The following is a 55,104-nucleotide window of genomic DNA, read 5'->3' as shown; positions in this document are numbered from 1 at the left end:
CAAACAGCACAGGGAGCACATTGTTTTACACTACCAGGTCCTGCATGAATTTTAAAGGTAGTAGGTTTATTTTTTAACTGTTGGCCCTGCCCTCACCTCCAGGCACGTGTCAAAGATTGTCTATGCTTGAGAGGATACAGCACTCAACAACTTAAAAATAAACGTAGAGCTGAAATAAGTTGATTAATAAATTGACAGAAAATGAATCTGCATCTTTTTAATGTACTTTAAGTGTGTAATTATAATAATAAAAAAAAAAAAAAAGTCACATTACTTCATGCACCTGCAGCCTTGTGGCTCCAGTGCAGCTTCATATTTCCACTCCACTACATCTCAGATGCAAATATTGTACTTTTTACTCCACCAGATTTATCTAACAACTTTAATTACTGGTTTCTTTACTGCCCTGTGAGTACATTTGATACTTTATGACGACTTTGTTAAGAATATGTTTGTATATTTAGGATGCCTAAGTAAGTTGGTCCATGCAGGACTTGTAGTGGAGTATTTTTATAGTTCTGATACTTTGTCTAAAGTGAAGTATCTGAGTACTTCTTCCACCACTGAGTACAAGCAGCTCAAAATTCTACCTATGTGCAGTCCTTCAGTGAATGGACGTAGTTATTTTCCACCACTGCGTTTAATTTCGAAAGACAGACACAGACTGTGTGTTTGTGGTTCCTGGAAACAGCAGCAGAGTGAGAGCTCTCGCCGCTCCGCCTCTCCGCGTCTCCGCCCTGCTCGGTGCGATTTCCTCAGGTGGTGTCAGCGGGACGACGGAGGAGGAAGGTGACGGGACCGTCTGCGTTCGCCTCTGCGGGACAGATCATGGGAAGAAAACCTCTGAACGTCACCCGGAGTTTAACAAAAATCTGATTCACACTTCAGATATGAGGAGGGGTGATTACCGGACACGGGAGAGGATCTTTGGTGGCCGTTCGTGACACTGTGGACGACTTTCAGTCAGTCCAGGTGTGGCTCTCGTACCTGAGGCTGCGGGTTGGTCTGCATAGCGCTTGAGGTTTTACAAACGTTTGTGCATTAGGACAGTGTGTCGTGTTCGGAGCTCACGATGCCGGAGCTGATCAGCGTCACCGAGTTCGTTGCGGAGACCAATGAGGACTACAAAGCTCCAACCACCTCGAACTTCACCACTCGGATGTCTCACTGCAGGAACGCGGTGGCGGCTCTGGAGGAGGTAAGAAAACACGCACGCACGCGCGTGCACGCACACACACACGCGCGCGCGCCCAGAGAAGTACACTGAGATGCATTTAAACTTTAACTTTATTAGTTTTTCTTCTTTTGAATAAAATAGTTAAACTGGCCCCACTGGTCACACTAGACAATAAATAAATAAATAAATACAAATACTGTTAATAGGATATATATATATATATATATAAAACCAATAATAATACTAATAAAAATCACCCAGAAAATCAACTTTGCTTCCATTTTATTTAAACCTCTGCTGCTTTGCTTCCTTCCTATGGTGAAAACCACGACTTGAAGTGATAATTCAGTTTGTTTGAGCCTGTAAAAACCGCTGACTTTGTCTTTGCAGATAGAAAACAAGTTTTAAAGTGTTCCTCTGGGTAGAGATGAAGGTGAAGTGTGTTTCTGGCTCTGCCCTCCTCATCGTCACATTTCCAGGCAGTAAAAGCTGACAAATTTGTCTGTTCTTCAGTGAAAAGAGGAACAGAGAGAAAGACTTCCTCATGGTGAAACATCGCTCGTGTTCAGCTCTGAGTGCAGTTTTCTGCAGCTCAACGTTTTGTAAGAGTTTGGAGCAGCTTCTTTGTTTTGCAATGCAGCGATGATCTTGCATATTTAACTGTACAGATAGGAGGAACCGGTTAGTAAAAGGTCAAAGGTCGGCTGCTGAAGAGCCTCACAGTGAAGGCTTGAACACCAACGTGAATTTTCTGATTCGACTGTAGAAAAGACTGATGACATTCTGTTGTCAGTCAGTACCGCTGTCTAAAGTACTGTTACTACAACTATTACTACTCATGCTACTGCTTAGTACTGAGAGCTGTCCATCATGTGATTGGATCACTGAAGACACATGTTAATGCACAGCATAAACAAGGCTTTAGAGAGGATAACATCAGTTACCACCACCATGCCTGCTTCTGGTTTCCTTCAGTTTCTGAAGAGTTCACAGAGCTCCTGAAGGGGGTTTTCAGGCTCAGAGTTTCCAGTAGTTCTTGGGATATTTTCAGGGGGTTTCATGAGACGAGGCGTGATCCTCCTTTTCATAATGACAAATAAGCTAAAAATAAACTTAATGACATTCAAAACATAGAAGTTTTGATCATCGTTACACTAAATTTGCATTCAATTTCACTTCACTGTCTGTATTTCCATGTGCACTCATGGTTAGTTTAGTACATGTACTTGTGTACATGTACACAAGCTTAAACAACTATTAGTTTACATTTGATAAACCAGAAATATGTGTTCAGTATTAAAGTTTGTTTTAAAGAGTATTAATTCTGTTGTCCTGGTGTCACGTAGCCGGTCTTGATTTGAGGTTTGTAGGAAGCACAGGGCTGGACAGCGTGTTGTGTCTTCCTCCTCCTGTTGCATGCTGGGACGTCCCGCCCAGCGGACCCGGGGCGATGACGGAGCCTCACCCGTCTGATCGAGTCCCAACAAGACCCGTTTCTCCCTGTCTCTCCCCGTTCCTCCCCGTCTCACCCTGTCTCACCCTGTCTCACCCTGTCTCACCCTCTTTGGTCTTTCATGTGTCTCTAATGAATCCTTCATCTTTCCGCCTTTGCCTTTTGTCTTTCTGCTCGCTCTCTCATTTGTTTCTCTCCGTCTTGTCTCGTCTTATGTTCGGTTTTTAGCTCCTCTCATCTTGTCCCAACATGTCTGTCAGACATGTGAGAGGAGTCAAAGCTGCAGCGAGTTTCTTCTTGACACCATCAGCATTTTCAAACGCGAGTATAATGACTATAAACAGATGAGCTCATCATTATTATCTCAGGAAACTTGCTTAAAATCAGCACAGTAACATGTCAGAAAGGAGCATTTATATGTGTTATTGATTGATCATCAGCTTTTTGTTGGGGGTTTTTGTACTTTTCACGAGTCCCAGAGGAGGTGAAGGATTTCAGAGAAGTCTGAGAGGAAGTTGAGGATTGTTCAGTGAATTTCAGGAGGTCTTGTTGAGGTCTCTGGGCCCTTAAATGGCTTTGGTTCTTGAAAAGATATGGTGGTTTGTCAGGAACGAAGGTGAAGCATTTGTTGCTTCTGTCTGTCTTCTGACGTGATAAAGAGTGAAGTTACATTTAAAAGGAAACTTTTAAAACAGAAGAAGAAATAGTAGAAGTAAATGTTAGTTCCAGTTTCTCAGAGTTCAAGGTGACATCCTCAAATGTTTAGTTTGACTGGCAGTCCAGAACCAAAGAGATTCAGTTTACCATCACAGTCACACTGAAACTGTTTGGTTTTGGACATACTGATATTGGACTTTGTACAGAAATTATACAGTATTAGTATAATTTAATATTTGTAAGACTTAACTTTACTGCACTTTAATGTGACAATGCAAGACTCCATTTAGTTTTAATAGATTTTAACAGGTTTTGTACCTTATAAACTCATATTTGAATTAGAACTAAAGCAAAATACATGTTAAATATTCATAGTATATTAAAGAAATACCAACAGCTGATTGTGATGACAAAGGGTCAAACAGGGCCAACAAACTGACACACATACAGTGTGTGATGTTGCAGCGCTGGTTATTTTGGTCTGTGACATTAACCACATTTTAATTTGGTTTTACTACGTGTACTGAGTAGAAATAATTCATCTAAAAAGGTCTGAGTTGAAGCTGTACACAAGTAACTACTGGTGGTGACAGAATCTTTAATTAGAGTCAGATGTAGGGCAGAGACACAAACGCACAGCTAAACACAACACAAAACTGCAGTGAAACACCAGAGGTGTGCCTCCCTGAGGCCAGCAGGCAGGTGTCGGAAAAACAACAGGAAGTTAGTTATTGCAGTTTGGCTGCTGATTGGACCGTTCACTAACGTGGTCAGCAGGTTGAGCTGCGGCAGCGACGCACAGCGTGCAGCTGATTAATGTAAATGTGATTTATTACCTGCAGACAAGATAAAAGTTGTTCTATTGGATGAATCAGACAAATATAAAACAGTAAAAACATGGTTTTATGGACAGGAAAAAAAAAAACACACAGTAAGTGGTGTCATGACAAGCTGGCTGTACGTTATGAAGCCTGCAGAGATTTAAAACTGAGTCTCAGGTGATGGAAACCAGCTTGGTTTGATTCCACGCTCTATAAAACCTAAATGAAACAGAATGTGATCATTTGCTGATCCTTTCTGACATAAACTCAACTGAAAACAGCACAAAGACAATATATTTAATCTTTGACCTCGCCAGCTTCATTGATTTTTGTAATTATCTGCTTATTCTGAGTCTGATGCAGCAACACGTTTCAAACAAGTTGGGACAGGAGCAACTAAAGACTGGGAAAGATGTGGAACGCTCCAAAAACACCTGTTTGGATCATCCCACAGGTGAACAGGCTGATTGGTAACAGGTGAGAGTGTCATGATTGGGTGTGAAAGGGCCGTCCTGGAAAGGCTCAGTCGTTCACGAGTTCACCACTTTGTGAACACATGACTGGATGAAGGATTTTACTGCAGGAGCTCAGGAACACTTTGTAAAGTCATGCAAATGATTCAATCCTGTTTTTTTTTTGTTTTTTTTTCTTCACGTTTCACACAGCGTCCCAGCTCTCGTGGAATCGGGGTTGTAGTTGCAGTTTCTTTGTTCTCTGTGACCTTCAGTCAAACAGTCACTGAGCTACTGGACTTTCTGCATGTTTCCCACACTGAGTCACTGAGCTGTGACTGAGCTGCTGCTGCAGAAAACACTGAGCTGCAGCTGATTCACCTGCTGACAGCGCGTACAGGAGCGAAGCGAGCAGGACTCGTGTTCCTGTTTCCCATCAGCAACATCAGGTGACGTGAAACTCTCGTGGTCGAGCCGTCGACACAGACTGTGAGACGCTGAGCTGAAAGCTGCTGGACTGAAGCGTGAGGCCGTGTCATGTGGAGCTTTAATGATGGTGATGAGTCAGTTCACGTTGGGATGAACTCAGCAGCAGTGCGGCCGCTGAGGCTCATGGGAGCCGTGGTGTTGTCGGTGTTCTTGTCATCATGACAGTGTAATGGCATGTTTACAGGGCCATACGTCATCGGTGTGGTGCTGACAGTGTGCTCATGGGGATGACTGGACGCTCGTAGAATCGCACAACGTCTTGCTGCCTTTCACTCTTTTTATCAACATTGTTAATGATGCGTTTGTCTCGTTTGAATAAGCTTTATTCTTTCCCTGATGAGGCTGCAGCATTTCTTGGAAAGGATTCAATTTCTGATGGTTGATGAACATAATGTAAAGCTGTCGTTTCAATCCTTTAATCGCTGAGCGTTAAAGTTACTGTACGGTCACTGACCCGCTTCACTGCTTGTGTTTGATGTCTCACCTTGTGCAGTGATGTAGAGGCGTACTCCTGGGTGTGTCACCACACTGTGACATCACTGGTGGGTGTGGTTACAGGTGCCACAGGGCAGGACCACAACCAACCAAAAAGAGAGGCTGCTGCTCACACTGATGCATGCATTAGCATTTTTCCTGAACTTGCCCCTGTGAGGCTTTGGTTCAAGGTTATTTCTCTGTTGTTTGAGCGTTTTGATACTCAAACAGTATTTGTACAGCGCCCAGATCTGCTTTATACTCACAGAAGATGTGGAAATCTCACTTTCTACAATGTGGGACCTTTAGTGCTCAATCCAGGATTTTCAGAAGGTGTTGAAGGGTTTACAGAATCCCTGAGTGGTTTCCAGGGTTCTTACTGGGATTTTAGGGGTCTGTGATGAGGTTTTAAGGGTCTTTACAGGATTTCCGCAGATTTTATTTTTATGGAAGGGTCTTCATTTGGAGGACGGGAGTTCAAAAGGTTTTCACTTCACATGAGACCGTATCCCTTCTCTTTAGCTGATCATTGTGCTTCTGTGATAATTGATGCTTAAAACCCCTTAAACTCCAGAAAATTGACTCAAAAGTACAAACAAGAATAGAGGTGCTGCTCCTCTGATCTGTGTAGTCTCATGTTGTGTCAATTGACTGAACTACTTTGCATGAAATCACCTGATCAGAGAAGGTGGCACCCCCACTCAGCCAGCTCATTTACATGCAGCTACAAAGACAAAAACTCTGTGTTTGACGGTTGGACTTTGATTTGACTGGATGAAGTTTTGTCTGAAACACAAACTGTTTCCTCTTCGGCGTCTCTTTGCTCAGCGTCGGCCTGCAGAGAACTCACACCTCAGTATATTTAACTACTTTCCCAAAGTGAGACTTGTTAAAAGCAGCACCTGAAACTACAGCTGAAGTTTTTCTGCCCAAAGTTCAGCGTGAAACAGTCTCGCTGGATTCTTTTCATTGTTGTTGACGACTGCAGCTTTATTTGAGCATTGAGGTTTTTATCGTGACAGAAACGTGTTGTGGGTCTTCCTGGGCACAACCACTGCTTCACAGTGTTTGATCTACTTGACTTACATATAGTGAAGATTTGATGGGTGATTTTCTTTATTTTGTTTCTATTTATGTATCTCTGTTGAACAAACTGATGTCATGCAATGACTCCTGTCCACTACTGTTTCCCTTCAGCATTTATCCTGTTTGTAAAAGTGCAAAATTAAATTGTAAATTCCTCCTCACGACTTGTTGCCCGTCCTTCCAGGCAGGTTTCACTATTTATGAAACTCAGCCGTCAGAGAGTAGATTAGATTAGATTAGATCAGAAAACAACAAAGGACAGACGTCACCTATTGTCTGTCCTCTAGCTTTGATTGACTGACTTGGCAGCTCATCCATGCGATGCTTTTCAGCAGCTGAGTTTCAATGAGTAAAATGTCAGAGTGTCTTTGAATGCATCATCAAAAAGAAATGTGTTTATTGGACTAAGCATTCAGTCACACACACCTGCATCAAAGCATGGACATTTTTAAAGGTAGTTATAACATCGTGCTACCAGCTGTTTACAACAGAACTAACAAAAAATAAACTTAAGCTTCTGCAGGATGATTTTCAAAGAGCTAAACTCAAACCAGCAGCAGCCTGGAAGGACGGAAATGTGTTAGAGTGTTAGAAACAAGAGAAATCTGACTCTGTGTGTGTTCAGCTGAGCGTGGTGTGCACAGGTTTTACACCGTCCAGCTGTGGCGTCTCTGTCCTCACTGTGTTTGTCCTCCTCAGGCTCTGGACGTGGACAGATCGGTTCTGTACAAGATCAAGAAGTCGGTGAAGGCCATCAACACGTCTGGCCTGGGTGAGTGTCACAGTCTCACCTCAGTCTGTCCAAAAATACCAGCGTTTCCCACCACAGAGCCTCGCTCTGCCTGTCACTTCCTGTCTGCTCGTAACTTTGCTCGCTCAGAACCTCCATTTATTAAAAATTCTTTGTCACTGATTGGTTGTTCCACATTTTTATAATTTCCTCATACGTTTCTTGAGTACCAGCAGTGAACTACTGATTCACCAAAATGGAAAGATAAACAGCCTAAAAAGTGGCTCCATGCACATATTTTTTCTGCTCGCAGTCCCCAAAACTCTCAACATGTTTACTTCAAATAGAAATAAGAAAAAGTGACAAAAACCATGAAAATGTCAATTTTTTTAAATATGTTTTTGGCATCATAAAGGCTCAGAATGTTGCATCATCTTATTTCATATGCATTAAAACTGTTAAAACAGTTGAAATAGTTTAATTTAAAGGATAAAAGGTTGACTCAAAGTGAGCGAGCGGTGCTGATGGAGAGAGCTGTGGGAGTCAGAATCACTGTTCTGGTAACTTAAATTAGGACCCAGCTGGTGGTGCGTTCAGTGTGGAGGGTCTGTGTTCAGGCAGGTGGAGTCTCACCTCCAAACATTCCTGTCATACTGCTCTCCTGTCCCAGCATGCCGAGGGAGGGACGCCCGCCTCGACTAACTGCTTACCCACTGACACAGAAAGAGACTAAATCATGCAAAATATTATCATGTTTCATTGATCTAAAAAAAGCACCCAGATTCAGACAGCTGTCAGAGGAAAAGTCTGATATCATCAACAGAATCTACGATGAAAACGGCTTCAAACCTGATAACAGACCAACAGGATCAGTGGCTTCATCTTCACTGTTAGACGCAAGCATACGAACAACAAATAGATTGATAATCTTATTTTATTGCAAACAACACCAGGAGACCTTGATGGTTTTATTTCTACTTGGATTTGGTACGTAACTATGAACACACGTCAAAAATATTTCTCATTTTAAAGCAGCTTCATGGAGCTTCATCCTCCGTCTGCCTGCACAGAGAGCACACGCCTGTCGAACCAGGTTGTGGGTTGCCAGGTTGCGGTTGCAGATGGGTTGAAATTGTATGTAGCGTGTGGATTGTGTTTCATACACGTACTGGCAGCTGGGATCACATTACACAAACACACAAAACTTACTGCTGTGGCTACGTCGTTGAACTGGGACCGTTAAAGGTCTCTTCACCGAGCCGCTCGCTGCACTCGGAGAGGAATGAAGTTTACAGGTCAAACACGAAGTGTAAAAGTCACAGTTAGTCAAAAAACAATGTCCACAAATGATTTCAGTGAATAACTGACACACTTCATTTGTAGCTTGCAGCCGCTGGTGCAACAAAACCAGTTTGAGAGTGAAGAGGAACAAAGAGAGATCATCCGGTTCAAGGTTGTGAAAGTGGAAAAAAAGTGAAAGCGATGATGATGATGAGCCTTCTGTTCTTCATCCATGCTGACCTTTGACCTTTGCTGACATGAACCAGCTGCTTGATGAGTGTGAATGGTGGTGCCTTTAAGACACTTTACAGCCATATTTGCTTTGTTTAACTGGATGTTGTAATACACATAGAGTGCATTAGAAAAACAACATTTTTTAGATGTTTCCAAATTAAATGATTCATGTACAGTTTAAATGCAGAGTAAGAAAATTGTTTTGATTCTGAATTTGACCCCATGATACAGATGTTTGGAGGAACAATAACAGTGCGTTCCTTTCAGTCACTAACAGTACAAACATCCAGGAAAAAGGAACAAGGACGTAGAATTATGAGTTGGGGAATTTGGTGTTTTGTTTCTGTTCTGTGTTGTTATTTGAGTTTTTATAGTGAGTCAGGAATCTTTCAACACAAAAGTTCTCCAAATTAAAAGCATTAAATATCACACAAGCTGGACAGTAACAAGAAAAACGAATTTACGAAACAGCAAAACCTCAGTGAGGACATTTAGGTGAGACTTTGATGTTCAAGTAGAAAGATGGAAACTATTCAAAGTGTCAGAGCAAAGACAGCAAATGCTCAACCCCCTTTTCATTTAAGTGGAGCTATAGAGGAAAATGATAATAATAATGACGGCCCGGTGCTTTCTGCAGGTGAGGATCACGACACCTGAGATTCAGTTTGCTGAACTGAATCTGTGTTCTGTGTGTTGCAGCTCACGTGGACAATGAGGAGCAGTACATCCAGTCCATGGAGAAATTCGGAGAGAACCTCGTTGGCAGGGAGGACACCGAGGTCGGCTCGGCCTTCCTCAAGTTCGCTGTTTTCACCAAGGAGTTGACGGCGCTCTTCAAAAACCTGGTGAGTGTCTGCGATGAGGCCCGAGCTCTGAATCAAAAGGTTAAAGTGAAATTCTGAACTGTTAACTTCCTGTTTTCAGATGCAGAACATGAACAACATCATCACCTTCCCCCTGGACAGTCTGCTGAAAGGAGACCTGAAAGGAGTGAAAGGGGTTTGTGTTCAGTTTCCCCCGTCAGTCTGAAAACAACCACACAGTGCGAATACGGTGGCCCTGAGAGCTCAACAAACTGCAGCTTAAGACAAAACGCACAAGAAAATGAAGAAAACACCTTCACCAGTTTGACAACACGTGAGAAAAAGTGAGAAAACACCAAAACCGCTGCCGGATAATTGACCCCGGTGACATCACAGGTGTGTCCATCACTTTTTGGCGTCCCCTGGAAACATCGGGTGTTTTCCATTCAGACATCAGCATCTGTAGTTGGTGTTGTTTTCTCACTTTGCAGCTTTTTTTTCTTCACGTGTTGTGAAATCGCTTTCGCCCGTTTGCTCTCGTTTTCTCGCTCTGCTGTGCGTTAAGCTCTCAGAGTCACTGCAGCACAGTTTCCCAGAGTTGAAGGTGACGTCCTCAGGTGTCTAAACTAACAGAGATTTAATGATTGTCTACATGCTGCTCTCTTTCTAACCAAATACACGAGTGAAGTTATAGAAGTTATGTGTTTTGGAGATAATATCAAGAAAAAAGAAAAAAGTAAAAGGACTCAGGAACTCGGTGAAGTGTGCTTTAAAGTTCCCTTCTGTGGTTTTATCAGTGAAAAAAACCCTCACAAACGTTATCATCTTGAAATATTTCCTGAGTGACTCACAGTTCAAAGTCCTCTCTCTCTGTGGTTGTTTCTGTGAATCAGTGCTGCGATGTGATTGGTCAGGACTCAGTCTAATCATGTGACGTCTCCTCCTCCTCCTCCAGGATCTGAAGAAGCCGTTCGACAAAGCCTGGAAGGATTATGAAACCAAGCTGTAAGAACAAAAACGTGCTGTCAGTTATGAAGAAACACAAGCTGAAGTGTTCATGACGGAGTTTAGTTCAGTTTCTCAAGTCTTTAGATCCGAAAAATAATAATAATAATAACAATGAAGATCTTCATAAGTGACTGAAACTTCTGTCGTTTTTAATAAAGTTATTAACAAATGAACCACAGTCATTAATCTGTCAAACGTAGAGAAGTAAAAAGTACAATATTTCCCTCTGAGGTGTAGTGGAGTGGAATTGAAATACTCAAGTACCTCAAAACTGTAGTCAAGTGCAGTACTTGAGTGAAAATACTCAGTTACTCTCTACCACTGGTTTCTGGAAGTGTCTCTCTGCAGTTAGACAAGTGTGATACCAATATTCATCTGTTCCCTCTGCAAGCAAAGGGATCTGAATCGAGACTCCCTGTTTGCCAACTCGTGCAGTAGTTTTAGTTTTCATGGCGCTCTTGACTCGACCTTTGACCTCTGCAGAGCAAAGATTGAGAAAGAGAAGAGGGAGCACGCCAAGCAGCACGGGATGATTCGCACCGAGTTCAGCGGAGGAGAGATCGCCGAGGAGATGGAGAAGGAGAGGCGACTCTTCCAGCTGCAGATGTGTGAGGTGAGGTCCCTCGAACGCCTCTTCAGTTAGTCTGAAATGGAAAAAATCGGAGAGTTTTATTTCCTCCTGTCTGGTTTCTCTCTGCAGTATCTCCTGAAAGTGAACGAGATCAAAGTGAAGAAAGGTGTCGACTTCCTGCAGAACCTCATCAAGTATTTCCACGCTCAGTGCAAGTACGTCACTCTGCAAAATGATCCTAATAATAATTTAAAGTTCCAAATTAGTCAGTTTAGTTTCTTAATGAAATGAGAGAAAAGCAAAGCAAAGTTTCATTTTCTTCAATAGCAACAAAGAGATTTATTTTGTGCAGTTCTCTTTGAAAAATGTGTAAATTTAGACTTGTTTTCCACTGAATGCTTTTCTCTGTGTTCAGTTTCTTCCAGGACGGACTGAAGGCCGTGGAGAGTCTGAAACCCTCCGTAGAAAAACTGGCTGCAGACCTGACGACGGTGAGGACGGAGATATTTAAAGAATCGTGAAGAGAGAAACTATTACTCGTAGATTATAATGAAGAATTCTAATTAATCATTTTATCTAAAATGTCACTGTGAAAATACTCCACTACAAGTATTCAAAGCTTTACTGCAGTGAAAGTATGAAAAGTAAAAAGTACACATGTTGCAGTAAAATGCTCCCTGTCTGTTTTTCTATCTGCTGTTCGTGGATTAATATTTCTGCTGCATTAATGTGCGTGTTACATTTTACTAGATATTTAAGATCATTTGAAGTACTTCATATACTGTTGGCTAGTTTAATGTACAACAATGCATCATATTCTGTAAGATCATCATATGTTTGCACTGGACAGGAAGGATATGAGAAACTGTAATGTAGGAACTAAAGCTGTCAGACAAACGTAGTGGAGGAAAAGTATAATATTTGCCCCTGAAGTTTAAAGCAGCATAACATGGAAATACATGTACCTTGAATTTGCATTCAAATGCAGTACTTGAGTAAATGTACTTTGTTGCACTCCACCTCTGAAAAATACGCATTGCACTGCGCTTCAGACAGGGGTCACCAGTAATGTTTATACCATTTGTGGTAAATATCCTTCTCTTCTTCTGTGGTGTTCAGATTAAGCAGACTCAGGATGGAGAGAGGAAACAGCTGAGTCAGCTCCGAGACGTCCTGAAGGCGTCTCTGCAGTCTGAGCAGAAAGAGGTGAGAAATAAAACTCAGAGTATTCTCTGTTACCACAGTATTTCTCGTTCTTCATCCTTCAGTTCTGAGTGGGCGGGACATGTTTGATTGACAGCTGAGCCAGTCGTCTGGGGCAATGAGAGGAAATAATTGTCATGATGACTGTGTCTTAGACGAGAACAGGCTGCGTTTTGTTGGCAGAGCTGTTGATAGTTCTATCGATTCTATGCCATTTAATCAATGAATGATGAATCCAAACATGGCCGCCCATTGAACATCAGCATGTTAGCATCGTCATCGTGAACATGTTAGCATGCTGAAGTTAGCATTTAGCTCAAAGCACCAAGTGTTAGCATCAAAATACACTTGCCAAAGTACCAAAAGAAAAGTGCTCATTGTGTAGAACGTTTCATCTTTAATAATACATCAAAAGATATTTTTTGATCAAATTTGGTTTAACATCTGAATGTGCAAAATAACTAGTAAGTTAAATTTTAAAATACAGGTAGTGCAGTAAAAAGTGTAAAAATGTCCCTCTGAAGTGTAGTCAAAGTTATTCTTATAGTACTTTCCACCGCTGCCTCCCTGCAGTGGCTCCATGTCCACCCAGGGGGGCCCGACCCCCACTTTGAGAACCTCAACATGAATGGAGGTTGATGTTGGTGTTTTTCCTGGTTCTTCACAGGACGCTCAGGCCAAACAGAACGCAGGCTACAGCCTCCATCAGCTGCAGGGCAACAAGGCTCACGGCACCGAACGCTCCGGAGTCCTTTACAAGAGGAGTGAGGGGTGAGTGAGTGAGCCACTTAAATACTCACATAAAGTACTTCTGCTCTGATGTACTGTGAGGTCGTACTAGCGTAGCGTTATATTTATACCACTTTAAACTCCCACAAAGTCCTGATTTAGTTTGATGTGGTTTTCTTCTTCACTGTCCAGTAACGTGATGCATGATGTTGGAGAGTTTTATAGACGACTGATTGATTTGTGTAATTTAAAAGGAATGGTACAAAAAGAACAGGAAATATTATACTTTTTACTCCACTACAGTATTCAACAGCTATAGTTACAGGTTACGTTTTACAGAAAACATTTGATATGCTGATATGATGTGAATGCTGTACTATTAATCTATTCGTATTCCATGACTGTGTGAAGATCAATACAGCGATGTGTTATCAATAACTCGTGTGTCGTCCTCAGGCTGAGGAAAGTGTGGCAGAAGAGGAAGTGCTCGGTGAAGAACGGGTTCCTGACCATCTGCCACGGCACGGTAAGACACCAGAGCCTCTTCTCCTATTGGTCCACCTGCATGAGAAGCTCCTCCTTCCTGCCTGCATGTCCATCAGCCAATTAAAAAGTCTCCTTCTGGGCTTTATTTTTGATTTCAAATGGGGGAAACACAAGATCTCATTTTAGCTTTAGTTTCTTATTTGTTTCCTTCTTTTTGTTCCTTTCTTTTATTTTGAAGTTTTTACATGAAGAGTCAAACGGCCAATCAGGACAGAGCAAGCAGCAGAGGAAGAGAAAAAGGAGGAGAAGGAAGAGCATAAGGAAAAGGATGACAGAGAGAAGGGTGGGAACAGGATTCAAATCTGACCCTGATAGATCCTGGGCTGGTTTGGGGGTGGCGGGTGGAGGGGTGTGTGATTTCTACCTTTCGCTGGTCTCTGCTTCAGCTTTCAGAAATATAGAGCTCTGGATGTATCTGCACTGTGGAGCAGGAATGTCCACAAGGACAAGATAAAAGTCTCAGTGTCTCTTGCATGTTGGACTTTGTGATGTTAGTCCTCTAGTCGACACTAAAAGACACCGGGTTCATCCAAATCTCTTAAAGTACATCTCACAATCTCTAAAAAGGGTCTCTTGTGTTTTCTCAGACTGTCTTCTCTCTCTGACTTTAACTGTATCCATAATAATAAAAAAGGAAATAACAGATAGTGAAAAGAAGAAAATGAAGAAAATTGTTTGTTGTTCAGGATTTACAATTAACACAGATGATGAATCAGAAAAATAAAATATAAAACTTTGCATCAAATCAGGCCAATCAGCTGCAGCATCCAATCAATAACTGATATCCAATAAGGGTACATGTCAGCCAGTGCTCTGCCAGAGCTTTGAGCCGGCCGTCAAGATGGCGGACCAGAACGATTTCTGGTTCAAGTGAGGAAATATCAAACGAGACTGGAGACGAATCCTCCATCTGAACAACTAGTGGTGTGATGGGAACATGAATAACTTCATAACAATCCATCCAGTGTTCAGACAAAACTGCAAGTCAACCTCATTGTGGCTCTAGAGGAAAAGTCAGAGGACCGACAAAGTAATTTGGTTTCGTCATCTACTCGCCATGGACACAGATACCAAATTTTGTGCTAATCCACCCAGTCTACAAACATCTTATATTGAACACTTAATACTTGTCCAGTTCAGTGTGACAGGCGTCCTCTCCTGCTGTGTCTCACCTTCCTCCCTGCGTCTTGTCTCTCAGGCTAACAGACCTCCGGCCAAACTCAACCTGCTCACCTGCCAGGTGAAGAGGAGTCCAGACGAGAAGAAGAGCTTCGACCTGTTCTCACGTAAGCTGCAGGCGCACGCTCGCCTATCGAGAGAACGTCTTTATTTTGTCTTGTATCCTGTCTGAAAATATTTCTAATGTCTCATTTCCTGTGTGTTTCCTTCCCTCAGATGACCGAACGTACCACTTCCAAGCTGAGGATGAAGCCGAGTGTCAGATGTTAGTAGTAGAAAGCTCGACCCTCGACTGTCTGCCTCACCTCTGACCTCTGTTTTAACATCTGCTCTAATCTGCTGTTTTCCCAGCTGGGTGTCGGTGCTGCAGAACAGTAAAGAGGAGGCGCTCAACAAAGCCTTTAAAGGCGACCAGAACGAAGGAGAGAACAACATCGTGCAGGAGCTGACCAAAGCCATCGTAGGAGAGGTGAAGAGGATGAGCGGCAACGACGGCTGCTGCGACTGCGGAGCTCCTGGTCAGTATGACTGCTACTACGAGCACTGCTACTAATACTGCTGCTACTACTGCTAGTACTAAAACCTCTGCAATAGAAGCTGTTTGTGAGAGTGAACACTCACACCAAAATATTTGCATGATGTGGAAGATGAAAACAAAACCAAGAAAGAGCTAAAACCACCATCATCTTGCACCATCAGCTCCCACCTGGCTGTCCACCAACCTCGGGGTGCTGATCTGTATCGAGTGCTCGGGGATCCACAGGGAAATGGGGGTCCACTACTCCAGGATCCAGAGTCTGGACCTGGACGTCCTGGGAACCTCCGAGCTGCTGGTGAGTCCACTTCACTGTCGTGACTGAGTAGTTGATTTCTCAGTCTGTCTTTTATTTGACCTTCTGTTTCATTTTAGATCGAGTTTTTCACTCTGTTTTTATCATGTTGAGTAGAATTGATAAGTTAAATGCTAAATATATTATTTTTTGACAGTTTGCTTTGTTAAATCCTATAAAGTGCTACCCTTTTGGTATATTAGATTTATTAGAGATTTGTCATTTAGCATTAATATTAAAGCTCTGCAGTGAGCAGCACCTGATCAGATGTTGTGTTTTAGTTGGCAAAGAACGTGGGAAATGCCAGCTTCAACGAGATCATGGAGGCAGATCTGTCTGCGCAGGACGTCACCAAACCTGATCCGACCAGCGACATGTGAGTGACGGCCTAGACGACATGATCTGAAAACAGTGGTTACGTAGAAGGAAGGAAATCTCAAATGTGAAAACGGACTAAATCGTATGAACTGCTCCTGGGTGTTGTCTTGCAGGCAGATGAGGAAAGACTACATCACAGCAAAGTACACAGAGAAGCGTTTCGCTCAGCGGCTTTGTGCTGACGCTGCGTCCAGACTGCAGCTTCTGTACGAGGCCGTCAGGAACAGAGACATCCTGTCTCTGATCCAGGTCTACGCTGAGGGAGTGGACCTGATGGAGGCCAGCCCACAGCCCAACGAGCACGTACGACTGCACTGATTACTTCTGTCAACTGTCATTCAGATACTGCAGCTGTTGCAGAATTTACGATTTCACTCCATCTGAGCGAGTGGTGTTTTTACTGTTTGTCAGGAACCTGGAGAGACGGTGCTACACCTGGCGGTCCGTATGGGCGACAGAAACTCCCTCCACATTGTTGACTTCCTCGCCCAAAACAGGTGACCGCCACAGTCTGAACCACACATCATTACGAGAGTTGCAGCTAAAGTTAGCATTAAGCATGTTGGTGTAATTAAGAAAACCTGCTGGATAGCAATTATTTCTGAGTTACTGTGCTCACAGAGAAGCACCCAGGTAGAGTCACCCAATATACAGAATTCAAGTCCTGTACTGCAAGCAAGCAAGGTTCTTGAAGGTAACGACTCACAGGGCTCTGAGCTAACTGGTGAGCTAACATGCTAGCCACCTGGGACACAGCCATCTTGACTCTATTGTGGTTGGTTTGTAGAGAATACAGTGTTTCAATGAGCGTCCTGACATGTGTAACACTAGTGGATGTGTGTGTGTTTCAGTGGTAACCTGGACAAGCAGACGACCAAAGGAAGCACAGCGCTGCATTACTGCTGCCTGACAGACAACAGCGAGTGTCTCAAGCTGCTGCTGAGAGGAAAAGCTTCAGTGTCCATCAGTAAGAACACGAACACACAGAAGACACAAACTGAACTGTGGAAACAGGATTTCTGGAGACTCAACCAGCGTCAGCAGAACGAGACGAAAGCAGGAACCCCTCTCATTACGGTGGCCTTATATGACACCATGTGTCCAACTCCTGAATTAGCTTTAATCATGTTCCAGATACAAACTTAAGATGTTTTGCCCTGATAGAAGATAAAGATCTAAGAATATCAAAGTTGGTCATGAAACAGTTCAGTGTCCTGCTGTGTGGGGAGCATTACAGCCTCACGAGGGCGACAGCATGAATATAAGCCTTGAATCTTTTTTCCAGAAGTCTCAGTTTTCAGTGAAATGCTTCATTTGACCGTGAATTTGTCTCCTCAGCAAATGAAGCTGGAGAGACGCCGTTGGACATCGCTAAACGTCTCCGACACACTCAGTGTGAAGAACTGGTAAGACTCTCTGAGAGAAATCATTGTTTGTATTTGTCTTCATGTCTGTTGTTTTGTATGAGGTTAGATGAGCTCTTTGTTTTATTTATCTCATTTGAACAGAATGTAATTCACTATTAGCTAATGATGTGTATATTTATATATAGAAATATGCAGTTAAATTTACATGAACTGAGCTGAATTAACTACAATGAATAATATAAAGACCTATTGTAAAATAAGCTAAAGCTATGCTAAGCTAAGACTAGCTAAGAAGTCAAACTAAACTACTGTTAAAGTGAACTGGACTGGAATAAATGACACAAAATTGAAGCTTTTCATGATGAAATGACACAAAACATCTATGTTAGCTAAGATAAGATAAATTTTTCATGAAAAAAACAAAATAAAGCAAACAAAACTAACACAAAAATTTTTTTGTACATTTCAGCTGACTCAGGCTCAGACAGGAAAGTTTAACGTCCACGTTCACGTTGAGTACGAGTGGCGTCTCCAGAATGAGGACCTGGATGAGAGTGAGGACGAGATGGAGGACAAGGTCAGCTGGTTTTATATTAAACAGCTTATGGACATAACTGTTTGGATGTGTAACAGCCTGTTTTCTGCAGCCCATCCCTAACCGGCGTGAGGAGCGTCCAGTCAGCTGCTTCGTGCCGGGCAGCAGCCCCATGCAGCCCAACCTGGCAACGTTGGCCCGGGACGCCGCCTGCCTGGTGCGGGACAAACAGAGACCTCAGGTCCCCAGTATGATGATCAGCAACGAGACCTACGGCACCATGATGGACTTCAACCTGCCGCCACCGGGACCAACACCCCCGCTACCACCCAGAGCACCCAACAGAGGTCAGAGGCTGATGGGAAGCTGATTCAGCTTTAGTTGTAGCTGCAGGACTAAACTTTCAGGGTTTTGCTGAGTGTTTTCCAAATCTTTGGTTTTTCACTAAGTTCCTGCAAATCTAGTGACTAATGACGCTAAACTAAGAGGGTGAACATCGTCGACATCAGCATGTTAGCATTGCCATTGTGAGCATGTTAGCATGGTGATGTTAGCATTTACCTCAAAGCACTGCTGTGTTTAAGCACAGCCTCACAGAGCTGCTAGCATGACCGTGGGCTGTTAGTCATTAGTTGTTGAAATATGACTAACATGATTTTTTTGGAAGCTAAATTAGTTTTTGTTTTGGGGGTCCTTTTATTGGACGGTTTGATTCAGTGTAATATTGGTAGTGATTGATTGGCTTTACCGTTTTTGTCTTTTCACTTGGATTGAAAAGTCGCGCTCAGAAATGCTGAGATGTTTTGTCTACCTGCCGTTTCAGGACACAGCAAAGCAGCTCCCATGGAGACGGTAGGAAGACAGCGGTCGTCCTCCGACCCCCCCAACCCTCAAACCCCTGAGAGGAACTCCTCCATGTACGGTGAGTGTCGCTTCCTGTCATCTTCATGTAGAGTCCTCTACAGTCCACTACATCCTCATAGACCTCTTCAAATTTTTATCCTCATTCGTCTGTTTTTACCTAGATTTTAATATTTTGTGCTGTGGTTTTATGCTTTGTCTTTGTTTTTATTTTCCTTACCTCCATCTTATTTTACATTCATTTTTTATCTGTTTTTATGTCCATTCTGTTTCTGATGGTTCACAACAGTGAAGAGGAAAAGAAAACAAGATTAAAAGTTAATTTAAAGTAACCTTTGAAAGTGAAAACTATGATGAAATATTATACTACACCTACTATATACTACTATACTATATTCTGATCCTGTGAAATACACTTTGTGTTCTGTTTCATGTTCTAAGTGTTACTGAGTACAGAGAAATACAGAGTGTATATTTTAAGGAGATGTTTTCTGGTCAAATGAATCTAAATCAAATCTTCTCTCCTCCACTCCCAGTGCTCCCAGTAGCTCCTCCTCCTCCAGTAAGCAAGAGGTCCAGCATGTTGGAGTCCAAGACCTTGTCAGCCAAGAACACCCCCCTCCCTCCTCTTCCTCCCCCACCAGCAGCAGGACTGCCCTCAGTCATCCCACTGCCTCCAGTCCCACCAGCACCCGGCATCCCACCACCACCCCACTTTAAAGCTCCCATCCTCCCTCCACCAGTCCCCAGTCATCAGGCCAGCAGACCGCCACCACCAGGACCCAAGTCTCCCAAATCACCCACAGGGTACGCACTGGTCTGTAGTGGACCGTACTGGACTTAATTGGATAGCAGTGAGCCACACTGGACCATTTGGGACTGTATTGGACTCTGGTGGACTCTAGTTGACCATACTAGACTGGACTGGACTGGACTAGTCTCTGGTCTTTACTTGTTAGTACTGGACAAAACCGGTTGGTACTGGTCTTTGCTGTTCACTACTGGTCTGTTCTGCTCTGAACTGTCTGGACTGGTCTGGACTGGTCAGCATGGGACAGTACTGGTCTGAACTGATCAGTACTGCTGATTTATCTTTCTACTGGTTGGTTCTGCTTGACTGTTCAGTACTATTCTGTACTGGTACATACTAGTTTTCACCAGCTGTTACCAGTTAGTACTGGTCAAAACTGGTCTTTACTGGTTGGTAGTGGTCTGAACTGGTTTTTAATGGCTTTGCATTAAATTACAATCAGTCTGTTTTACAGAGTTTGATCATTTGACTTTATTTTGTCTGATTTCAGATCAGTGAAACATCCTCCACAGAGACCTCCTGTCCGGACTGCATCTGTGGATAAAAGAGGTACTCGCACACACTCACAGATTCTGTACTTGTGAAGACCCTTGTTGACAGCCCTAAACTCTAATCTTGACCCTTTCAGTCTCAGACCAACTAGTGTTTTTGTACTACTTCCAGCTATCAGCCTCTCAAAGGCTGTCATTAGCTTCAAATATGGATGTATTGGGCAGTGTCTTCCATGTCCACCATGTTGTACTGCCATGTTTCTGTAGTAGCCCAGAGCGGACAAATTAAACATTGACTCTGGCGAACAACTTTTTTTGAGAGTTTTGTGGCCACTCAAGAGGACTGAGGTGAGGGGTGTTTAGCTGGTTGCACTCTGCAGCTTCACCACTGGATGGCACTAAATCCTACACACTGGTCCTTTAAGTAATGAAGAAACTTGTGAAGTTGTGTGTTTGTGTTCATAACCCTGAGCCCTAACCCTTTGTTGTTTTTTCTGTCTGTGTAGGGACACAGGCCAAATCCCCAAATAGTCCTTCTCCTCCAACACCCAAACCCAGAAGCACCTACTCTGTAAGTCCTCAAACATAACAGCAACAACACAGAGGTCAGAGGTCAACACTGAGGGTTGTTAGTGTAGTTTGGTTTAGTTTATTGTTACTAAACCAACACACATTAAACCCAGTCTATATAATTATATATAAATGTGTGTGTGTGTGTGTGTGTGTGTGTGTGTGTACAGAAGCAGAAGCCTCAGAGGGTGAAGGCCATCTACAACTGTTCAGCTGATAATCCAGACGAGCTGACGTTCACCGAGGGGGAGGTGATCATAGTGGAGGGGGAGGAGGACAGCGAGTGGTGGGTGAGTGACAGCTACACCTTCACAGCAGGAAATACATCATCGCGTCCCTCTGACTTTAACAAAGACATCGTTTTGGTTGTACTCAGCTGTTCTCTCTCTATCTCTGTGTTTCAGGTCGGACACATTGAAGGAGAGCCGACGAGGCGAGGAGTCTTTCCTGTCACCTTCGTCCACTTCATCACAGAGTGACTTCAGGTGTGATCAGAGATCATTCACACCTGCATACTGTTCACTTCCTGTTCTCCACCAGCACGGCTCAGTCTGAGTGGAGACGTTAAGGACAAAGACTCCAAGTGATCCTCCAGGAAGCTGGAGCCCGACCTGAGACCCGAGTCAGACCGCAACACCAAATCAACTGAAACAAAGCACTGAAGCTCCTTTTTGTTCCACCTGAAAGCTTCATTCAGTCTTCTGTCTGTCAGATGTTGAACATTTTCAACCCCTGCAGGACCCACCTGTAACTCTACCTGTTTTGTCCGTGCCTTGTTCAAACTCACAGAACTTTATTTTAATTTCTCAAATGTGTCAGGCTGAATTTGAGGGGAATTTGTTTAAAGTGATCCAGCAGAGTGTCATATTATTATTATATATCTTGAATTTGAATATTTCTCTGAATGGAAACATCATCCCTGTACACAAAGCAGCTCCACAAAAATGTTTTTGCACTGTGGTGTGGAAGAACTTGACTGGTCTGCACAGAGAGCTGATTTCAACCCCTCCAAACACCTTTGGGATGAACTGGAACCCCGACTGTGAGACCTGATCAGCAGCATCAGTGGTGGACCTTGCTGATGCTCTGGTGTCTGAATGAAAGCAAGTCCTCGCAGCAGGTTCAACATCTGGAGGAAAGACTGAAACCTGAAGAGTGGAAGCTGTTGGAGTAGAACACTGATGAACATGAACATGATCACACATGTTACATATAGAGCTGTCCACATAGTTTTGGCCATATCATGTATATGATCTTCTAAGACAGAGTCAGGGAAGTGCTCAGTGATGTAACTTTGACTCTGAATGTTTTCATAACAAAAGGGATTTTCACTGGAAACACTGATGGAAACATGATTAAAAAAGGATTATTTGAACATTTTGGCTGAAGGGAAACTGTATTACTGTTCATGAGGGGAGCAATAGATATGAACGTCCACAATTTTACTGTTCTCTTATTTTCTCTCAATGCACAGTGCCATTAAAAGCAGCTGAAACTGCTCCTTTATCACTTTGGAAATGTGTATTTTTAATGAGCCGGCTGGTTTTACAGACAATGATGCACTCACTTTTTACCTCTTTCCGTCTCTCTGTCATGTTCCCTTAATCTCCCATCTCTGTCATCTTTTTCATTCTTACCTTCTCTGTTTATATGTTCCTTTCTTCAGCTTCAAATTCAGATGTCTAATTTTCTAATAGTTTAAATAATAATTTTTGTTCAACCAATAGTCAAAAACTCAAAGGTATTCAGTTTACTGTCATATGAAACAGAGAAAATCCTCACATTAGAGAAGCTCCAGTCAGAGACTTGTTGGAGTGTTTGCTTCATAAATCACTTGAACAATTGATCTTTATTAAAATTGTTGCTGTCTTTAAAATTATGTTTGTGTTGATCAATTAATCAGTTCATCTATGGATTTCAGCTATTCTCTCCTCCTTCCAATAGTACTTAGAATAATAATCATCATTATTGATTTCACACACCATGTTTCAGAATGAAGTTACAAGGTGCTTTACAGGGGTATATCAAGATTTAAACATTGTAACACTACAGTCAAATAAAATCAGATAACAGTACAAAAAAATATAAAACCATAGAAAAGGATTTTTTTTAAAAAAATAAGCAAGTACAAGAGGTACAACATACCAGATGTGGAAAAATAAAACTTTAATAGTTTTTGTTGCATCTGCTTTTGTTATGTTTGTCCAAAAAATTAAAATTTAAAAAAAAAAAAAAAAAAGCTTTTAGCAACGCACAATTTTTCCCAAAAGTGAACTTTTCTGATTTTGTTTAATCATATTGGTGCAAAGATCCGTTTGTGCTGAAAAATTACATGAACATTTGCGAGTAGAAGTCACTTTAACACAGATTTATTTATGCAGCACTTCTCAAAATCAATTATGACAAAGTGCTTTACAAAAAGCAAACATAAACAATAAAATAAAACTAATAAAGACCAAAAATAATTACAAAATCGCAGGTCAGGAAATATGAACGTACTTCTAAAGGTGGAACCAAAGTTATGGCTAGTTGTACTACACGGACAGAGAGTTTAGCCGGAACCGGAAGTGACGCGTTAGCCAAACTTTGCGAACGCGCGTAGCAGCTAAAGTAGTGATGAATAAATTTGAACTAACAAGAGATTTGTCAGTTTTATCAAAGTAAACATGGCCGCTAAACGTAAATCTGACGTGACGGTTCCTGCGGAGGAAAGTGACCAACTGCTCATCCGCCCGCTGTGAGTTTAAATACACCTTTTCTCTTCTTTTTACTAGCTAGCCTCGATGTTTGCTGCTCTCGGACCAAACTCCACTCATAAATAGTCTTTTTTTAGTACATGTTTTGTAGATGAACTAAAGCAAAAACATTATTAAGATTTGCCTTTTAAGAGTTTTGACCGATCCTTAAAGGCAACTCTTCATTTCCGCATAGAACAAATATATTAACTTAATGGATTATTGAAATTCAGTAACTCATAGTCGGCATGTTTCGCTTTGTCTTTGCTAATCTGCAAAGTAATTTAAAAATGTCTTCCTTTATGAACAGAGTTTGGTTTACGTTTTTTGCGGTTTTTCTCGGGCAGAAATCTGGGCCATCCCTCTATTTGTTTTGATGAATTGGAGGGATGAGTTTAGTCAGATGATGTTATTTGGAGAAGAGTTTTAGCTTCAAGACTAAAACTTCAATCATCTGGATGTTAGTTAGTCATGAAAGTGATGGTGTCGCTGTGTGTTTGCGTACAGAGGAGCAGGACAGGAGGTGGGACGATCATGCATCATCCTGGAGTTCAAGGGGCGAAAAATTATGGTATGGTTTGTCACATCAGTTCAACATCTGTCCGTCTGCAGAGTCACCTCAGGGTGTAAAAATGTCTGTGTGTGTTATGGTTTAGTTGGACTGTGGGATCCATCCTGGTCTGGAGGGAATGGACGCTCTACCGTACATCGACCTGATCGATCCGGCGGAAATCGACCTTCTGCTCATCAGCCAGTGAGTTCATAAATTTAATCTATCATCACAGCAACCAGAGAGCAAACACTCAGCTTTCTCCTCCAACCAGCTGGGTTGCTCCTCGGTACCTGACATGTTGTCCTCCGCTTCCTCTCAGCTTCCACCTGGATCACTGTGGTGCTCTGCCCTGGTTCCTGCAGAAGACCAGTTTTAAAGGACGCACCTTCATGACTCACGCCACCAAGGCCATCTACCGCTGGCTGCTGTCCGACTACGTCAAAGTCAGGTAGGATTTATAGACTAGAGTGATAAGAGTTTAAGATTATTGAGATGATTTACTGTGTCTGGGGGTTGATAACATACCAGGCCTGTGTTTGGTCTGTTATGTTTTGTGTTTTTCTGTGCAGATGATGTGTAGTAAAGTTGCTGTGATGCTGCATTTGGTGTATGCTCTGTATTATATATGTGTGTGTGTGTGTATGAACTGTAGTATTTCAGTGTGTATGACGTGTAGTAATGCAGATCTGTTGTGTTTGCTGCAGTAACATCTCAGCAGACGACATGTTGTACACCGAGACGGACCTGGAGGAGAGCATGGAGAAGATCGAGACCATCAACTTCCACGAGGTGAAGGAAGTGGCTGGCATCAAGTTCTGGTGTTACCACGCCGGTCACGTCCTCGGAGCTGCCATGTTCATGATCGAGATCGCTGGAGTAAAGGTCTGCACCTCGTCTCCACCCAGTTCTTCTTACATCATGGGTTTTTTTTTTGGCCCGTATTTGTTGACATTTAGTCAGTTTCTGCAATGTGTGGATTTTATGCTTTTCTCTGCTCATTTTCTCTGCTGTGTGTGTGTGTGTGTGTGTGTGTGTGTGTGTGTGTGTGTGTGTGTGTAGTTGTTGTACACAGGGGACTTCTCTCGTCAGGAGGACAGACATCTGATGGCAGCAGAGATCCCCAGCGTCAAACCAGACATCCTCATCACTGTGAGTGCGGCTGCTGAGATTCACTTAAATTTAAACTTTATTGAAACACCAAGTTGGAACTGACAGGACATGTCTGTCTGCGTGTCTGTCAGGAGTCCACCTACGGGACTCACATCCACGAGAAGCGTGAGGAGAGGGAGGCTCGTTTCTGTAACACCGTCCATGACATCGTGAACAGGGAGGGCCGCTGCCTGATCCCCGTCTTCGCTCTGGGTCGAGCCCAGGAGCTGCTGCTCATCCTGGGTGAGATGACCTGACGCTGTGGGCCTTTCTCAGTCTGCGCTCTGGTCTGATGGTGTGAGACCTGAGTACTGTCCCAAGTCAAAGCCTAAGACAAGAATGCTTCCTGAAGTGTTTTAAGTTCCACAGTGTCTAAACGAGCTGTGATGCTTTCAGTCAGTTTCTGTGGTCGTCCTGGAGAGAGCCGTCTGATCCCAGCTGTCCTTTGATTGGCTCAGATGTCTCTGTAGGGTTTTAAACTACTTATCTTCGGAGTTGCAAGTAGCTTGAGTTTGTACTTGCATACAGTAGTCGAGTGACTTTGCGCCCCTGACTGAGTGACCTCTGTGTGTGTTTGTGTAAATAAGATGAGTACTGGCAGAACCACCCAGAGCTCCACGACATCCCCATCTACTACGCTTCGTCTCTGGCCAGGAAGTGCATGGCCGTCTACCAGACCTACATCAACGCCATGAACGACAAGATCCGCAAGGCCATCAGCATCAACAACCCCTTCGTCTTCAAACACATCAGCAACCTCAAGGTCAGTGAGCGCGCTCCATAGGCCGTCCTGTCACTCGGAAGTCACAGGTTGGATCTCTGACAGCATTATGTGCGTTGTTTTTTGTGCCTTTCAGAGCATGGACCACTTTGACGACATCGGCCCCAGCGTGGTGATGGCGTCTCCCGGTATGATGCAGAGCGGTCTGTCCAGAGAGCTGTTTGAGAGCTGGTGCACCGACAAGAGGAACGGCGTCATCATTGCCGGATACTGTGTGGAGGGGACGCTCGCCAAGGTGGGTTCAAGAAAGGTTCAGACCTTTCACTCCGGTAAGTCGTGAATGGAGTGACAGGTGTAACTGGACGTGTTTGTGTGGCAGCACATCATGACGGAGCCTGATGAGATCACCACCATGTCCGGTCAGAAGCTCGCCCTGAAGATGTCTGTGGACTACATCTCCTTCTCTGCTCACACTGACTACCAGCAGACCAGCGAGTTCATCAGAGCACTCAAACCTCCTCACGTGGTAATCACATGACCCAGACGCACATTTAAAAAATGAAGTACTCTCTGATGGACAAACTCTGTAATGGAGACACGGCTTCTAAACTAATTTGACATTTCCTTTTACCTTTTTGTTGACATGAACACTGATGTTTGTTTTTGTGTCTCCAGATTCTGGTCCACGGCGAGCAGAACGAGATGGCCCGCCTGAAGGCAGCTCTGATCCGCGAGTACGAAGACAATGACGAGGTGGACATCGAAGTCCACAACCCGCGAAACACGGAGGCCGTCACCCTCAACTTCAGAGGAGAGAAACTGGCAAAGGTTGGTCTGAAGCTACAAAATACTGAAACTCTGTCAGATCAGTTTTATCGCTCTGCTGTCTCTCGGCTGTGAGGTGGTATTAACTCCCAGCATGCTCTGCTGCAGGTCATGGGCTCGCTGACTGACAGGAAGTGCGTTCAGGGTCAGAGGGTCTCTGGGATCCTCATCAAGAGAAACTTCAGCTATCACATCGTGACGCCCTCCGACCTCTCCAGTAAGTAACTGTGTGTGTGTGTGTGTGTGTGTGTGTGTGTGTGTGTGTGTGTGTGTGTGTGTGAGTGATTGAGAGTTACCGTGTTTTACATAAACTGGTACTTTCAGTGAGTATATCAACGATAAATCAGCAAAAACAAAAGAGCATTATTAGGACTTTAATGAACCAATGAACTGATCGTATTTAACCAGAGTGGAAGTGTGTTCTTGCTTGTTTTGCTGTGTCCCTGAACACATCCCTGTGTGTTGCGTTCAGGTGCTGTGGTTTTCCTCATGGTTTTGTGTTTTCTCGCTCTCTTTGTTCAGACTACACAGATCTGTCTATGGGCACAGTGACACAGTCTCAGGCCATCCCATACACCGGACCCATCTCTCTGCTGGTCAGCCAGCTGCGTAACCTCGCAGGTGGGTCAGCAGCTCATGACGCAGCACCTCACCTGACCTTTATAAACACAGTTCATCTCCTGCAGTGTTTGTGGTGTGTGACCTGCTGTGTGTTTGTGTGTTTTCAGGAGATGTGGAGCAGGTGGAGGGAGCGTCCAAGATCACCATCAGGATCTTTAAGAGCATCACTCTGGTTCATGAGGCCGGCATGGTGCTGCTGGAGGTCAGACTGTCTGAAAGGATCTTTGTCATTGTGATATCTGTAGTAACGAGAGTGTGTGAGTGCAGCCATGCTGAGACACAGTGATGCTTTGAGCTACATGCTAACACAATGCTAACGGGGACAGTGCTAACATGCTTATGTTAAGCAAGTATAAAGTTACAAGTGTTGAACTGAGCACTGTTTTTAACATCAGGCTTAAACTGAACTGAGATTTATTTGTGCGTCCGCAGTGGATCGCCAACCCGCTCAACGACATGTACGCTGATGTCGTCACTACGGTGGTCCTGGAGGTCCAGTCCAACCCCAACGCGCAGAAATGTCAGTAAACAAAATGTGAGACTTTTGAAAGCCTGAAAACCAGAAACAACTCTTTAATGTTTGATGTTTGTTTCAGTTTTTGAAGGGAAGAAAGAAGCGTTCGACGTGGAGGTGTTCGTCGAGAGACTGGAGCTCATGCTGCAGTAAGTACAGTTCACACATCATCACATCATCATTAACATGCTTTTGCTGACATACAGTGTGTCTATTGAAGAAGTGAAGGCAAAGCGATGAAAGCTGAAGAAGGAAGTGTCTACAGATTTCAAAATAAGAGCTTGTCCATCTGGTTATTGTGCAGTATGAGGAGATGAGGAGGTGCTGAGTTCTCAGTCTGAGACAGGAACAAACAAAGCAGCAGACCTTTTAACCTTTAATGTTTTCTGTTGCAGCGACATGTTTGGAGACGACTGCGTTAACTTTAAAGATGGAAAAAACTTGAGTGTGACCGTGGATGGAGTCACTGCGTTCATCGACCCAGAAACCAGAGTGAGTAGAAGATCTGAGCTGAGTGACACTTCCTGTTTGTGTCTTCTGTCTCTTCATTCGTCTGTTGGTGTAACTACAAACCAAACGTACAGCCTCAAATGTTCTTTACACCAGACTTATTCTTCAAATGACAAGATGTATCAATGAAGCTCAGGGTGAAAGTAAAAACTGACCCTTTGATGCTTCACCTGTGCGCTGACCTCTGACCTCTGCCGTCCTCCAGTCGGTGACGTGTCCAGAGGACGAGTCTCTGAGGGAGATGGTGGAGGTCGCCGTCCATCGGCTCTACGACGCGCTCAGCCCCACCTGTGATGTCACCAGCAGGGCGCCTGTCGTCAGTGACGTGGACAGTTCAGACATGAAAGATCCTTCTGTTTGCGTTCTTTAACAAAGACAAACTCTTTGTTTCACACCTGATTCCAAAGGAATCACTTTCAGGAGACGGACCAACGATCTTCGGCTGATTGTTTTTTGTACTGATTTATATGTAAGACGAGCGCCGCGGCAAAACTTAGTCCATCATGAGAAAAATAAACATCTGTCTCGTGAAAGTTTTAGAGGAGTCTGTTCCCTCTGAGATAAACCTGATCTGAGGCTCGATGTCTTCTCTCAGCTGTGATGATTGAAAACAAATTCAGGTTTTAGACAAAGATCAACGCTAACTTGGGCTGGTGACTATTTTCATTATCGGCCAATTTCGATTAATCGATTACTCATTTTAGCTTTAATACAAAGAGTATTAAGCATCAAAGTCTGTTTATTCATAAAAACATTAAATCTGAAATCATAACAGTGACTGAGATCAGTCAGCAGATCTCTCTTCATGATGAAAACTGCTATTATCTTTCTTTAGTTCCACTCTGACGACACCAGATGAAACCTCTCGCAAGACGTTCTTACCAATTATTCAACAATAGATTTATTTCTCATCAGCGTTCAGAAACAGAGCTTGATCTCATGAATACAGTCGGTAAAACATTTCACTTTGAAACAGCAGACTGACTGACAGGTAAACACGGCGACACGAAACACATGAAACAAACACATTGAGCTCAGACCTGAAAATGGATTAACACTCAACAAGAGAGAATATGGCACACGATCATCTGCACGAAACAACACACACATAAACATCAGTAAACTGAAGTGCACACACTCAACACATATCTTTAATACACAATATAAAAAATACTGACTGTAGTGCATTTGAATACCACAGAGGAAGAAGAAGGCACACACAGTTCTGACTGTTCTTTAAAAAATAAAAAGTTTTTGACAAGTTTGGCTTTCAGATGCAAAAATAAACTGACGCTTAATAAAAACAGTGGTACCAAAGTGTTCTCCCAGTGAAACAAACTGATTCGAAACAACAAAATCCGCTGTAAAAACCTCGGTTTTCTCACTGAGGTTTGGTTGAAAGCCCCTTTTGTGTCAGATTTAAACATTTGACTGGCGTTTATACCGAGGCGGTACAGTGGTATTCATCATAACAAAAATAAACAAGTCAACACTTGCCTGAAAGCACTAAGTCATTTTACTACAAACTTACACAAGCATTCAGAAAAATATGGAAGCCCAAATCAGCCAAAAAAAGAAACAAACGGATTAAATGTTAAGACTCCTCACAGTCAGTGATGGAAAATAACTAAGTGCATATACTCAAGTGCAGTTTTCATATATTTTGCTCGAGTATTTCCATTAAATATTACTTTATACTTCTACCCCAATACATTTCAAGGGGGAAAAAAATCTTACTTTTGTACTGTATTTACTGAACAATTATGATTTTTCATACAAAACATGACCAGATGTGAAATTCTACTGCAATGGGCTGTTCTGCAGTACTTTTCATACTTAAAGCAAGTTTTGTTGAAAATACTTCTGTAGTTTTACATTAGTAGAATTTGGTATATATACACCGAAAAAAAAAAAAAAAAAAAAAAGCCCATCATAATATCCTAAAGCCGAGGGTTACCTCATCAAATGTTTCGTCAAAAACCCAAAAATACTGAACTCACTTCAATGCAAAACCAAGAAAACCAACTAATTCTCATGTGAAAATCTGGAACCATCAAATGTTTGGCTTTGGCTAACTGTTGCAGCTGTAATGTAATTAAAATTGACTGAACTTGGCAGAAATGGACTTCCATAGATGACGCTTTAAACACACATTTTATACACAAACCGGGTTCAGGAGAAATATACCAGAGTAATACACCACCAGGTGAGAAATGAATATTTTTTTGCAGCACTAATGTGTATGTTACAAACAGAGTCTTAGGCAGCTCACTAGGTTTTGAGCAAGGCACTAACACTGTCAGGGTTTGGGGTTCAATCCCAGTTCGACCCTTTGAATTAAAATGGTTGATGCTGAGTCTTAAAATGGAAACAGTGTTTGAGGGACGGGGAAAACCAGGAAGGTAGATTAAATATCCTCCTCTGTGAGTCCATCCACTGCTCAGCTCAGGTGTGCAGTTACATACCAGTTTTTATTTACGACCTTTTTAAAGCCAAAAAGTAAATAATTACTTACTTCTGTTATCAGACCAGGATGATCTCCCAACTTTCTGCATGTCCTCCCAAAATACTGTAATCTTTTCACATGAGCAGAAGATGTGAAGAATGACGGTTTGTGCTTTTCAAACCAAACTCCCTCCAAATTGTTGAGATTTTAAAAAATCAGATAATGATCCCTCGTCTGATTCTTGACAATAACTCTTAACGTAAACAAGCTCAATCTTTGGCATTTCTGAGTTCATTATGATCTAACATTGACTTTTTGGTACCGACTGTCGCTGATGTGTGTGATGAGCTCGGTCTGGTTCAGTCTAGCAGCTGTTTGACTGAACGTTACAGATGCAAACGTGTTGTTTACAGCAGCGTTGATCTAAATCAGCTGTGCTTTTGGTTTCTGTGGATTTTCCCAAAGTTAAGTTGAGTTAAGAGTCGGAGCATCGAGTCAGTTTGATGTAAAACAGCTGGTGCGTTTACAAACACGTTGGCTTTTCGGGCTGCAACTAGTCATCATTTTAACAATCAATAAATCTGACAGTTATTTTCTAAGTAAATCCGTAAATCTGTCCAAGGCCGTGTCTCCAAATGTTTTGTCTGCGATTTTTTTGACAATGGAATTTCAGCCAGTAGTTACGTCCGATAATGCAGAGCTTATTATGCTAACAGCTAACTGTTATGAACGTGAGTTGAACTGCTCCTCCTCTGATCACATGACCTTCAGGTCCAACAGTTGGTCAAGTTTTCATTGCCTGGACATGTTCATCAATAAGGAGACAAGGTTTGGTATTAATGAATCTACATATTAGAAAAATAATTGAACGCATTCTTTATTCTACGGACGGTCAAGACTCTCAAAATATTGGGTCCATGTTAGAAAAATAAAATCGTCAATCAAAAAAATATATATATAACTTTTTGCATATGTAAGATTATCCGTCATCACATTGGTCACGGTGAGCAGATAACTGACCTCTGATCTGTTCTCCTGAAACCTGAAATGTGAGCAGTAGCTCCGCCTGCCTGGAGTCTGCAGGTGTGGACGGGTGTGGACAGGCGTGTCCTCTCAGCACTGCGTCTCCTTGGTGTCGATCTGATGTTGTCTCTGCAGTCTGAACAGCATCGCCTTCCCGCTGCGACTCGTCACGTTTTTCTCCGTCAGGTCCTCGAAGGAGCGCTGAGCCGACCCCGCCGGACGCCCGAACGCCTCCTCCAGGGCCTCCTCGTCCAGGTGAGAGTCCAAGCTGGGGTCCTCCTGGATGGTGGCCATGCGGGGGCTGTCCGGAGGGGGGTGACCTGGACCGGGGGCCGGATCGGTATCGGGGCCGGGGCCAGAGATGGAGACCGGAGGAGTGCTGGTCTGCTGCGGGCCGGACGGCTGAAAACGCAGCCCAGCGGGGTTGGTGGTGGTGGGGAAGCTTGGAGGTTTGAAGATCCGAACGGATGCGGACTCCAGGCTGCTCAGGAGCTCGGCATTCTGGGAAAAACAACAGTCACAGTCAGTATGATCCACAACTAAAGAATGTTAGGAATCTGTGGAGACTTCAAACCTTCTGCTGATTCCAGCATGTGACAACATTTAACTTCATTTCCTGATTATAATGTCGTTTATAGTAGAATTATGTGCTCACACTGGGGAAGAACAGAGACTTGGTGGTCTGCTCGTATTGTTGATCCAGCTTCTTGTCCTGAAAGTACAAAGAGATGAAGGAAAATCACACTCAAAGCAGAACATCTGCTGACTGGCATGTGAGTAACAGTAACGCAGAGACCCACCACACAGTGGACCAGGATGCTGAAGGGGACCCAGAACAGCAGAGAGAACGCCACCACTGAGCCCACGATGTTATCAGCCAGGAACTTCCCAAACGTGTTGATGTCCAGCTTATCGATGAAGTCCCACAGACGCTCGATCACGTCCTGGACCTGCTTCATACACTTCCCCTGCAGAGACAACACGCGTCCAAACACCGAGCGTTCAGCTTTACGTCTGAGTGTTGGAAAGCGGCGGAAACAAAGCGTGGACGAAACGTACCGCTCCGTCGCAGAAGCCCACGGTGCAGGGTTTGCCTTTACGCAGGAACAGGAAGCTGCCTGTTTTGTCCTGGTAGGGGGCGCAGACGCCGCTGCTGCTCCGACAGCAGACTTTACACGACGAGTTGGTCTCTACAAAGAAGAAAGACACACAGTCCATGTTCCTCTGTTCTCTTTACTTTTCATAATTCCCCCGTCTGATGTCTGATAGAGTTCATCTGCTCGGTTCAACAGCTGCTGTCTTTCCCATTTTACTATAATAATAATATTCTGTAAACTTTACCTTGACTTAGTGTCTGTTCTGAGTCAAATCTAGTTCTTCTCTGCTGTCCACATGAATGTAAATCAACAGTTTGGATCTCTTGACCTGAAGTCTGACTGCGAAGCATCTGAACAGAGTGAGAGCTGAAGGACTGGACACTAAGGTGTAAGCCTGTCAGCTGTATTAACAGTTATTGTTTGGGGTAAATATTTGTTGTTGTGTGGTCTGTGTTTGTGTGTGCAGCAGCTCAGTGCTTCAGTGTTGTTTATAATATACTGAATAAGAAACTGAAACTGTGTTCATGTGATTCACCCGACTCGTATCATTTGACATTCTGTCTGTATAAACAAGTGACTGTCTGTCTCTAAGTGTGCAGCTGCATGTGTGTGTGTGTGTGTGTGTGAGTTGTGTCTGAAACAAACAAAGAGTCATAGTTTCAGAGAATTTAAAGAAGCATCGTACCGTTGCAGGCGCAGGGCTGCAGCTTTAGGATGGCCTGACAGAAAGGAACGCACTCTCCGTTCAGACACTCTCCGCTGTCCAGACACACGGTTTTATTGGGAGCGTTTTCTGGAGGAGGACACTCGCTGCTGTTTCCTGTCAACACGATCACAGCAGGTCAGTCTGTCGTCCCTCCAGGCCTCTAGACAACATGTAATAATGACAAACCTTTGACCCGTGAGCTGACCTGTGCAGTACGAGTGTCCTTTACAGGTGGCATCGATGGGCTCCTGGCAGACCTCACCTTCAGACTCGAACCTGCAGTTTTTACAGCACGCACTGTTCCTGTCACTGCACACAGAGAGAGACTGTTTGAGGCCAGCGGAGGACGGACCAAATCCTGCCACCACAACCTGAATATGACCCCAGGTATGGTTCCCCACATGGGGCTTTGGACCCCAAAAGAGTTCACGAGATGAATTTAAAAACCAAAAACGAAATTCTGTTTGGGAGGCGCTGAAGTTAAGATTCTCAGAGAAAAATACATGACTTCATGCTGTGGCACAGACACAGCTGTCCACAGGTGTTCCCAGCAGCCCAGCGGTTTGTGGCATCTCTAACCTGCACTGAGCTCCGGCTCTCAGCCTGCAGTCGGTGGTGCAGCAGCGGTCTGAGTTGATGTGCAGCAGTCCCGGGTCACACTCCTCGCCCTGCTCCACCCGAGAGTTACCGCACACATTGATGTTCCTCTGCTTGAAGCAGGACGGAGCCTTCGACCTCAGACGCTTCACGATGGAGCGCTTGCTGCAGTTAGAGAACAGCTGGACACACAGGAGGCACTTAATTCATCATTCTGTTGGAAATAAAACGGGACTCAACCTGTAAAAACCTCCGAATGAGAAAAGCGCCTTCACCTTGTTGTTGACGTGGTCTCCACTCACAGCGATCGGGTACATGACGTATTTCCCTCCCTGGTCCTCCCGGGGGGCGCAGTACGGGATGTTGTCGGGGTCGTGTTCGGCTCCGAAGTTATGACCGAGCTCGTGAGTCGTCACCAGGTCTGCTTCCTGTTGAGAAGACACCAAAGTGATCATTATCTCTGAGAAGAGCTGAGAGAAGAGCGACCTCACTCCGTCCGTGAAACATGTCCATGGTAGTACAGTTACGGTTTAAACCATTTAAACACAGGGGGAGCACTTGACATTTGATTTGTATTTGATATAACTTTGAGTTCCAATGTCCACTGACTCAAACCTTGACTGAATGTGGACACGACAGTTTATTATCTGTGTGGACAAAACATTAGTGCATGCCTGCAGGAGGAGCAGTTTGAGAAGACCCCCTCACCTTAGTCAGGATGGTTTTCCCATAGTTCTTAGTGCTGGTCAGGCCTGTGTTGAGGTAGATTGCTCTTTGTTGGTTTGAAGATGGAGGACAAGCTTGAGGACAAAAACACCAGAATTATTCTTTTAAACTGTTTCCTGATGTTTGAAGAAGGTTGAGGACTGTGACGAGTCAGTGGGACTTTACCTTTAGAGCAGAGACCCCCGGGGATGTCCGGTTTGGACGGGGCGACGTAGGCCAGACCCAGAGTGCCTTCATCAAAGTCCTGATAGGTGAAGAGGTGAGCGAGGCAGACATTGGAGGCTTTCTCTGCAATGTCGACACTGAACTGCTGCAGGGACACAAAACAGCAGAGACCTCAGAGGAGTCATTCGGGGATTACAAGACACAATCTATCACTCGACATCTACCTGCTGCTTCCTAACACGATCACCCATAACTTAGACTCAAATTCAGAGCTGCTGCGATTTGAAAACTCCCTGAGCTCCTTTAAAATCGTCCGTCTGTCATGTGTTACCTCCAGCAGCTTTTTGACGTCCCAGACGTCTCGACCCTCCACTGGACTTCCTTTCATGTTGAAGTGACTTTTTCCTGGGGCGACAGGGGTCGGACTCTTCTCTATGATGATCTGACGGGAGACACACGGTTCACATGCAGGTGTGGCAGCACTTCAGAGTCCACATAGTCTAAATGCGTCTGTGTTTCAGCTTCCTGTCCCATCATGCTTCTCACCTGCTGGATCTGGACGCCGTAACCTATGAACTCATCGTCCCACGACGTGTTTCTGTAGATGTCGTCCACACGATCGATCAGCTCGATCTGAAAAGTCACAGTTAAGGTGGTGAACGTGGAGGCGACGGAGGTGAAATTTAAAGTGTGGACTGTGAGCTGACCAGGTAGTTGAGGGTGGTGCTCTCCTCCTCTCGGCCCATGTGTTTGAAGAAGCGATGGTCGGCCACCAGCAGCAGAGGACAGGTGTTCTTCAGGTGATCGTGTACCTGACGCTTCCCTCTGAACACAGACTCTGACCACGTAAAGACGTAGAAACACAGTCAGTACAAAGGAAAATGCACTGCATTCGTCAGCAGGTGAGCACCAACCAGTACTGATCACTAAAACTCGAGGACTCAACGAGGCCCCTTTTCAGAGTTCAGATCTACTGACCTTCCTCCTCTTGCTCCTCCAACATGGCCGTTTTAACACTGTCAGGGAGGAGGTGGCTGGGGTCAGAGGTCACGTAGCCACAGACTGAGGGTTGGTGCAGTCGGCTGAGGTTCCTGATGTCCTCTGAGCGGTAGATCAGCAGACGACCATCAGGGGGCGCCGACGTGAACCTCCAGAGAGGCTGAACACAGCGGAGAGAAGAAGACTTAGAGCAGAAGATACGAGGTACATTTCTGTGGATGCTAACGTCCTTGGATGATGGTTTCTGACCAAATTCCTGCAACACTCGTGTGATTTCCATCGGACTTGACTGCACTTTGTGTTCAATGCTAATAGGCAATTGTTAGCATGCTAACACTCAATACTATGGTGAATGCAGTAAACTTTATACTTGCTCAACATCAGTGTGTTAGCGTTGTCAATGTGTAAAATGATGAAAAGTCTCCCTTCCTTTGTCTGTGTTTACCTCGATGTTGTACTCTGCCTCATTAGTCAGGATGTGAGCTGAGAACTCGTGGTCGTCTATGTGAGCCTGAACGCGAGAGTTTTCCTCCCCTGAAATAGAAAAAAACAAGAAAAGAAATGAAGTGTTTTTCTTGCCACCTTTTGTTTAAACATCTTCACGCTGATCTACGTTACCAATGACGTGTCCAGTGAAGTAGTTGTGTCTGTTGACCGAGTAGCTTCGCTCTCGTCCATCCTCGTCCACAATCACTGCTCTGAAATCCTCCGTGAACAACTCATCATTGGTCCTCAGGTACAGTCTGAACTGCCTGCAAACACGAACGCACACCAATGCCTTCTGGAGTTTTCCTGAGTCCAAAAACTGTATGAAAACTGTATGAAAGTGGACTCTGACCTCTGTAGGGCGTCAAAGCTGAGAAGTTTCTCCACGTGTGTTTGAGTTTGGACGTCGCGGCGGCGAACAGAGTGAGTCTGCAGGCTGGAGAAAGGCAGCACGTCAAAGTCATCCAGCATGGACCTGAGAGACGCTGCAGAGGGAACAGAGTGTCATATGTTCATGCCTTCAGAGAGGGTCACTGTGTCAGTCAATCAAGTCATGCTGTGATTGACTGTCAGGAGTAGTTCACATCCAGCAGACCTGAAGTCATGAAGCTGAATTTGGACAAATTAACATCCCATACTAATGAATTTGTAATTAATTCTGATTACATACTCTTGCTTTAATATCTTCTTACTGTAGTAAGTAAGAAATGGGACAGTGAGTCAAAATCAAACTTTTAAGAGTCTTGATTTAAACACTGACTGACTTAGATTAAGTCACAATTATAAGAAAAGAAGATATTTTGATCTAGTATCTCATATTGTCTTTTCTCATAATTTTGCTAACTGCTCAGTTTTACTGAGTATCTCATGATTTTGAATGATCTCATAAAATCTTCACTTAGAATGAAATATGAGATGGGAAGTAATAATTTTAGTATTAGTGGTCAGTATCTAAGTACTTCATAATCATGACTCTCACATACTCATCACATAAGTTTGAGATAGTATGACATGAGATAATAAGTATCTCCTTAATGTGACTTCCTCCACTTTTTTTTTTTTTTTTTTTTTTTACACTGAATGAGATATGAGATCATAAATAAGTAGCAAATAACATATATTGTAAGTAATAACTACCGTATAAGATATTATGCCTTGGGATATAAGAACTGGGACTTCCTATCTCAATTTTCTGACTCTGAAATCAATATTTTGATTCAAAGTCTCATTATTTTTTACTTACTAGACTATATACTAAGTCATAATAATGAGATTTTGACTATATTTACTTAGACTATAGGCTTCTGAGGCGCTATTACATAAGTTTGAATGAATATCAAGCGATTATCGCATATTTATTGCTTACTATCACATTTTTACTTTCTCATACTCAAATATTTGACATATTCTCTAAAAACTGTGACCCACCAGGAGTTTTTTATTTCTATCATAACTTTTCATTTGGTTTTCGTGTTTAATTTTGGCGCGTTTGGCCTTCCATATGTTCTACATCAACTTTAACTGTTAACTGAAGTCCGGCTTGTTGCTTTAGCTAACATCAGCTCAGACATTTATGCGAACTAACATGATTAAAAACGTGTTTTAAACACTTACTGTAGGGTTCCTCCTCTGTATCTGCAGGCGGAGAAATGGCGGCCTCCGTTAAAACGATAAAAACAGTTAAAAATGTGACTCCTTGTCTCATGTTTGATTTGACTGATGGGTATTTAATCCACAGGATGGACTGAATGGAAAAAGGTCGTCGATGCCTGTTTCAGTTTAAAGTCTCGACGCATCGGATTTAAGACTTTAACAACACTGTAGATAAAAAGTTGAGCTTAGAAACACATTTCTGGAGAAAGTTGGGTAAATCTCGTCCAGTTGACGTCTTTCATGTGGTTTAGAAACAAGCAGAGATTCGCATACAGTCCACAAAACCAGGAAGACGCACAGCTGCCGAGTCAAACTAGCTAGAATCGCAATCGACAGGGCGGAAGAACATCTTAATGTCTTCATAATAAAAGCGTCAGGTTTAGAAACTATAACAGCAATAAAGAAATACTTATATTGTAGAAAAATGAAGTTTTAGAACTGTGCGAAAATAATCGATTTTTGAAGAAGAAAGAAAACAAGGTTAAACTCCTAGAAAAAAAATCACTTGAGATTCACTACGTCAGGGGATAAGGAAGTTCAAATATGTTAGGTCTAAGAATACAGCAGTGTTTTTAGTGTTTTATACGACATATTTACAATTAGTATCATCTTGTTGTTGTTGTTGTTGTTGTTGTTGTTCTAAAATAGAACTTCCAGTTATTTTCAGAAACTGAAAGTTTTTATTTTGAAAATCTGTTGTCGGTGTTATGCTCCTACTGTCGCGAGCCTGACAGACACGCTGGAATCCAAAATGCTCCTGAACAAAAACATGAAAATCTGTTCTTTGACGGGATTTTTTGCAGCGCCGTGTGTTAAACGAGTTAAAGTCTCTCAACAAACATTAAAGTAAACGAGCTGAAAGTAAAACATGTCTGTCGTCCATCTTATGTAAGAGAATAACTGAGAGACATCTGGCAGGTCTATTTATAACATCTGATCTCATCCAAATCCGCTTTTACTACAAGAGATATACAACCGGAAAAACTATAAAACACTAATGGTGAACAGATACCACAAACAAACTGTCAGCTGTCCTTCTAAATATTAACGTGCAATAAAGTGAGGCACAACACTGACACCCTATGATGATATACACTACATGAGATGAAGGATTTCAATGTATACGTGACGTTCCTGATTCACCTACGTATCCCAGTAGGCCACAGTTACTTTCAGTTCTGTCCTTAAGTATAGTTGTGAGGTACTTTTTTGATTGAGTATTTCCATGATGTGCTACTTTATACTTTTAATAATACATAATTCACAGAATATAATCAACAGCACTTAATTTATGTTATTGTCAAGTGTGTGTGTGTGTGTGTGTGTGTGTGTGTGTGTGTGTGTGTGTTAGAGTGCCTATATATATACATGCACACACACAAACACGCACTTTCTACGCTATGGTATTATTACGTTCACTTAAGTTTACTGAAGTAGAAAGTCTGGGTACTTCTTCCAGCACCGGTATGAGTATTTTCATTTTTTGCTTGTTGTTTTAAACTGCAGAGGTGACACGTTTCCTGTCTTCATAGCTGTGTGCAGACAACAGGAAATGTGTTTGCACTGCTGTTTTGACACCTCATAGATGGATCAATAGAAATAAAATACAATTAAAAGGTCATAAATAGTCAACCAGAGATATTGAGACATGTATTGAGAAAATGTACACTGTACAATAATAGCGCCTAGTAATAACACGAATAACAGTAAACTCTATTTTAAAAAGCTAAACTGCTAAAATGTATAAAAAATTATAACAAATGATTTTTTATGTCAGAAAAATAATGAAATTAACAAACAAATCTTTATGCTGTAATTTAGAAATCATGGCTTTTGGAGCAAAAAATGAAGATAATTTTTCCAATTATTTAGTTAATTACAGAAAAACAAAACATTTGCAGTGGAATAAGTTGTAGTTCATAATCTGTACTGTGTGGCAGCAGAGAGCGGGAGGGCGTTCAAAACACCGGAAATGATCGAAGAAGTGGATCCCAAACAAACCGACATGTGGAGCCGTGGACGGAGTGAAGATAAGATTTGGTGATCTGAGATTAAACGTTTGTTTTAAGTGAAAATGGACGAGGAGCACACGGTAATTTGTTCTGCATATTTCCGTTAGTATTAGAAAAGATGATAGCTAAGATCACGTGACCTACGTGGCGCTAATAACGAATACGAACTTGGAGTTAGCTCGTCGGTCCATACCAAACTCCATTTAATAAATAGTCGAAACTGGCTCAGAAGACACATTTCAACCAACATTTTACACATTTTTTTCTAAATTTGTGCGAGCCAACAATCAGTATATATTTACTACTACATCAAGCTAAAAACGTATTCTGAACTATGACCATCAGTGGACCCCAGCTCAGCATTAAAATTCAGTTTTAATAGTGTTAAGTTGTCCCACAGCCAGCAGTTTATATGCCGAATTTACTGTAAACTCGAGAAGGGCTTTTCAACACATTTTTAATCCTTATTCGCAATTTCCCTTTTTTTTTTTTTTTTATACTGAAGTCTTGATGTGATGTGATGTGTTCGTGTCCATAATTGACAGTTAAAGGACAGTTATCATTTCCCTTTTGCATTTCAAATTATGACAAAAAGATGATTTTGTTTGTGTTAATGTGCAGTTGGGGATGTTTTAACAGATCGGTAATAAGAATTTAGTAGTATTAGTTTTCTTCTGTCCTCCATATCTGACATGAGAGAAGATTGATTGAAGATTGTCTCTGTTCATTGCAGCAGACTTCAAACACGTGGCACATTTACCTTAATGACTCAAGATTGATTTTGTGTGTGTGTGTGTGTGTGTGTGTGTGTGTGTGTGTGTGTTCATTCAGGCCGGGTACAGGGAGCCCTGCGCTCAGTGTTCAGCTGTGGACTGGGGAGTTTCAGACGAATGTAATTTCTTCTGCAGATCCTGCCACAACATGATCGAGGTAAATGACAACCCCACGAGTCCTGATCTCTGTCAGCAGGTGGCAGCATTGTGTTTCTGTACCAGTTTACGTGGAGTTTTGTTTGTGTCCATCTGTGTGAATTTGAACGTGTTGTAATCTGTGAATGTGTCCAAACGTCCTCAGAGAACCAGAGATGTGGTGGACTCCACCTTCAATCGTGGCTCAACCAGGATCTCCACCCTCAGCAGAGGAATCAAAAACAAGAGGACCAGTGGGTGTTTTTTATTGCTCGTCTGAAGTCTTAAAACACAAACTGGGTTAAAAATATGTATCGATATACAGAAACTTTAACTTTTGTATCTGTTGTGTTAAATGAAATGTTTGCCTGGTGCTTTGGATGATCTGTTTCAGAGCACGGTCGTGAGTGGATGATCTGTGAGGGTTTCCAGTTTATCCTGAGAAACCAGGCCAACGCTCTGCTCAAACTGGGAGTCAGTCCACACTTTAAGGTCTGTTTTTATACCTTTTTACTAAACCTGGCAGCAGTAGTTGGAGTAGGAAACCCTGCAGAAGCTGCCTGGTGAGAAGCTGAACTGATCTCAGTGTGTTGGTCCAGGACGAGGTGTTGTGTCAGCTGTGGAGACTCTACCTGCAGAAGAGTCGACAGGCCTACACCTACGATTCGGTGAGGAGCTCCAAGTTTAAAGTGGTGAGTCCACAAAGTGCACAAATATATACGTTTACTATACTGAACATCCAGATTAAAAAATATAAAGCTGATCAGCTTCAGTTGTTCTGTCAGAGCATTCAGAGCTCCACCAAAGTTACCCGAGGCGCTGACTTTGAGTCCTGTGTAACCATCACATAGGGTGTGATCTAGATGGGTCCAAATCTATCCTGTCTGTCTGTCTGTCTGTCTGTCTGTCTGTCTCTCAGCGAGGTCCGAACTCGGACTCGGACAGCGCAGCCGAGTCGACCGTCACATTTGCCAGTGAGACAGATGTAGAGACGAACCTGTCCGGCACAGCCAGATCAAACGCAGGTGTGAGGACATCAGAGGACACTGCGCCGGTTTTACAACATTTTGTTTCCTGTGTTATGAAATCAAACATTATATTGTTGTTATTTGTTGGAAAAAAGGCCAATTCTTCATGTTTATATTGAAATTCCACGTTTCTCTTCTTCTGTTATTTAAACACACTTTAAATGCCATTTTTCTGGGTGTATTTGTGAAAATGAAACTGCCGTCTGTGTGTGATTTGATAACATTCTGCAGGAGTTGAAATGTTTCTTTCCCTCCACAGGGAGCTCCAGTGATTGGTCGCTGTGTTCAGGCTCAGCGGACACCAGCAGCTACCTGTCCAGGCGGATGAGACAGAATCGCGGTCTGATGAGCATGAGGAAGACGTTGGCCCTGATCCACCTCGCTCTGCTCTGGAGCCGCGAGGCGCTGACGCTCAGCGACCTGCTCAGGTAACGACACACGCTTCAGTGTTCAATAAAGACGTTTTCAGGTGTTTTTAAATGAATTCCTGCTGCACAAACTCAAAAACTGTTTTAAGTAGGAACCTTTATGTGATGGCTTTGGTTTCAGGTTGGTGAATGAAGGTCACGTCCCGTATGTGAAAAGTTTCGAGGAACTTCCTGATGAGATGAAGCTCGAGGGCAAAGACGCCCTCATCTTCAGAGTCGAGGTCAGAAATCCATCAGCTCCTAACACAGAGTCAAATCTGTAATCAGTCATATTTAAAGAGTCAGATCATCCAAATCCAGTGTTATCTGTCTCTGAGATTCCTGCTGTCTCGTCAGCACAGTGGACACGGATGACATTTCCTTTGTGCTGCAGAACACAAACAGTCTGTCAAAAAAAAAAAACACCATGAAGGAACCGGAACGCTGAAGGGAAGCTGTGATTTTGTGACCTTGGTTTCTTTTCCGCAGAGTATCCCGTCCCACCAGGCGGTGCATAAGGAGGCTCAGAATCTGGTTCTGTTCCTGGAGCTTCCTGCCTTTCCTCTAATCGACCGCCAGAGTCTGCTGCACCCAGCTCTGCTCAGCCTGCGCTACCTGACCGACGCCAACCTGCCCGGTAACAGCCCCACAGATGCTGACAGTCCCCCTGATGCCGCAGTGCACGCTGTCTGTTAAACTTACGACGGATTGCGTATTTTCCTCGTCTCTCTTGTTTTCCAGACGAGCTCCACCTCTGGGTCTGCAGGCTGATGGAGCGCGCCGGTATGGCGGATCAAACGTTCAACACGGTCGACCGCTCGTCTCGTCCCGTCCTGCCGTGCCACGACGTCCAGGCCGCCGCCCTCATCATCGTCACCATGAAGCTCATGTTCGGCCTGGACGACCACACTGAATGGTAAACAGAATAAACTCATGAAACATGTTGAATCACTCAGAGAGGGACGGTAACTCTTTTTCTACAGAAAGTTTTCATGCTTTTTATGAATTTGGATTTCTGGCTAAACTTAAAGATCCACTGGTTTGTGTCTTTCAGGGATCTGTCCAATCAAACGGGCGACCAGGACGACACAGGTGAGTGCTTCACCTCCGTGCTGATCGTTGACATATTTCCCCTTTTTATTTTTTAAAGTCTTTCATCTATTTGACGCGGTAAGATAAGATAAGATGAGGTAAGTGTTGAGCTGCGATGGCCGAGTGGTTAAGGCGTTGGACTTGAAATCCAATGGGGTCTCCCCGCGCAGGTTCGAACCCTGCTCGCAGCGGGTCATCAATCATTTACTTAATTTCACCGGTGTGGGGTCAATAAAGTCTTACAAGATAAGATTATTGATCCCACATCATCTTATAAGATAAGATAAGACTTTATTGACCAATTACCAATGATGGAACTTGAATCTAGAAAATCTTCAGAAAACCATCTTTTCTTCAAAACCTCCAGTTTTGGGAATTTAACTGGTTAACTGTTAGTTTGTCCATCAGGACTTCATTTATGTAACATGTTGTCAAACACTTTTTGAACGAAATAAAAAATGGAAAATGGAGGAAAAATGTTGAAACTGGTGAAAACAAGTAGTCTTTTTTTGTGTTTTTACTGTGTGACAGGAAACATGTTCAGCCTGAGGAGGTGGTACCGGCTGCTGCAGGCCGCCCTGACCAGAGCTCAGCAGAGGACGGTCCACAGCGTCGCCAGGTGAGACACGAGCGGCCTTCACACCTGAAGACCTCCGCAGTCTGAGGTCGTCTCTGCAGGTTTATCGCTGGCTGAACTTTGCCTTTGTTTACATTGAAAGACTCTGAGCAGTCCACGGACTTCACTCAGTAAATCTGTTCAAAGTTTGGACTCTTAAATCTTCAATTTGCAGACTTCATCGTCCCTGAATTTCTTCAGGTTGTCTCGACCTTCTTTGTGAAAACATTAGCTGGTTCACAGGAAAATTTTGGAAATTTTAAAGGATTAAAGACACCAAACAGCTGGGATGTCTGTATAGATAATGGCATGATTATTCTATTGGCATACTATTTTGTTATAGTCTTAAGGGACATTTTGCATTGTTACGTTAAGTTTTTGTGTCTGAGTGATTGAATTTGATATTAATCCACCTTTTTAAATGATTTTTTATCCTTAATTTACTGTTTTTATTATTTCTCTTGTCCACAGGAAACAATGGAAAGCCAAGAAACCTCTTTACCTGAGCAGGCAGGAGAAATGTGTGGTGATAAAAAAGAAAAGTAAGAATCTGACGCTGTGCCCCCCCCCCCCCCCCCCCCCCCCCCATGTGGTCCTGTCCAGAAACCAAAGCAGCTGCCGTGTTTGTGTCTGTGCAGGAATAGCAGAGCAGGTGCAGATCTGTTTTGAGAAGCTGTCCTCTTGCCCGGCGGGTGTTGACAGCGTTGAACCGTCCAGCTTCAGGTTCTGCTGGGGGGACGAGGACGGAGCAGACGGTCCCAGTCTGCACCAGAAGAAGCTGGACGGACTTGTGACCCTGAAACACAACGTCCTGACTCCCTCAAACTCCACATACTGGCACCCAGCACTCAGACCCTGCAACCCCCGGTAGGTCGTAAGCTGAGTCTTCTTGTCTCCTTGTGTAAAAATATCAACATTGTTAAAATGACGTTAACCACGATGTGCGTAAAAGCACTATTTTCAGTCAGAAAGTGACATAGAGCAACATAAATCAGTGATATCTGTGACACATCAGTGTTGTTTCCTCAACATCACTCAACTGAAGAGATCCTGCAGGTGTCGAGACGCTTCGTGTCCTGATTTCTTCTTCTTCTCTGCAGGAAGTGCAGGAGTCATTACTCGGAGGTGGAGTCGACGCTGCCTCGGACGTTCGTCTGGCTGCTGCAGCTCTTCAGCTTCCTGCTGGACGTGAAGCCGGCGTACCTGTACGAGGAGGTGCTGAGGGTGGAGAGACGAGTCTTCAGCGGCAAAACGCCCAAGACGACCGGGACCAGGACCAGGACCAGGACCAGGACCAGAGGTCAGCCCAGGAGAGGAGAGGACGAGAAACAAGATGAAAACCCTTCAAGTGACATCAGCTGTTCAGGTTCTAAGAGGTGACTGAGAATCAAACTCTGAGGACAAACCGTAAGCAGACATGGACACTATTGCGACTCAGTTACATAAATTAATCCAATCAAATGTGATTGGAGGCGAGCGGCTAACTCTCACCATCATATAAAACAGTCATTAGCCATTAGCCTCTGTGTAGCTAACAGGCTAGTACAGAACTGCTCAGCCCTGCCTGTCCTGCTCTCTGATTGGCTTGTGCTCCATTTCACAGCAGTGCTGGTGTTCAAAGTTACTCGAAAATGTTTGCTTTTGAACCTATAAAATGCCGGATTGTACACACATATTTAATAAATGCAGACGAGTCAAAATTAGTATCTGCGAATCAGGTTTTGGACAAAAATATCCAATGGCATCACTGTGAGCTCTCAGAAATTGACATGAATTGTCTTCTCGATTTTTGGACATTTCATAGACTAAACAATAGATCAGGTCCCGCAAAGTCCATTTTTAGTTTGACCAGAAATCACAGAGGTTCACCTGAGGGCAAAAGACTGAGACACAAAAACCCGTTTTATTCCCACACCGCCTGCCGACTCCTCGAGCCTCCTCAGCGGCTGGTGGAGGCTGCACGGTGGCAGTCCTGTCAGTGCTGCTGGATTCTTTTGTTGGCATTGTCACTTTTGTCATTTTACTTGATGTTTTACATGGCTGGTGTTTTAGAAGCTGCATATCGTCTCCCTTTCATTGCACTACTCATGCATACCTGGTGAAGAGCTGCACTGTCATGGCGTAATGTTTGCCAATAAATGTCTAAGTGGAAAAATAAACAATTAATTGAGAAAATAATCTAAATAATCATTAGTTATGTCCTAAAGCTTCCTGCAAATGTTCCCAAGCGTTCTTAATATTAACTCTTTCCAGAGCGAGAAGAGTTATTTTTCTTTTATTTTAGCTTTTTCCTGCTGGTTTGTCTTTGTTTTGCAGCTGAATTGATCAAATCAACTGAAAACACTGAAGACAAAGAAACATCAGAGAGCTGCAGTGGCAGAAAATGAGCAGCAGGGGGAGACAGACACAGAGAGAAGCATCAGATCATTCACACAGACAGACTGAAACTAAACACTGCAGTGAACAACAGGTATAAATACACAGAACAGTAACATGGATTATGGAGTTTATATGTTGATTTATGGTTATTTATGCGCATACAGAGACCAGCCCACACGGAGCTCATAAGACCCCCAGAAAATCCAGCTTCAGTGGTGAAACATCTGTCGAACGTGAACTGAACTTCTTAGATTACAAACAGACAACTTCATCTCAAACTCCACAAATAAACTCAGGTTTTCTCCCCAAGAGGAAGAGAAACTGAAGATCTTACATCATCAAATCACGAGCGATCAAACATTAGATGGACTTTGTTTATTTCCTTTAGTGAAGCTGTTTCAGCAGCTGATGCTGATGTACCTCAGCTGACCTTTGGCTAAATCTGGCTTTGCGTCAGGCTGCGCTGGAGTTGTTTTTCATCAGATTCTGCTCCAGAAACTCATGTTGTTTTGTCCAAACTTTGTTTAAACCACATAATTTTATTTTAAACCGGCAATAACTGATGTTTTTCTCCACTTGTTTTCAGCAGTAACAGGCAGTGAACACAACACTCTAACTGCATCTTGCTGCTGTTTGAGTTCAGGAGCTTTTTTACAGCTTTTTTCTCTGCTGCAAGAGTCCGGAGAGTGAACCAGAACAGTAAAGTCTGTCTGGATGGATAAACAATGACCTGAACTCACCTTAAGGCTCCATAAAGCTGAGGGGAGCTGCAGCGTTGTCATTTCATACATTGGTGTAATAAAAAGATTCATTATAGCTGCTCTGAAGTCTGGTGGACGATTTCCAAAGATACCAGGCAGTGTTGGAAAGTAACTAAGTACATGTAAGTGAAGTCCCTTATTTGAGTACACTGTTGAGGTACTTACAAATTAAGGTTTTTACACACAAAACATACGAAGAGTTGAAGAAAATATGAAGTTCTGCTATAAATTAAGCCTCCCAACAGTTTGTACAGCGCAGCTGCAACAGTTATTTGTCAATTAATTGACTGACATAATTTTGATGATCGTTCAAGTAGATTTGCGTGTAAAAACATTTCAAGGCTCCAGCTTAACAAATGTGAAGATTTGCTGCTTTTCTGTTGAATTATTTTCCGTGTTTGAATGTATTTTGATCAGCTTGATGTTTGGACTGTTGGCTGGACCAAACAAACGTTGTGAAGGTGTCGCTTTGGGCTCTTTGTCACCAGAATCTTTACAAAGCAGACAAGCAGTCGATCAATGGAGAAAATCATCAGCAGATTGATCCATGATGAAGATAATCATTAGTTGCAGTCTTATACAAAAGTGTTCAAAATGAGCTCCACCTCAAGCAGCTGCAACAGCAAAATCCTGCTTTTATATGAACGCAGGAGTGATAATTATCCAATGATATCAACAGTAGAGCAGTCACAGCCGACATATTTCTGCTCTGACTGCTTTTAATCCTTTCAGTGTATTCGACTGATTACACTGACACTGTTCCAATGCAGCACTTACTGCTTCTCATTGTATTTTTACAGTTGGGTATTAGTACTTTTACTGTGAAGGATCTGATGTCTGGATGGGGAAATGTGCATAAAACGCTGAAAAACACACGTTGAATCTGTGCATTTTCATGAATAATGCAGCAAAAATCCTGACTGTTGCTCTCAGCCTCCGTCTCTGAGGCCGATTCAGGACAAAATGTTTTCCTCTCTGAAGCTGCGTGAGGTGAACTGCTGAGGGAGTCATGTGAGGACACGGTAAAAATAATCTGTCTGGATGTTGGAATCAACCAGCCGTATGTGAACGCATCACTGTGCTGTTTCCCTCAGCTGAGGTGACGCGAGGTAAGGCTGCTCGCTATAGTATCGCCATGGCAACATGCCCAACGCTCCCAAGTTACCTAGCAACAGCCGCAGCACATAACGAAGGGACGAACATGGCAGCCGCCGAAACCCCCACGACTCAGGTCTGTGAAGCTGAGGTGAGGCGACGGCTCTGTGATGAGACGGCCGGGATCAGGTGAACGCTCGCCTCTTCTGTTGGGCTTCACGTCAGATCAGAGTCCAGTCGCCTTAACTGACTCCAAGAGGGAAAACCAGGACACTGCAGCAGCCAAGAGAACAAAGAGGGTCTGAATGCAAAACTTAATGATCTGACCAAAGAAGATTATTTTTATTTCCCTCTGTTCTGTCACTTCTGTCCACGACGCCTGAGCGGCACACAAACACTTCAGTGTCTTTGTCCTCGTTTCAGTTGGCAAACACAACCAGGAAGGATCTATGGTCGTAAACATGAGCCAGGAAGGCTGAGCAGTATGGTCCCCTGAGAGCCCCCCCCCCCCCCCCCCCCCAGCAATGGCAGGTCTGAGAGGGGGACAGTGCCCCCCTCTGGACCCCCAAACTGTGGTGAACATTTTCATAAGGCGGAACAAGGAAAGTGTTTTTGCTGGTGCTGTAGAGTCGGGTCGTTTCAGGTGACAGGACCCTGCGTGTCCTCAGTCGGTTCAGACCTGGTGTGATTCATTTTTCAAGCACACTTTAGATGAAACCACGCACACTTCCGCACGTCAAAGGCCTCGCTCTTGAAGCTTTAAAAATGGGGCACTGGATTTGACGAGTTTACTGTTTATCAGACCACAAATGAGACGAGAATTGGCCGGCTGGCGTTGGTATGACAGCAGCTGAAGCCGTCGAGGCTTTCCTCGAGCGAAGGCTGGCAAAATTTCATCTAAAGTAGGTTAGAAAATGCTAGACACAACCTGGCATATCTGAAGTACTGCTAAAGTCTATCCCACACCACAGGTGAGCCACGGTCATGATTTCAAAACCTACTGAACAACTCAACTGACAGAACATTAAAAGGTTCGGGTTTTTCATGAAGGTGCCGTTACATTTCGATGTTAGGCTGTAATAGAAAGCGTAAAGTTTGCCTTGACTATGTTCTAATGGAACATTTATCCATATTCACTGCTTGACCAGCACTTTTACTTTGTGTAATTTGCCATGCTGTTCTCAAAAGGTTAATGCTGCTGTGTTCCAGGTTGCAGCTCTGATAAATGTTGGAAATTGGAGAAATCGATATCAATTCGCTGCTTCCCGATTGGCCAGCAACTGAAAAGACAATGGACAGTGAGAATCCAGAAGGACACCGGGCCGTATTTCGAGGTAAAACAACATTTTTGACCCATTAGCTGCTGTTAGACAACAGCTAACGTTAGCATTCAACCACCTGTTTGCTAACATCACTGTTTGAAATATCAACACGCATCTTTGACGCATTTATTTAAGGCTGGAAATCAAGTGCAGTATTATAAAACTCCTTTTGGGGGGTTGACAGGGGCGGGGGTCAATCAGACGCTGGTTTCAGATCATAAAGGAAATTTCCTGGCTGTCTTAGAGATCATAGCATGCCATTACAAAATGTCTGTTGTGGCCGCCAAATACACAAGTAAAGCAGTTCAGAATGAAGATCTTAAAAATGTTAAACTTCCAAACCCTTCATTTTCCACATCACTGGTCAGTCCTGCACTGCAGGAATCCCACAATCCTCTGCGAGGCGGTTTGCTGGCGCCTCACAGAGAAAATGCAGCTTCTCATCACACCAGTTTTCACTGTTAGATGTGTCGTCGTGACAAGTCGCAGATTACAGAGTCTGTCTTCAACTTCTTTATGTTGCCTCCACTCTCAACAAACTCCACCAGCATCGGAAACTCACAAACAGTCCAAACTGACCAATCACAGTTCCTGTTGTCTCCATGTGGTGTCTTCATGTCTTCAATTGTACAGTATGTCCAGCTTGAGTGGTGAAGATAAATGGCCGCCAATCTGATGAGACATCTATAAAGTCAGCAACCAACCTTTGTCCTAAAGGTCTCAGTACACTTCAGACAAACTATGTCAAAACCAGGCGTGAACTTGAAGTTAAACAGCTTATCGTAGAGCGGAGCATGGCACAATGAACTGTACAACGTGGATAACAGAGTGCACGTTCAGTCTGTCCTGGAGGAGTCTCGTAGTGTTGACCTCAGGGTGTTCAGTGATAAGTGAGGAAGAAGCTCTGCTGGTCAGTCAGGACACGAAGCGGCCGTGATTGTTTAAGGTTTTCAGTTTCATAAAGTTACAGAAATGTCCGTTTCAGACACCGTGAGACAAGACAACAAACACTTTGTTTCAAGCATAGCGAGACCTTTAATCTGCCACCAGCGAGACTCTGAATAGATCTGTTCTCATATTGTTTTTCTTTTTGAAGCTTATTTCATAATCAGTTCGATGTTTACTCGTTTCTAAACTCTGTTTTTAGAAAAATGAAATTAAACAAATGTAAAGTTATGATATTTTATATAATTTTACAGCACTTCATATTAATATTTAGTTGTGTACACTGGTGGAGTGACTCTATGGTACTTATACTATTAGTAACAAGGTCAAAACATTAATCTGCATCGTTTTGTCTCTTCGTCTGTTGCTGCTGTGCAAAACTGAAGTGTAATTATTGTTTTTAGTCACAGACATTACACATTAATGGATAAAACTTCGGATTCGGCAGATTAGTTCAGGTTTGTCAGGAGGATTCAGTCGACTGTTCAGTGTTTAAAGGTCTCACAGTTCGCAGGATTTCTTCCTTTCACGCTTCGTTATCTCTGCTGAGACTTTTCTGCTGACTGTTGTTTCTCTAACTTAACTAGTTAGAACGAGTTTAATAATTAACTCTCCATCTTCCTCGGTAATATAATTTTAGTTTTCCTTTTTTATTTCTCACTTCAGAGCTGCTTTGAAATGCTTCGTTCTGTTTATTGTTTGGTGCTGTAGCTGCATTTCGCTGTGCAGTCCTGTGCTGTATAACGTTAATAAAGATGAACTTTGAAAAAGCTTTAATCTGAAAGCCTTAAAACGACCTTCATCACACTGGAAAATGTCAAATCTACACTCGGAGAGTCGAGGCTCTTTTTCCAGATCCTGAAAAGAAAACACGAGCAGGGAAAAAGCCAAACCATGTTGACGTGGTTTCCTAATTTAGACGCTCATTCTGCGGCTGTCAGACTGCTGATAAGTAACTCTGGAAAACGTCCAGATTTCACACTGAGAGTTCCTGAAAAGCATACCGACGCTCTCCAAGAGGACGGTTCTCTTCTGGCTTCACCATCCTGAAACCAAATAAATCACAGATCATTTGTTCAGAAAGATAAAACAAAAATATTGAAATGGAAAAAGCTTCAAATCATGTCAAATGATGTTTTGTTTTGAAAATCCATATTTTTGAACTCCTTCAATTTGAGATTTTTTGTCCCTCGTCTGTAAGAGGTTTTGTACCTTAATAGCAGATGGTTAAATGAAAAACAATAATGGAATTCAAGTGTGAAATGATCATGTTTTGATGATTTTTATTGTTTGTTCATGTCGGCCCTTTTTTCTAATATTTGTTCGAGTCAGACGCTGAATGATGAAACGGTCACTGGACTGAAAAACTGAATGATGGAAATAAGTCTGTTTTACTCCTGACAAATGCTGATATTGTGTTTGGTGAAGTTTTCAACAAACCACATCAAAAATTAAATAATGATTGAAGAATAGAAATAATTCACTGATGACTGATGGTCAAAATAAATCCTGATATTTAACAAGGAAAAGATTCTAGAAATTAGTTTTGTTCTTTATTTTGGAAAAGACGTCGTCACTCTTGCATCTTAAATTTCACCATAGGACAATTATGCAGCCTTAAATTTTAAATAAATGATTTTGTCAAATGAAATGTCCTGATTTCATTGCCTAAATTATCGATTCAAACTCTCCAATCTTCACTGAAATCGTCTGATTAAAATTTGAGGTTTCGTGATGCTTAAAAAAAAGCAACAGTTAAGAATATTTCACCTAAAAGACACCAAATTCAGTCACTCAACCTTTATTTTAGTTTGGACATACAGGCGAGTAAATCAGAGACGTCACATTGTTAAAGACATTTGGGATCAAAAGAAAAAAGACTTTTTGTGATTTTTTCAGCAGAAACATTTCAGCTCCTCAGCTGCTGTGTGACGAAACATCAGAAAGACTCAGAATCCCAAAAGATAGATTTCTATTTTGTCCACATAAAATAATCATTTGTGTGCATAAGTTATTATCTTTTGCACATTTAGGGCTTTGGGATCTGTTACATTCATACTTGATCAGTCAACAGAAAATCTTCTGAATAACCATTTTAAATGTTTTTTTTGTCCTCACCATATGATTTAAATAAAGCATTATTCCATGTTTAAAATACACAAAGGTAACGTTCACCTCAGTGGGGGGAATTTTTATTTAATGAACCAAAACTAAAGTGTCAATTATCTCCACAAAAACTTCCAAATGAACATTTCTTTACACCTTCAGTAGAAGTAGATATTTACCATTTCTTCTTCTGGAAAATGTTCAAAATAAATGCAGAATTTAAATATATGAAAAATAAAAATGTATGAGTGTTAAATTCTACAATATTGATTCATGAGACAGATATTTTAGATCTTATAAAAAACATTTCATCAGACATCACTGCTGAAACGAGTGTTAACATCAGGCAGCGTTCGGAGTTCCTGCCGTTCAGCACATTTACAAGGTGAAACAGCAACATCTCAAACACACCAGACAATGAACACGTTGATAACTGATTACAAAAAACATCTAAATATAAATGAAAATCTGCAGAATACAAATGACAGAAGGAACAAAATATAGAAGACTTTTTTAATAAGCAATTAGACGTGAAATACAAAATAAGTGATTTTTCTGCACAAAATTAACCTTCAAGAAAAACAAGTCTTACATCTATTAATGAAAACAATCACATAGAAACAACAATTATAAAATAAATATAAAATAAAATGTGTAATATTGATCATGCCCCTCTGAGAAGTCTTAAAACCGTCTTGGTGAAAATGTAAAAATGGACTGAAGGCAAAAAAAAAAGTCACTGCTGAAGCCTCGAATGTGTCTGGACACATAGAAAGTGTTTGAGTCGATGGTTTGAGCTCCTGAGTGACGGAAATCTGAGACACAGCTTCATGAAAGAGAGTTTTTACAGCAAAGCACGACAAAAACTTCCTGCTCGACATCGAAGAGCTCAGAGCTGATGAAGAGCTGCAGCTGAACATGCAGGAAACATGTCTGTGTGTGTGTGTGTGTGTGTGTGTGTGCGTGTGTGCATGAACATGTGTGTGCTGACTGAACATTTGTAAACAAGATGACACGTGCTGCTGCAGCTAAGCCCCGCCCTCTGTAGTTTCAGCTCCTCTCTGGTCACATGTGGGCTGCAGGTGGAGGTTACTGAGTTCAGTCTTCAGCATGAACTCGCTTTGCAGCCTCCTGGTGGTTAGCTTAGCTTAGCTTTGCATAAAGGCTGGAAGCAGGGGGCAACAGTTAGCCTGCTTGTGTCCAACGCTCAGAAATACACCCACCAGCACCCCTAAAAATCACTGCTTAACGTGATGTGACTTGTTTGTTTGAGCCAAACAGAAATGTAAATGTGTAAATGTAACATTCAGATACTTTACTTTGGAAAAAGTACCTCACTGTGAAAATACTGCACTGCAAGTAAAAGTCCTGCATTTATCAGCAAAATGTACCTTAAGTATGAAGAATAAAAGTATACTCAGGATTAGTATAACTGTTGGGTAGTTTAATCTACAGCAATGCATCATATTCTATACGATCATCATTTGTGTGTTGTGTCACTGTCCTGTGAGAACCACGTATCTCCAAAAAGTGCATTATTCCCTGAGCTCAGATACACAGCCCGTTTTCAGCTTTGTGACGATGCATTTTCCAGTTAATCCAAGAGGGTTTTTAAAGATAAAATAAAATAATCCTGTCTTAATCCCACAACAGGGAAATGTGCAATGTAACAGCAGCAATGGGGACAGTGCAACAGTAAGAAGCATCAACATAAGTAAACAATGTAAGTAGTAAAGTAAAGACCAGAGTGTCTCCAGCAGATACAGCTGTTCAACGGTTGATTTAGCTTGAAAAGTAGGAGAATTTTGGGGTTGGAAATTTTGGAGAATCTAGCAAGAGGAAAGTAGATTTTGAATTAACTTGTAATTTACCATCTCAGTTAAAGGAATAACTGGAGGTTTAGTGGTGTAGTGGTGCCTGGAGAAGGTGGGTGGGCTCTTGATTTATGTCCCTAAACTTAACACCACTAATGTAGCTTCACAATGTTTTTTGTAATTCTTAAAACAATTTTTTGTTTGAGTATTTTGCTTCATCTTTCCTATTAATTTCATTTCCTAGGATGGTGGAAGCATGACCCTGCCTACTCTGCCCCCGATTGGCTAACCCATCACAGGTTGCAGCACACTACTGAATGACCGAAAAATGGGTACATACTCCATATACCTGCATAT

General features: G+C 42.8%; 4 protein-coding genes and 1 non-coding gene across 6 annotated transcripts; 4 read left to right on the top strand and 1 right to left on the bottom strand.

Moving 5' to 3' along the window:
- Nucleotides 1-772: 772 nt before the first annotated feature.
- asap2b (ArfGAP with SH3 domain, ankyrin repeat and PH domain 2b) lies at nt 773-22,348 on the top strand. The gene is made up of 28 exons (XM_076756873.1): nt 773-1,198; nt 7,309-7,381; nt 9,554-9,699; nt 9,779-9,853; nt 10,613-10,662; nt 11,149-11,278; nt 11,366-11,451; nt 11,652-11,727; nt 12,356-12,442; nt 13,107-13,210; nt 13,625-13,694; nt 14,913-15,000; nt 15,110-15,158; nt 15,245-15,411; nt 15,593-15,726; nt 16,005-16,099; nt 16,215-16,404; nt 16,513-16,598; nt 16,953-17,068; nt 17,440-17,507; nt 17,938-18,045; nt 18,116-18,350; nt 18,827-18,925; nt 19,401-19,671; nt 20,166-20,224; nt 20,673-20,737; nt 20,907-21,026; nt 21,141-22,348. The coding sequence occupies exons 1-28, from the start codon at nt 1,073-1,075 to the stop codon at nt 21,213-21,215; spliced, it is 3,048 nt and encodes a 1,015-aa protein (XP_076612988.1). The 5' UTR covers nt 773-1,072; the 3' UTR covers nt 21,216-22,348.
- Nucleotides 22,349-23,295: 947 nt separating this feature from the next.
- Nucleotides 23,296-29,283, top strand: LOC143336307 (cleavage and polyadenylation specificity factor subunit 3-like). Its single transcript, XM_076756381.1, has 18 exons — nt 23,296-23,473; nt 23,979-24,042; nt 24,128-24,225; nt 24,344-24,472; nt 24,729-24,906; nt 25,084-25,173; nt 25,266-25,416; nt 25,761-25,936; nt 26,031-26,189; nt 26,274-26,420; nt 26,570-26,722; nt 26,828-26,936; nt 27,242-27,340; nt 27,448-27,542; nt 27,773-27,860; nt 27,937-28,003; nt 28,250-28,346; nt 28,570-29,283. Exons 1-18 carry the CDS (start codon nt 23,403-23,405, stop codon nt 28,732-28,734), a joined length of 2,136 nt encoding a protein of 711 aa, XP_076612496.1. The 5' UTR covers nt 23,296-23,402; the 3' UTR covers nt 28,735-29,283.
- Nucleotides 29,284-30,983: 1,700 nt separating this feature from the next.
- On the bottom strand, nt 30,984-38,543 carry adam17b (ADAM metallopeptidase domain 17b). Its single transcript, XM_076756380.1, has 18 exons — nt 38,224-38,543; nt 36,962-37,094; nt 36,742-36,875; nt 36,569-36,657; nt 36,103-36,283; nt 35,832-35,962; nt 35,671-35,757; nt 35,456-35,566; nt 35,125-35,269; nt 34,942-35,033; nt 34,509-34,661; nt 34,216-34,415; nt 33,842-33,945; nt 33,616-33,750; nt 32,893-33,023; nt 32,634-32,801; nt 32,489-32,545; nt 30,984-32,334 (listed from the first exon to the last, which is right to left on the bottom strand). Exons 1-18 carry the CDS (start codon nt 38,312-38,314, stop codon nt 31,924-31,926), a joined length of 2,553 nt encoding a protein of 850 aa, XP_076612495.1. The 5' UTR covers nt 38,315-38,543; the 3' UTR covers nt 30,984-31,923.
- Nucleotides 38,544-40,230: 1,687 nt separating this feature from the next.
- On the top strand, nt 40,231-46,506 carry taf1b (TATA box binding protein (Tbp)-associated factor, RNA polymerase I, B). Of its 2 annotated transcripts, none has more exons than XM_076757151.1 (15): nt 40,231-40,354; nt 41,106-41,204; nt 41,349-41,436; nt 41,577-41,674; nt 41,782-41,874; nt 42,102-42,207; nt 42,470-42,638; nt 42,760-42,859; nt 43,107-43,254; nt 43,359-43,533; nt 43,672-43,709; nt 44,241-44,328; nt 44,797-44,867; nt 44,964-45,192; nt 45,426-46,506. In XM_076757151.1, the coding sequence occupies exons 1-15, from the start codon at nt 40,337-40,339 to the stop codon at nt 45,703-45,705; spliced, it is 1,800 nt and encodes a 599-aa protein (XP_076613266.1). In that variant the 5' UTR covers nt 40,231-40,336; the 3' UTR covers nt 45,706-46,506. The 2 variants fall into 2 exon arrangements, with proteins under 2 accessions (XP_076613266.1, XP_076613267.1); XM_076757152.1 differs by having other exon boundaries at nt 40,241-40,354; nt 41,106-41,166; nt 45,426-46,505.
- Nucleotides 43,819-43,900, top strand: trnas-uga (transfer RNA serine (anticodon UGA)). Its single transcript has one exon. It is a non-coding gene; the product is annotated as a tRNA-Ser (tRNA).
- Nucleotides 46,507-55,104: the final 8,598 nt, after the last annotated feature.

This window comes from Chaetodon auriga, chromosome 18 (assembly GCF_051107435.1).
Source record: "Chaetodon auriga isolate fChaAug3 chromosome 18, fChaAug3.hap1, whole genome shotgun sequence".
In the NCBI taxonomy this organism is placed as follows: Eukaryota; Metazoa; Chordata; class Actinopteri; order Chaetodontiformes; family Chaetodontidae; genus Chaetodon; species Chaetodon auriga.
Note: the sequence above shows the minus strand (reverse complement) of the source record. Positions and strands in the feature narration are given on the sequence as shown.

What these genes read in the sequence shown, in the direction of transcription:
- adam17b (XM_076756380.1), bottom strand. Translation starts at nt 38,314, where the DNA reads ATGAGACAAGGAGTCACATTTTTAACTGTTTTTATCGTTTTAACGGAG. An exon ending in AGCTTTGACGCCCTACAGAG is followed by an intron (nt 36,876 to 36,961) that starts GTCAGAGTCCAC and finishes TCGTGTTTGCAG; the next exon opens with GCAGTTCAGACTGTACCTGA. An exon ending in CTTCACTGGACACGTCATTG is followed by an intron (nt 36,658 to 36,741) that starts GTAACGTAGATC and finishes TTTCTATTTCAG; the next exon opens with GGGAGGAAAACTCTCGCGTT.
- LOC143336307 (XM_076756381.1), top strand. Translation starts at nt 23,403, where the DNA reads ATGGCCGCTAAACGTAAATCTGACGTGACGGTTCCTGCGGAGGAAAGT. An exon ending in AACCAGACATCCTCATCACT is followed by an intron (nt 25,174 to 25,265) that starts GTGAGTGCGGCT and finishes CGTGTCTGTCAG; the next exon opens with GAGTCCACCTACGGGACTCA. An exon ending in CACTCAAACCTCCTCACGTG is followed by an intron (nt 26,421 to 26,569) that starts GTAATCACATGA and finishes TTGTGTCTCCAG; the next exon opens with ATTCTGGTCCACGGCGAGCA.
- asap2b (XM_076756873.1), top strand. Translation starts at nt 1,073, where the DNA reads ATGCCGGAGCTGATCAGCGTCACCGAGTTCGTTGCGGAGACCAATGAG. An exon ending in ACCTGAAAGGAGTGAAAGGG is followed by an intron (nt 9,854 to 10,612) that starts GTTTGTGTTCAG and finishes CTCCTCCTCCAG; the next exon opens with GATCTGAAGAAGCCGTTCGA. An exon ending in TGCAGTCTGAGCAGAAAGAG is followed by an intron (nt 12,443 to 13,106) that starts GTGAGAAATAAA and finishes GGTTCTTCACAG; the next exon opens with GACGCTCAGGCCAAACAGAA.
- taf1b (XM_076757151.1), top strand. An exon ending in CCTGCCACAACATGATCGAG is followed by an intron (nt 41,205 to 41,348) that starts GTAAATGACAAC and finishes AAACGTCCTCAG; the next exon opens with AGAACCAGAGATGTGGTGGA. An exon ending in GGGCGACCAGGACGACACAG is followed by an intron (nt 43,710 to 44,240) that starts GTGAGTGCTTCA and finishes ACTGTGTGACAG; the next exon opens with GAAACATGTTCAGCCTGAGG.